General features: G+C 47.2%; 1 protein-coding gene across 1 annotated transcript; it reads right to left on the bottom strand.

Moving 5' to 3' along the window:
• Positions 1–35,558: 35,558 nt before the first annotated feature.
• Positions 35,559–60,098, bottom strand: DUSP10 (dual specificity phosphatase 10). Its single transcript, XM_040059652.2, has 4 exons — positions 60,028–60,098; positions 57,587–58,432; positions 39,858–40,235; positions 35,559–36,841 (listed from the first exon to the last, which is right to left on the bottom strand). Exons 2-4 carry the CDS (start codon positions 58,386–58,388, stop codon positions 36,576–36,578), a joined length of 1,446 nt encoding a protein of 481 aa, XP_039915586.1. The 5' UTR covers positions 58,389–58,432; positions 60,028–60,098; the 3' UTR covers positions 35,559–36,575.
• Between the last annotated feature and the right edge of the window lie 11,799 nt (positions 60,099–71,897).

The following is a 71,897-nucleotide window of genomic DNA, read 5'->3' as shown; positions in this document are numbered from 1 at the left end:
TGATCAAGTCTTTATAGAGCAGCCCAAAGGAGTGCCCAAAGTCTGTGGAAGAAGCAGGGCAGAGAGTCAGGAGCCCTCACCATGGCCTAGCTCAGCTTTTGTACTTCCCTATCCACATCCACAGCGAAAGCCCTGCCAGTGCTTCACTGAAGCTGCAGTGGGAAACAGTGAGGATGGAAACAGCAGGGAAGAAGGCAGAGCAGTGGTCACTCCAAAGCGACCCTGCAGCTGGGTTAGGAACAGGACAGGCACACGTGGCCAGTGGATGTTGGGCAGCCAGGATTTGAGAGTACTCCTACTCCAGTCAGTATAGGGGCAGTGCTGAAGGGAATATGTTCACATTTGAAGTGCAATGTCACTTTAAAACTCCTTCATAAGAAGGTCAAAATAAATTATAGCTGTGGGGAAAACCCTGTGTTTTAATTTACAAGGATGCCCAGAGGAATGGAAGAAAGAGAAACAGATAAATAGTAAAGCACTTATATCCAATTAAACACAATATTCTAACATTTCCTTTTTGTTTGTTTATAGTAAGGGCATGGTTTAGATAAAATCTATGGCTCTGAACAATGTTTTATCTCCTTTGCTTTGAGCAAAAAGACTGGAATCTTCCTACTGTAGGCTTTCTATTGCAGCATAGCCAAGAGTTTCCCCAGGATGGATCCAAAGCTGTACTGCTTTTCTTCCCAAGCCAAAGCTGTTGTTCATTCTTTCCCCATCATAAATCTTGCCACTTGTGCAAAATACTGCAGTAAAAAGTGGCTGCACTCTGCACACAAACTCCCTCAATTCCACGTATGTCTCTCTTAATCCCACATATGTGGGAGTATTGACTTGGTTGGAAAACAAAACAAAACAAAAAAACCAAAACTCCAAACTAACCCCTCTTCCGCCAAGAAAAATGGGAGAATTCAGGATGAAAGCCATTTGAATGTAAAGAATCACTGAGAAGGGGAGAGGAAAGCCAGTTCCCCAGACCAGGTCAGGCCAAGGACTGGCAGTCTAAAACTGCAGGGAAAGAGAAAAAGACCTCTAAGGCCAAGCCCAAATGCAGCATTACAAGGATGGCAGCAATTGGCTGCATCAGAATTCAAAAGCAGACAAGACAATTGTCTTTCAAAGATGGTCTTAAAAAGCCGGTTCCAGGTTGTGGCAGCATGCGACTTTTTGGAGTTCCTTCACCTCCTTTCTTACACTTTCTGTGACAGCTGCACTGAAATCAGTCACACAGGCAAGGATCAGGCCTGGAAAGCTAAAATAACATTGCCCTAACTTCTCTTGATACACTGTGTAAAACCTCAGCCTCAGGCCTCACTTCAGGCTTTGTTGTCCCTGTTACATGTTCTCCACCTCATGACAAAACCAAATTCTCACTCTAACCTGAGGGCAGGTCCCACTTCTCTTTTATGTAAGAAAGAGAACAAGCCAGCTGCACCAGTGAGCCAGCAAAACCCACTTAACACCTCCCATCATGATATCCACCTGCTAGCAGTTTCATGCCAGAACTGATAGCCTGCTACGACATTTTCCTAAACTGGAGTTTTCCCTCTGAAAAAATACTCCAGTGATGGCTCAGCATCCCTTCCCTGCAGATCAAAGTATCAGCTTCAGCACTACTACACCATCTGATATTTCAAAACCGTTTAAAGCAATCTCCTGAAAGCTGAGTACTAGAGAAATGTAGGTGTGATTGTTCCTCTAGACTGCAAAACCCTGCAGCAGAGGCACTCACAGGTGTGTTTGCAGTTTGGTCTCTCTCTCTAACACCAATGATGGACAAGTTTTTGACCTCCAAAAAGAGATGCAAATGTTGCAGCTCTCCAAGAGCCTGAAGGAGGATTATTCATCTCAACTTCCTCTCCCAGTCCTCCCTCCTCTATCCCCTTAACTTCAAATAGACAAAAAAAGAAAAGGCTGAAACGGGTCAGTGCTAAACTGTGCAGGGTTTTTGTTGTTCCTTCTCCTTCAAACTGAGAGATGATGGGCATTTATTGATGGCGAGCCGCAGGAGGACTCAGTCAATCTCCTGCTGTAGGAATCTGAGAGGTTCATGCTGCTGTTGCACGAGGAAGTACTTCCCCTTGCTTCACTACATCTGAATTCTGTAGAAAGGAAAGTTTCACTGTAGCTCTGCACCCACACAGAGCAGCCATGTGGCCCAGCGTTCCAACACCTGCTGCAGGGGAAACAAGAGGCCCTGGATTTGGCCAGTGTTATTCAAACTACAGGACGCTGCCCTTCCCTCCCGCGTGGCCCTCCTCTTCTGCCCCCCTTTCTCACGCTGGCCACTGAAGAGTCATGCAACAGACATCACCTCCTGTTTTGCTAGCTAAACACACAGCTGAGCAAGCTCAAGAAAACTCAGATTTCTTGGTTTTCGTCATTGTTGCAAAATCACCACCGAACGTTTAGTGCCTGGGACAAAGAATACTTTCTGCAGCCTTTCATACCTCTCCGGAAGTTCCAGTGTAGGGCAGCAGCACTGTGAAATGGGTTTGAACACCCACCTAGGGAAACGTTGTCCGTGCTTTGCATGAAAACCATCATTACCCATGGCTGAATCACTAAGCAACACCTGTTCATTGTTTCAAGACTTGCTACAGTAGTGGTTAAAGTGACTATGAATTAATTTGATGTCTCACAACTGCAAACAGAAAAGTCCTTCCACTAGCAGGATCTTCCCTAACAACACCATTCTAAACATGTTAGTGAAAAACATCACGAAGTTTCCTTCTCACTTCAGCTGTTACTTACACTTCCTTGTATTACTTTTTCCCAGTAACCCCAAGAGTGCATTGCTGCCAAGGCAGCCAAGTCACGCCCTGGAACATTATTTAAGCCTGCAGAGGACTGCAAAGGGTGTTGTAGAGTAGACAAGACCTGTTTTACAGCAGCTTGGCTGTTCTGTGGAGCAACATCAAAATACTCCCATTTTACATGAATAGTTTACACAGACAAGACAGACATCCCCACAAATACACTGAACACGGCTGTATTCTCTTGCCCACAGGAAGAACCTCAGAGCCAGGCAGGATTTATCATTTGAAAAATGAATACTCCCAAGCTCATCACCTCTGTAAGCACAAGCGCAGCGATTGCAGAGTCATTGAGCCTCTATAGAGGGACCCACACGCCCTGCCCTGACAGACAGAGATGTGGAGGACTGGGAGCAAACACCTGACAGGCTGTGATCTCCAGCCAGCACACAATCACCACGTGTCAGCCCAGAAATTCTTTGCTCCATTGCAATCATTCACTTCGAGCTAATGCGTGGCAGAAGGGTGCTGAAAGAGTCAATCGGAGTGCTGCTGTGCTCTAAATAAAGCAGCCCAATGTCTATTCTTACTCAGCCCTCGGTGACTGTAGGGCTGTTGATCACAGTGCTTTAAGACCTGGTGATTACAAAAAATACAACCTGTTTGTCTACTTGCCAAACAACACTATTTGATCTAGAAATTCCTAAAAGACCACAAAAGAAACCTCCATTCATGCTTTCTTTGAATACCACACCCATATTAGAAGAATGATCTTAGAGCACATTCAGGTCCAAAAAGGTAGCTTCTATTTTCTCCTTTTATGATTTTAAGAATGAAGGATTTCCTATTTTAATAAACATTTTAGGCCCTTCTTACTGAGAGAAGTGCTGCAGCTCTTGTTCAATTAAATAAGCAATGTGAGCAGGTAGAAAATGGTTTGCTTGGAGTTTCTCGGGTATTGAAGTTCTCACTGGAAGTGTGAGAGAGAATGGAAGAATCCTTACACTGCCTACAGACAATGTCCCAATACAGGTGCAAAGTAAAATAGACAATGAAAAAATGTGTAAAAATCTAATTTCTTATAGTTGAAATAACAGAGGACAGCACTGGAATACACTCACTTGCTCCAGAGGCAGGTCTGCGTGTTACACATCAATTCAGTAGGTACCACAGAGGAGTGCAAGGTACAGAACACGGTCAGGTCTATTTTTTAAGTATTCATTATGTAAAGATTACTGGAGAGCATGAAGGGGTTGTTGGGGTTCATTTTGAACGTTGAACTCCTACCTCTCCTATTTTCCACTGTAAGGTAAAATTACATACCAAATACTGTCAGGTTCTGTTCAGTTCTTAGTCTGCTTCAGCTTTTATTTTCACTCTGTGCAGCTTTTAACTGGGAGGTTTGGGCAAGCCCAGGTCCCTCAAACTCTCAGGCTGCTCCAGGCACACCCATCCAGTCTTTCTTGTGTGCGTTTGCCCTGTCAGGACCTCTGCAGTGAGCGCAGAGCTGGCACAGACGCAGCACTCCCTGACACAGGGTCTCATCACTTCTGCTCAGCCTGTACTCCGCCAGTCCTGCCACCAAAACCTACGGGATTGTCCTGGATGTAGCTGCAAAGAGCAGGATTTAGCTGCAAAGAGGAGGCATACACCGTCAAGACAAACAGCTTGTCACACTTTCCCCCAGAGTAATCACTGGGCAAACACATCTACAGCACTACCCAGAGCAGGAACACACCGCTGGCAAATGTCTCAAAAGGGAAGAGAGAAAAGAAAGTGGGAAATCTTGGGGGAACCCTTCCTCTTTTATACGGAATTATAGGGGAAAAAACATGACTCCTCTTCATTAAACGGACAACCGATGCACATTTCAGATGTAAACCCCGTTTGACTTTCCATCGCGTATCTTGTCTTTGCAGAAAGATCTATCACACACAGGTGCCACTTCAGCCCCAGCTGATCCCAAGTGTCCAGGTGCCCTGAAATGTTGGATTTGCACAATGAATGTTGCTGTTTTACTCTTTTGGCCATCTATGACCTATTTTTAAGCTTCTCCAATAGCCAGCACTTCCAGCACCTTCCCCATGTAGGCTATTTTTAGAAAGCACACTTCATACTTACATCTGTCATCAGGAGCTCTACGGACAACATCTTATTTATGTTACTGTACTTTCACACATTGTCAGACCTGCATTTCAGCTGAAGTTTGATGCTGTGTTGGAGGTCGTGTCTGTGGTAGCATTTGGGCAGGCAGCCTTCTAATGCAGGCTCTGAACAGCCAGCTCCAAGTGCACTGGCCAGGGAAGGAGTCACCGCTACTTTGCCACCCTCCCAGCACCAGGACAGGTGGAGGAAAAAACCAAGTGCTGTCTTTGAAACAGTGAAATGTGGTGGGAAGGGCTAGAGCAGGATGGTTAGGAGAACCAGAACTCACCTTGGATAGCCTTTGAACAGCTAATGAGGAATGATCAGACAAAGAGTTTTATTTGTAACTAAGGGCATATTTTTAAAAGCTCAGAGCACAAAGAGCAAGCCTCTTTGTTTAGAGGCTCCCAAGTAACCTATGGGAAGGTTACACAAAGTTTGTCAGTTTTAAGAACATTTTCCCTTTTACAGAAAGGGCAGTCTTTCACAAAAATCTCACAAGAGGCAGAGGGGGTCACTCATCACAGCTGAGAGACATAAATCTGACTTTCTTTCAGAAAAGGTTGCTGCGATGTGGCTATCCATTGTTATTTGTGTAATTTGGAGAGGAGCTGTACTACGCCCTCCTTTATCTTTTGCCTTGAGAATGGTCTGTAAGGCTAGAAATAGGCCAACAGGTCATACAGGAGAAGCAGCAGGTCCTGGACAAGCCTGGACCTGGGACAAGGAGAGCAGGCATGGGTTACCCAGCCCCAGAAGCCTCCTCCGACATGTGGGATGGCTCGAGCCATGTCCCCAGCTGCAGAGCAGACACAGCCATCATTCCCATTTCCCAAGGGAGGAGACAGAGGATGATAGCAAAAGCAACCATTCTGGGTCAGACCAAATACCTATCCAGTTTTCTTTGATACCCCTTACATTTCTCGTTTTGGAAATTATAGGGCAGCAATAAACCTATAGGACCTGTAACCATGCTGATAATTTCTATTTGAATTAGCAGGCTTAGGAATCAGTATGGGAAGGACACCAGCAACTGCCTGTGCAAGCCCAGTTTTGTTGCATTGCCCAGAATTTCAGAATCAGTTCCGTAAAAACATGCAGACTTAATGCCCATCATTTCATGCAGTTCTTTAATTTTCCTCTGTCCTGTGTATGGAAACAACCAGAGAGCATAACCCTAACCCACAGTACACCACTGCACCATGAGCCTGGTGCTGCTGCTGGCTGGTGAGCAGGGAATCTGGCTGGAGGAAGGCAGCAAGATCCCCCTCTAAGCCCTTAGCCCTGTTCCTGGTTACTTTTGTTGAATCCTTACCTCCCCTCTGGATGATGGGTTATGGAAATTATCACATGTAGGACCCTGTAGCCTGAGACTTAGTGCTGCTGTCCTGGTAGGGAATTTAACAGCTGCAGGATTATGCTACAATCTTCATGTAAATCATCCTGTGTAAAAATAAGGATGTTTCAGCCAGTTTTTGGAAACAATGCAGCCCGTTTCAGGCATTGTAATTGTTTGGATGGCTGGGAGGTTTCTTGTGCCAGGCTTGTGGGTGGAAGGGTGTGCAGAGGTGGGATTACAGGGCATTGTTTCCACTGTTCCTGCCTGGCACGTAACCTCACCATGGACATCCCCTCGTGTGTGAAAGCCTGGCTAAACAGCATCTCATGGGAATCTTGGTTCAATCTCCCTGTAGTGTTGATTAAATGCAGCAGACAACTTGTGCTGGATCTAATCACCTCTCCTCTGTTCCAGTCAGCCAGCTCTTCATCAAATTCCATTTCCCTGAAATTTACAGGCAAGACCCTGTACACAGCAATCCATGTCCTGCCTGCACACTCATTCCTTGGTGTTCAGCCCCAGGAACAGCTTTTGACCATTTTCTAAAGGACAAAACGTTTAGGCGCCAGCAGACCAGGAAAAACAATGAGAATGCCAGAGCTGAGCATAAGGACTGTGTTAAAGCTCATCAAAATTTTTACCTGTTCCCCCTCTTTCCGTAGCATCCAGGCATCCTGCAACATCACCCCCAGAAATATTTTGCAGGCAAGAGGAGTTCACATCATCGTAGCACCATGCAGAGCCCCATGATTTACTGCCCTTTTATGACATGTTATGACACAGTGTGAATGACATCACACCCCTGAGAAGCATTACATTCTCAGGGATTCCTTTGTCTAATTTGAAAGGCCAAACACTGCAAGAATGTTCACCTGGAAAAAACATCATGGTAGACAAAGGCAAAATCTGTCTGCCTTGAGTCTGCCTCAAAGCCTGGGTTTCCCTTTTTGAAATGGAATTACATCATGCTAGAAAATAATCACCAGGGGATTCAAAAGCCAAGACACAGTGTTACCCACTGGAGACACCTTTGTGAATCTCACGAACACTTTACAACATGGGAAAAAGTTTTTGTCCTCTCCTCTTGCATGGAATTCCATAGCTACATTACATCCCCAAATATCCACCAAAAGACATCGAGGCTGAAAAGTCAAGCACTCAAAATGCTGGTAGGAGGAAGAAATTAAGGTGATCTTGTCTCTTACAGGAATTCTTTAACTACATGATGCCATACTTCTTCATTCCCCCCAGTCCTCCACTCTATTCAATGAGAAGAGTTTTGAGGCAAACCTTCCTTTTCTCCCGCACTCTGGATGTCCCAGGTCCCAAGTGTTGTGACTCCCTATGGGGCCCTGAACCAGGTCCCTTCAGTGGGCTTTGGCAGGAGGGCAAAAAGGGACCCAAAAAGGAGATCTCTGCCCTTCAGCTGCAGAGGGGCTCAGTGGGCTGTCCTGTGCCATTCAGCAAGCAGAGGATGCTGAGGCCCAGGTCCTCACTCCAGGCTCTGCAGCTGCTTTCTGGCAGATGACAAAGGCTCAGCCCTATTTTAGGCCCTGCACAGGACATGCTTTTGTGCTCAGGTCCTTCTGCCCTGGTCTTTCCTAGACCCATCCTACAGCAGGTTTCTTTACTCTCTGTCCCTCGCTCCTGACCCTGCTCATGTAGGTTCTTTTTCCAGTCTCAGTTTTCCCCCAATGCACTTGGCTTCCTCTTAAGTTCCTCCATTAACTCTGAGTTCACCATTCCTGTGCCATTGTCCTCCTCCCCTCACAGCACCTCTGTCTCAGTGCTTTCCTCACCAGTTTCTTGTCCCAGACGACCTCAACTATTCTTCTTAGAGGAAGCCTTTGCCTTCTCTTGAATTGAAACTTATCCTGAAGTTGTGGTTTATGAAAAATAAACCAAGAAGTGCTGGTTTGGGGTGCTTTTTTTTAGAACCTTTTCTTAGGTAATGTAGCAGGCACAGGCAGCTGCAGCTGTCCCTCAGCCAGCACCGCACGAAATAGCTTTCCCTTTATCCTCAAAGGTTCACATGTGTGATAGCCTGGCTTCCCTTCAAGTCACTGCCAATAATAGGTGCAATGTATTCCCTTTCCCAGGGCTGTACCCACAACAGGAGAGGTGGATCTGAGTTCAGCTGTTGCCAGACCAGAGGGGCTCCCAGAGCACAACCACCATCACCCCGAGCAGAGCACGTGCTCTGCACCCCATACCCCAACCCACACAAGCAGTGTGCTGCTGGGCATCAGGGCAATCTCTCCCCACACACAAAACCTGAGTTTTCCCTAACCTGTTTGTATGGCATATCTCACCCAATAAACATATGAAATATTGCCTTTCCAATTAACCACTTTTAAGCATTTCTGGAGCCACAAAGCAGCTCTGAAGGCATCTGGCTGAACTAAGCAAGCCCATACATCAGGTGTTCAGCTTCAGATCCACAGACACGATATGAAAGAAGCAGTCGAGAAGTAGAAGGAGCATATTACTGCAGACAACTTCCCTTAAGTGGCCAGATCATATCCTTTCCTCTCTCCTTCCTCTTGGTTTCCCTGTGCAGGCAGAGATAAAAGACCTCAACTTCTCTAAGCTCCAGTCTCACCTGCTTCTGGATAAAAAACACAAGGCAAGAACATCCATAAACAAACAGTCCATCCATGTTTGTTTGCTTTTTCCCCAAGACTGACTTTATTTGGGATTTTAACTCCCAAAGCCCCTAGTCTACTCCCTGTCGACTAGAGTGTCTTGGGAAAAGCTTTTTTCCTTTTGAGGAGCTCCTATAAGCATTCACAAAGTGTCTCCACTGCAGTGCACCCTTGTCAACTCACCCACATTCAACCTGACGGCTTGGAGGTTGCTGGTTGCCCTACATCCTCTGTCTGTGGTGCTGACTGTCGTTTTGCCATTTCTTTGTGGTCTCCTGCCTATCTCGAGCCCTTTTGTTTCAGGCTGAGGAGTTTCTTGGAGCTGGGTGTTCATCCACACAGCACCCAGCACTGCCATGCCCTGGGTAGGAAGCAGACAGTGATATCGCACCTTTCCCCTGGGTTTTGCATGGAAAAGCTCTCAGGGAATATTGCAGCTGCCCACTGCTGCAAAAGCGATACCTCTCCATCAATATATTTCATCTTTTGTAGTCTGTTCCATCTGGGAGCTCCCTGACACACAGGAGCAGGAAACAAACCACTGTCTAGACATCAGAGGGTGCAGCAGAGACAGGAGAGAGCGTTCCACAGAGCAGCTCCCACCTTACCTGTGCTTTATTACCAGAGCAGTCTGCTGACACTGCACCTGCTGCTTCTAAAAAGTGGTAGAGGAAATCTTATAATATACCCAGCTATTACATTACCACCCACGTGGCACGGAGCAAAGAACCGCACAAAGCCCCAGAGACAGATTGCTAGGTTATAAATAGGTGCAGGACCTACATAGCTGGAGTGACTTGTAGCTGCAGAGCAGGACTCCAAATTAATGACATTTATGAAGTTTCTGGCTGCAGCTGGTTTGATGGCTGGAAATAACTGGCTCTGCAGAGCGGGCAGCAGCAGCAGCTTCCCTCCGAGCGCCGGCAGCGCAAGCGAGACAGCAACAGACACATCCAGTCAAGGAAGCTTGGTGGAACATGTGCAAGCCAAATCGAAGGCATGTGGAGGGAGGCAAGTTATTTCATGTAAAATGGTCCACTTTCAGAGAATGTTACAATCACAGCACACCTGTATGCAATCCCAAAGCGCGTGCTGTTCATCCACAGAAAGCCGAGCAGTGATATAGATTCTAGAGCAGCATGGACAGAAAATGAAGGAGTTTGGCCTATTTGCTCAATCCAATCCTCTTCTCCTCTGCCTGTCCAAATGATTCTGATGCCTCCTCACAAGTCATTTTAATTTTAAAATTGTGGAGGAAAAGCTATTTCCCCATAGTTTTAACCACATTTACACCACAAAAACCCCCGTCTCGTGCTCAGGATGCACGTTCCCTGAATCAGTGCTCTGAGCCACAGCCCAGTGCCTCACTTCACACGTTCCTGGGAGAAGCACATTTGTCACCCACTGTGCGATGGCTGGGCTGGGAGAGCAAACCCATCCTGTGTGCCTGGAGGGGTGTGTTGGACAGGAAGCCACCTACTCCCGTGCGCTGGTTTGTTTGCACATGAGGCGTCATTAGAGACTGGGCAACAACTGCATCCACTGGATTAGTTGGGGGGTTTCTTTGACAGAATAACAAGAATAGAAAGTGGTTTTAAATACTATTATTTTCACATTTCAGAGTTTATAATCTGCCAGAACAAAAGTTATTTTATGCCCGATGAGCTGCTCCCAGCAGCCTGTGAGCTCTAACACAGAGCAGTGTGTCACTCCAGCTTTCCTCAGGCCTGTGCTCACCTGAAACAGTACACGCTGACTGAGCTAGTTCAAAAACACCCAGCCACAACCCCAAACCCCACTAAACTAACTTAAACCAGCTTGTATTCACAGTGAGACAACAGCAAGCCAGCAGATGGCTATGACAGATTAGCCGAGGAGAGGCAATCTGGACTTTTCCAAACCTTATGTAATACGGCTTCACATTTTGGCTGAGGTTTAACACCTTCCTAGCTCCAAGAGTTTGCAGTAGCATTTTCCCTTCACGGGATACATCCCTTGAAGCCAGCTCTGACTGAGGGAAGCAGACATTTGTACTGACCTAGCGCTGGGAACTCTCAGATGGGATTCAGTCACATTGTGCTGTGGCCATATATATTTATCCTCCTGGCTCTGGTCCATATCTCTATACTCTTACCCTGAAATACTGGTTGTCTAAATAGCACAGCAAGTATACTCTGGTTTCTAAGAAAGTCTTCCTTAGGCATTTAAATTTTACATATTACGTAGGAACTATAGATAGCTGGGTTGCAGAGATTTCCCATAAGCCATGGATACCAGCATTGGAAATGGAGGATAAAGGTAGCTGAAAGCTTCTCTAAGATTATGGGCCTTACTGACTCACAAACAGCCCATTTCAGGACCTTCCTACTCCTTAAATATTTGTATTGCACTTTATGGAATCATGGGTCTTCTACCCTGCACGTGCAGCCTCATCCCTTTTCTTCATTACCCCAAAGCCTTGAGTGAAAATCCTTCCTTTAGCAGGAAGTGCCCTACAATGGACAGTATCTTAAAAAAAATAAAATTCTTGGTTTCACATAGTCAAATATTAAAGAGGTTAAGAAATAAATCAGTCTTGCATCCCTGGGCTAACAGAGACATTGTGCTTCTTTTTTAGCTCCTTCCCCAAACTCCAGTTTTTCTGGGGGTTTTTGGTTGGTTTGTTGGGTTTTTTGTTGGCCTGGGGTTTTTTTTGCCTTTTAACCTTATTTCAGGGTAAAATCCCTTCTTCTCTATAGCCCTCCTTGCCCACAGTTAATCCTTTTAACATTCTCTGGGTCCTCCCAGTGCTATCCTATCCTATTTATCTTTCTAATTCAAATTCAGGAGCAAACACACTATCCCCACTCTTTCTCTCTCTTTTCCTTCTCCCTCCTGGCAGTCCCTGGAATGTTATTCCTCTCAACGGACCTACTGCATTCAGCTTCCCAAAACCCCAGCCACACATGGAATCTAGAATCCCAAAGTGGTCTGGATTGAAAGGGATTGTAAAAATCATCCCGTTTCAACCCACTGCCATGGGAGGGACACCTTCCACCTGACCAGGCTGCTCAAAGCCCCATCTGACCTTGACCACTTCCAGGGTTGGGACATCCCCAGCTTCTCTGGGCAACCTTTGCCAGGGCCTCACCACCCTCACAGTTCAGAATGTCTCCCGAATATCCAATCCAAACCTACTCTCTCTTCCAGTGTAAACCCATTCCCCCACGTCCTATCAGTACTTTTCCGTGTAAAAGGCCCCTCTCCAGCTCTCTTGCAGACCCTTTGAGGTACTGGAAGGTTCTGTAAGCTCTCCCCAGAGCCTTCTCTTCTCCAGCCCACCTGCCCTTGCTGACTGAAGGCCATAACATTTTTATTGAGCGTTTTGAGCTGCCAGCCAACCTGGGCAGTGTCTAGCAGGCTGTGTTGGAGGAGGCGGAGCGCAGCTTGGCACGGGATGCAGCGAGGGTGCCCGAAGGAGCCGTGCAGGGGGAATGCTTGGCCGACCAGCCCGGGAGCTGGGCACACCAAGCCGAGTACATCGCTGGGCTTGTGGAGCCAACACACCTCTGGCTTCCAGAAAAGCTTAAATGCCTGCTGGAGAGCTGACAGGCTGGAGCTGGTAGTGCTAATGGCAGGCCTAAAAATACTTCCCCCTGGGAATCCAGGGAGCATGGCCTTATCATTAGGACTTCTCATTTCCAGTGGAGCCATAAGGTGTTTTATCTACAAAAAAACACCTGATCTCATGAAAGTTTTCAAAGAAAATTTCTGGCAGTACCAGCTGTTAACAAAGTGCTTCAGATTAGGTTGCATACAGTAGGTAAATGTAGAAATACACAGACAAGCCCCAGCCCTTCCCACGGAAATAGCACCTGCAGTGTCCTGTGATAAACGCTGCCCTTCAGCAGCCTGAGCTCCTCATTCCGTTCCTGTACATACAATACAGGCTGGGACTGGGGACTCCGGAAATATAACACAAAGAAAATTTTGCAAAGGTTAGGGTAGGGCAGGTAGAGTTTTGCGCCCTAGCTTTCCCCACAGTTGGTAATATTTTCTGGAAGCAGCCAAAAGATTTCCCATAGGACCTTTTCCTCCCTATAGCTCACTGGAGAGCATAATGAGGAGCTGAAGATACTGAAAACATTGGTCACATGCTAGGTTAAAAAATACCTTTTAGCCTGCTCAATCAAGCAGTATTTTAGACACTGGAATTTGAAAGCCTGGCCCTGTTTCCAGTCCTGCCACTCATCTGCTCTCTAAAGTTGTGACTTGCTTTCCCACTGGTGACATTTCTCTTCTCTTTGGAAAGCCGTCAAGTGCTGATAAGGGCATGCAATGAGAACAAGTGTGGTGCTAACTGGAACAAGTACCAGAAAAAGAGGAAAATATTCCTTTCATTACTATTTTGCCCTGTTGCTTTTAAGGCAACCTCACCTCACACATCCTGAAAAAGATGCAAAAAAGCTGAAGCAAATTTCTGCCTTAATCTGCAGCTAAAATATTTAGTGGGAAACCCCCCCCCAGCTGTTCCAGGAGTGATTGCTGCTAATGTCTCAGTGAAATCTAAAACAGTCCACCTCAAAAACACAAATTTATTATCATTTGGGCCTCAGGCAAAGCAGTCTAGAAAATTTGTAGCTGGAGCTGACAGAAAATGTCATGCTGCTCTGTGTAGGGAGAACAACTAAAAATAAAGTAATATCAAAGCTGAGACTACTGCGTCATGCTCTTTGGACATTTTTTTGATCGTTCAGTGCACCAAAAGTAAGGCTCATAAATTATAGATGCTATTGGGAGCAGCATGTAAATACCACAAGACAGAAACAGGCTATTAGAGAGAAAGTAAGGAATAAAGGAAGTTGGGAAAAAAATTTGAGACAGCAGGGGAAAAACAGTAAATTCTGTTCTTGGCTACAACTGCATATACAGAGAGGTTTTAATTGGAAGGAGTAGCTTTTTCTGTCAAATACAGTGCAGTGTTGTCATTGACATCCCACCAACAAATACAAATGCATGAGTCAATGCTCTGAAAAAAAGCAGGGCAGATTAATGTGTCATTATCTCCTACAGACCTCCAAAATCATGCAGGTGATTGGAGAAGATGAGATCTTGAAGCCTCCCTCTCTCGCACAGCTTTCTCCTTCAGCATCATGACCATCATTTCAGCACTAGGATCTTGTTTCAGAGGTGTCAAACTGCCACAACTAAAATATGCCCGTACTTTTTACATTACCAGCAACACTTTCCACCATTTTCTGACTCAAGGAGGCTGCATCTTGTCTCAATCTAGCAGATAGCAAGGAGAGAGAAAATCAAACCAGAAACCAAGCGCCAACACTTTGGTACATGCAAGTGCTTTGACTCTTCATTTTGAACACCACAAATGGACAGCCCAAACTGCTGATCTAAATCTACTTCCTGCCATTTCACACAGCTAGAAATATTTGACAGTGATACACAAAAAAAAGGCACACAAAATTATGAGTTATCATTATTTAATAGCATTATACTAAGCAACCTAGTAATGGAGAGTCCACATAAAAAACAAACAAACAAACAAAAACAACAACAAAAACCACTCTAAAAGCCCTTGGCTTCAAGAGAAGTGAGCAACTGTACACTTGAAACAACATCAAAACCCCAAGCCATAACACACCAAGTGCAGAAGTCACTAGCTAACAATACGAATTTATATCTGAAATAACAGACGATTGAAAAAATAAAAACTAAATTTAACACTAAATAAAGTGGGTTGGGTTTTTCTGAGGATGCTAAGAAAGGAAAACAATACAGAAAGAATGCAGCTGTCTGTAAAACTAAGAAAATACAGTAATAGTTGACAGATACTTCTCTGCTACAGAAATAGGTAAGAGAGCACTGGCTCCTATCATATGGTGATGAAATATGGTATCATATGGTGATGAAATACCCTGTGCTATAAAAATAGCGGGTGAAGGTTAATGAAAGCTAATGTGGATTCAAGTTTTAAAAATAGTTGTCCAAAGAGTTGTTTAGATGACTGAAGCTGAATCTTGAAACCCCTGAAGCTCCGGGAGAGGGCAAGAACAGGTATGTTGTACCAGAAAGGCACAGTTTTGACCAAGACAAGAGGATGGCTGTGTGGGACTGGAACAGAGGTCACAGCTCTTACCCTTCTGCAATGACTTCCCTCCTGGACCAAAGAATGACGACAGTACTGACCCATGTGGCACTCACCAAGTGGCTCTGAACCTGGGCAGACACCAGACCACCAGCAGGCAATAAAGGATCACTTTCCAAACACAGGTGGGTTCTTGTGGCACTCTGAACAAATGGTCCTCCCCCCAGTGTTATATATCACTTTTTGTCAGCTGCAGCACAAATGAAATCACTCTCGATCCAGGGTTGCAAATGACAGAGAGAGCTGAGGGTCAGGAAGGAAGGGGGACAGGCAGTGATGGCTGCTGCCCTGAATTGCTGCTGGGCCAAGAACAATCTCCTGCTCTGGGAGAGGTGACTGAGCGGCTCCGTACCCCTGAGGGAGGGACGCAGGCCACGGTCACAGGGAACCAGCCACTATTAAAAAAGGCTTATGTTGATGGCAGTTATCAATCCACTGTGACTTACTGTGATCAGCATAATCAAAGCATGCAAACAGGGGAATATCAAGAAGCCAAATAGCCTCTCATTTGGCTCTGTTGCAGCTACTGCTGCGCTGCATTCTGGTATCCACATGCCTCGAAAGCAGTCAGGAAACTGGCGGGTTCAGTGGATAATGAAAACAGTTAAAGATGGAGGGACACAACTCAGCCTGGAGTATTTATGGGAAAAAACATTACAAGAGTTTTCTTCACAGTTTAATCACCAGTTTCCACAACTACCATAACTAACGGCTCTTGCATTCAGCAAACAAAAATATAGTGGGAATCTACTGATGGAAGAAGAATCTAGGCCAATTCATCCTAGAAATAAAACACATAACAAAGGGTAGAATGACTGGCATTAGGATCGCATATCCCATACCTTGTGATGGATCTTCAGCCATGGGAAAAAAACCTCATCATCTGAAAGCTATGCTCTAGGCCAGTTCTGAAGTAGACTTCGTGTTATAGTTAAATCTGGGGAGTTTTTCCAACCTTTGCAACACCAGAGCTAATCACTTCTTATATCCCTACTTTTGTCCAAACAATTCTGCTTATAAACCTAAACTCTCAAAATGGAAATTGGTGTTGTTGTTCCAAATACATACTTTCCACTCATTTTAGGGCTTCTGTGTTATCTCATGACCTCACGGTAGCCCCACATGTATATATGATTGTGTATCTGTAATGCTGATTGCTGAAAGAGTATTTTCTTGGAAGTAAAAGATGTACACCTGAAAGCCCGGCTATATATTAACCTGTCTCTAACCTCTGATATTCCTCAGTGGGATGGTGAAAAGAGTTATTCGGTTTTAGAGCTTGAGGAAATGCTGCAGATGTTTATCAAACCTTATCCATAGTCACCACTGTCCGTAGGTGTGGTCATCCCGAGGATTGGGTGGATAAGCTACTGCTCAGGAGGAAAAGAGCTCACCACCGGCCTGCTGCAGGTGGACTGACTCTGAGAAAGGTAGAGAGAAATGAGGATCGTTTTGCAATTCCAGACAGGCAGAGCCCAGATTCAGGTTACATCAAGAACCGGAATACACACCAAAAGAAACCAAGTAGGTGGGCATCTATCTCCAAAACTGCCACAAGAGCGTTGACAAGTGTTGTTTCACAGTTATGGATTTGACCACGGCAAATTTGCCCATACCTCTGTCCATGGCAGACCAAGCCCCAGCCACAGTTTACCTAATTGTAACCAGTAAAAAGAATTAAAAAAAAACCACAAAAAAAAAAAAAAAAAAAAACAAAAAAAAAAAAAAAAAACAAAAAAAAAAACACAGGATTATTACCTGCTTCTAAAGGGATAATTAGAGATCTTAAAAATCAAGGCTTGGCTGGCAGGAGGAATAATCCAGAAAAGAAGACTGTAGCTGCTTTATTCCCATGTGTGGAAGGGAGAGCAGCGTCTTCAAAGGCTGCCAGTTTAACAGGGGTGTGTTCACTGGTACGTACAACCCACTGCTACCACAGGTCAGGTACGGGCAGCGTGAATGTCAGGGACAGAGATTTCAACGTGCACGCTCAGCCTGCTGCACGGAAGTCTCCTTGGACACTGCAAACAAAGGGGAAGGGACAGTGGATAAATAATCCCTGATCTCTTCTTGCGCTACTAATTCAAGAGCACACATTATGTTGGTTTTTCTTAATGAAGCGCCTCTATCTATTTTCTGTGCCCACATATGTTGTTTCTTCTTTTAGCAGGTTGAATGCCTGCCATTCAGTCACTGGGAGGGATTTGCCAGGATAGACCCAGCAGACATTTCTATAGTCTGGAGAGGGAGAAGATCAGGATTCCAATCCCCATTTTATAGTGGTGCTTCTGCTATTTTCAGAGACGAGAAAGAGCTATATGATTTTCTAAGATCACCACAAACAGAACTCTGCTCCAAATTTTTGTGGAGTTCTTATCCCTGTTCTGGCTGCAAAATATGCATTGTATATCCTCTGATAGTTCAAGCGAATTAAGTCTCACAAATGGAAAATACAGCAGTCAGCAAAAATGATGAAGCATGCATTTTTATATAAAGCTTCATTTAATGTCCTTTGAAACCAATGCAAAGCCCTGCATTGACGTCAGTGAGCTTTCAGTCAGACTCGTACCAATGTAAATGTAAATTCAAGCTTTCCAGTAGTAGAACTCATGTAATAAACCCCATTTTTGATGTACTGAACAGTGCAATCAGGCTCCCCTTTGATCATCCACAGCAATCTCCTTCTGTGGGTTTTAAAGCACGTTATGAAGGGAGGAAAGCATCATCAGCCTCAATTTACAAGTGAGAAAGAAGATGCAGGAGGAGACAGAACGATTAGCAAGGCTGGCTGCTACATCAGTACAGAAATGAGAATATAGCACACTTCCTGACACCAAACTGGGCTCTTATTAGATAAGCCACACTGATAAGAGGTTCTAATTTATTACTGATATATAAAACAATCCTTCCTCTTTATCTTCCTAGGCAGAGCTTTCTGCAGGAGCAAGCTCCAAAAGCTTCTGACAAAAGTTCCAATTGGTACAGAGGTTAAAAACCCCACAACCAAGAAAAATGAACCAGGAAAAAGGGACCCTCCCAAGTCATAACCAAAAATGAAATGGCGCACTGTCCTTGTAAAATAAAAATGAAAAAAATTGGTTTTGAAGTTGAAAATTTCCATATTGCTTTGGCCAGGTTTAACGATTTGTTCTGGCCTTACACAGTGCACAGGTGTAAAGAGGACTAAATTTTGATCCATTTGTGTTTGGTGAAGCAAACACATGTTTATCCAGTCCTCAAAAAAAATTAGATTCATTCAAATAAAACCCTTATCTAATATTTTATACATGATTTCCCCTGTCCAAAACCAACAGCAATTCGCAAGAAGTTTGCTTTCCCTAGGTTTCAATGGACAGCACGAAGAAAGCAGTGTCACATTGCTTGCCAGAGACCCTCATCATTTATGCAGAGAAAAGCCTGATTAATTAATCAGTCTTTATTTAAGCACAGAAGAGGGAAGGAAAGTGGAGATACACAGGCACTCCAAAAGAGACTCTGTAAGGACGTGTTATTTTTAATATAAAAGACTGGTTCACAGTGCAGTGTTTGAAGTCAGAAGGACTTAAAAAACACCTCCTATTTCTGCGAGCAGAGCAGCCACAGCCGGGAGAGCCGGAGCCCGCTGCTGCTGGCGCAGCTGCAGCAAGCCTGTTTACGTAAGCTGCCAAGCACTGGTGTACGCAAAATCACGGGGCACACAGTTTGTAAACAGGCAAGGCAAACGGGGAATGCTGTGGTGCCAGGGACACGCACGTGCACATCCACCAGCTCCTCTCCAGGACGAGTGGGAGACACCGCGCAGAACTACCTGAACCTGGCGCCCAGAGGCGCCTCCGCGAGTCGCACCCAAAGCTGCCAGATAAATGTTCCCTGGGATGTGTCCCTGCTCATCGGTGTGACATCCCCTGGCAGGCCCGGTTAGGCTCAAGTGCTGGGTATTACCTCTGTCCCTCCCCCTGCAGCAGCTCCTGTCCTTCCCCATCTCCCAGGCCTGGTTGGAGAGCGGCCGTCGCATCGCAGCGAGCTGCGCTCGAGGCCGGGGTGGCTGGGGGGGTTTTCAGGCCCTAAGGAAATCAACCTCCTGCGTTAACTAACACCTCTCTTTCCTCGACTGGCGGGCAGTTGTACCCCTTCTGCTCTCTCCCTTGCCGAGGGATGGAGGCAGCACCCCAAGCCCTCCCGCTATTTCCTCCTGCAGCTCCGCCAGGGGACACGGGGCACTGCCATGCAGACACCACGACAGCAGCGCATCTTTCCGTGTTACAGGACGCGTAGCACAGGGCCAAGCGACTGCTACAGTCCCACCATGTCTCCAGCAACCCGTTTGTCCCTAAAATCCAGTCCCTTTCCTTAGCCATTTCCTATTCCACAAGCAATAGCTTTCCTCTGCGTCAGAGGAAAACCTTCCTTTAGATTTTTTTGTGCCTTGCCCCAGAGGGTGTCTCAGTTGGCTCAGAGACCTGGCTGACAACTTCACTGGCACAAAACACATGAGGACCCTTTATGCAGATGGCATCTGAGGTAACACTGTCTGTCTGGACCTAAGGAGGTCAAAATCCTGAACTATTTTACAAGAGGCTGTTCAGATGCACCTCAGCTGGTGGACTAACAAAATCTGGGGAGCAGGCCTATGTCCCTTTCTTGCTGGATGGTGGTGACTCAGCCTGTTCACACCTCGCAGATGAACAGCTCTTACATTAAGACAAAAAATTTAAGGGGTATCTATTTATTTGCAGCAGCACTTTTGTAAGAACTGCCTAGAGCAGTTATATTAGGATTGTGTCTCCACAGAATTTACTGATGGTCCATAAAATACATACTTTTCTCCCCTAGGACTCATTTAGAGGGCTGGGGGTAGATGGGGCTGAGCCTGCCCTTCTTGGTGGCAGGTGGGAAAGGGAGCTTTTGCCTGCTGGAAAGGCTTGGAAATCACTGCCAGAGCAGGCTGTGATTTAATGCTAGGAAAAACTGTATCCCCTCAGTAAATGTACTTGGACTAGATTTTATGTAAGCAAACTCAGAAAAACCTTACTCATTCTTATGTCACTAATCCAGGCACCTCATAATTTGGAGAGGGTGAGGGGAGGAGAGGAAAATCGACACACTGCTGCTTGCCAGCCAAAACACAGCACTGATTTCCCACTGCTCTGATTTCATAAATTTTCTGTGAGACAACAGCAGGGTATTTACTAATACACAGGAAGCCACACAGATCCCCCTGCAGGCATTTATTGCCTTTGCTCATCAATAACTGCTGCGTCTGACTGGACGTCTGTGCACAGGCAGATGGAGAGGCACAGCTCTCTTGACATGCCACGTTTTAATGGTCATAATGAAATGAAAGCACGCCAGTGGCTGCTATTAGGGACATCATCCCTCTAATTTCTGCATTGTTGAAGCTCAAACATTTTACAGATCAGGATGTAGTGTCTTAATGTATCCTAGAGACAAGTCAATCTTCCTCTGCATCCTTGTGCCTTCCCTGCTCTTGCCAACAGAGCACAGTCATTATCTCCTCCGCTTTTCCATCCTTCCCTCTACCCACAAACACTTCAGAGGCATTGAGTAATTCAGTCACCGATTCTCAGAGCTGCCTCCTCACCCGCGGTGAGAGAGTCCTTCTGAAGAAGGGCAAGCAAGTGCAGAGTGTCTTTGAGGAAGTAACACAGCCCAAGTGCACGAAATGTAGGGTCTCCTGACCAGCAGGAACACACCTGGGCCGAGCCCCAACACACGTCAGACCAACAGAGTCCCGCTCACTCAGGGATTTGGTAAGGCTCAGCTTCGTGAAGCAATGGGTGTATTTTTATCAACCACTGGCAGGACCTAAAAACCATCTCTGCACAAGCAGAAAAGTAACCAGTTGCTAAAACCTTTCCCAGGAACCGCATTACCCTCAGACACAATGATCTCATCATGCTGCTTGCTGGCTTTGTGGTTCTCCTTAACAGCTCCCAGTTCTCTCACTCCTCTTTTCCTAGGAATGCTGCAGTTTTCACACAAAGGCACGTAACTGTCAAGGCCAATTGCTGACATCCACTCTGTCCAAAGTTATTGCCCCACAAGGACACCACCATGAAAAAGTCCCAGCACCCACAAATCTGTCTCGTTCCTCCTTAGTCAGCCCCTACAAGACTTTAGGGCCACAGACAGCAGGGAGGAACTGAACAAACACATCCACCAAGCAAGCTAAAACAGAAATAGTCACCAAAAAGTTTCTAAATGTCCTCACATTTGGAAACCTTGGTACCAAGCTGGATACTTTGCTACCAATTGTGGAAATTGAAAGGACATTTCCTGACCTTTCTGCCCCATCACTTGGTGTTTGGTCAGAGGGTCTCCCTGCCTTTTCAGCAGGGAGTAATCAGCACCCAAATTTGGCTTTAGAGACTTCCACACAGAGCTCCCTCCAACCAGCATCTGCCTCACCCATCCAGGGGTGGGAAATGCCTGTACCTTCAGCTCTGACTGGTCCTGTTCACAGCAGCACCCTCAGCTTTCCAACTGGAAACAGCAGAACTCCCCCCCTCCAAGGAAAGAGGAGGAGGAGGAAGGCGAAGACTCCCCAGCTCTCTGTTGTAACCCTCCAGGAAAACCCAGTATAAGCTCAGGGGAGCTTCACCCTCCATATTTACCTGTTTGGTCTCCACCAAGCAGTGGAAGATGTGGACTTGGGATCACAAGAACCTGAAGGATGATGACAAATGCTCCCCTCAGCTCTGCCTGGCCACAACCACAAAAAGAACAAGAGAAAAAGTCCATTTGGAGCTCTTCCCGAGGAAGCTAGCTCCTTGTTTTCTGGTGCATAATCAAAACCCCAAACCCAGCCCCATGTAAGTCACCCACCCCTCTCTGTCAGGAGTGCTTCACCACAGCTGCTGCTTTAGCCACTTCCAGCAATGAATGCATGAAAACTGACACCAAGTTTCATGAGCTTTAGAGGTGCTATGATTCACACTTTCCTGCAATTATTTAATGATATTGTTATACTTTGATCCTATTACATCTAATTAGATAAGACAAGGGCTTACGGTGAGACTGTACTTCACACGAGTCGATGACTATTTAGTTCTACATGACATCCAGCACTGTAAGCATTTTCATTCCCATTTAATTTCAGCTTTAGTCCAGGTTCATATCACATTTCTGATGAAAGTCTGGATTCCTGTCTGTCAGCCTGGGGAACACAGCCCCCCGAGCGCAGAGGCAGCACAGGAGCCACATCCCACCATTCCTTGTCACCAAGGTTCAAGTCAGGAGTGTCTGCAAACTTGGCAGGAGACAACAGGCTGAGGACACGGCGACACAGACTTCAGTAACTCAGTACTGGCGCTTCATGTGTGCGTAAAACAGAGTATCATCCTCACTCAACACTCCCCCTTTTCGAGGGAAAGCACTGGGAATGTCAGGATCTCCTGGGAAAACCCACCACTACGTTAAGATGAACTAGGACAATCATCACAGTATCAGGTGCAGCCATTTCCGGGCAAGGTACTGATGTCCCAGACCCAAGGCTGTTTCCAAGTCACCTTTTAAGCTCTGCATAACAATTCTATCAACCCATCATTTCCTCTGGTGGAAATTTTCATTCACAAAGTGGACAGTGTCCACTTCCACACTTTCCAATCAGTTAGAAAATGTTTTCTTGAGCAATCTCAGCCGTAACCTATGTCCTCGTAACCAAGTCCCCCCTTTGTTATCAACAAGGGACAGATGCGGAGAGAGGATCATGGTTCTGCTTATTATCCAGAAAGCTTCTTATTCTCCAAATGTCTTAAATTTGCTTCTTTTGAGGTATTTAATTCAACTTCTCGGCCCAAATTTTATGCTATAAAGAAACAGTATTCAGTCCTGCCTGGCAGCAATTACTATGGCCCCAGTTTGCTTCAGGATTTATGAAAAGGCTTCTATAGATTCTGGCAGCAGATTTGTTTGTTATTTTTATGGAATACTCATAGACTGCAAGTGATCACTGCAAGAGTGTTACTGCTAAAGAACTTCCTTCAGGCTGGCAGTAGCTCAGTTTCCCTGCCCATGCACACAGACCAAGAACAGCAATGCCTTTAAATTGAAACTGTGAAGACTGAGCTGCCAATCATTAAATGCCTTGCATGTTAAAAAAAAAAAAAAAAAAAAAAAAAAAAAAAAGGCACATTTGAATAGAGGACTGCAAGTTCCAGCCTCCAGCTGAGATTTCATTATACTGAAATCCATTCACTGCTGGCACATTTTTCATATGCCACAGGTATCTCTCAGCTTTTGGGAACGTACCTGGGTGGAGTGGGTATGAGAAGTGAACTGACAATAAGATGGACTTACCCCATCTCCCTTCTGCTGGGCCACAAGGCCAACAGGAGATCAGAGTTAACACTCAAACTCAGCACCAAATCAGTTTCTCAAGGAGAAATTTTAAGGCCATGCTGTCCACTAGGGAGGGAGGAGATCACAGGAATAAGGTGCTTCAGAAATTGAGTTTGTCAGGCATAAGGTTTACTTTTTTCTGATTAGAAGTTAATTTATGTTATTTATTGGAATTTCAAAGCCCAGCGTTGCCATCAGGACTGTAATGCAGTAAGTATATAAAAACCTCAACCTAATTAAGGTAACAAATGCTGTAAAGTATGCAAATAAAAGGATTACATTAAATAATTATCCCCTTATTCGTATTCAAAGAAATCCTTTAAAGACTTACTGAACAAAATTAAATATTAGAAATAAAATTAGTTGATCAACCTGTCTGTGATTAGGAGGACAGAAAACAGGCTGGCCAATTGTTTGTGGAGAATTATTTCTGTGGCATTCCACCTCAGGATCGGGTAATGAGAAGAGGATGAAGGAAGAAAGCTGAGCAAGTGCAAAATAAACAGGATGAACTTCCAGTTGTGGGAAAAGTACATTGTCATTGGATTGATGTGGGTCAAATTAAGAGCATGACTGATGCTCACCACCATCCATGGAGTCAGGGACTACAAGAAAGTGAAAAAAATGGTGCTAAACCCAGCAAGGCTTAAAATCTGTATTTATTAGTAGCCACTTTCAAATAGACACAGATTTTTGCTTGAACTGCCAGCATTAGTGAGTAATTTTGAAAGCATGGGTACAAAGAGGCAGATATATTTTGTAATAATCCCAACACTGTGATTTTGATAACTAAATTGGAATTTGAACTTTCACTGATTTATTTTCCGTGTTACAGTGGGGCTGATAAGGAGGAAAAAGGATCACCTTTTCTGAGAAATATTGCATCCTGCCTGGAACAGGATAATCAAGTGGTGAAAACATGATAAGGAGGGGAGGGGAAAGGGGAAAGATTCTTATCTTAGAATTTCCATTTATAGAACACAGAACCTGGGCAGAGGAGCAAGAGGAACCAGAATCAAAACTTCCAGGTCCTTGAGATCTTCAGCTTCAGGCAGCACTCACAGGGTTTTTGATATCAGATATTTGAGAGGGTTTCACTTTGCAGAAGCTTGGAAGCTTTGGGGGCTTCAGCACCAAGGCAGAAAAAAAAAAAAAAGAAAAAAAAAAAAGAAAGACATTTCAAAGTAGATTTATTCTTTAAAATCTACTCAAATCAAACTGCTAATTGCAAGGATGCTTTTGAGTAAAATGGGTTGCTTAAATGCTGTGATCACAGGTCTGTCAACATTTTGCTAGCAACTTTCAAAAAATACTACAAACCTCTACAAAATAATTCTGAGGAGCCAACCCTAGTATCATCCATGCAGAATTAAAACTGTGCATACAAGGCACAAAATTCTGAAATTCTCATTTTAATAAAGAAAAGTTGCTGAAAAGTTATTTAAAATAATGCCTTTCACCTCATCAGTGGAATTATCTGCATGAAATGTAACCAATGTCCTTAACAACTGTCCTGCAAAAGAGGTGCTGATGCTTTTATAAGAAATAAAAGGTAAGTTACCAACTAATATACATCTCTGAATTACCAAAATATTAAAATCCCTTTGAGGCAAAATTTGCTTGCTTCTAACTCGACCTAGGATGGCAGGTTCTCACAGGCAAATGGTCTTATCAAAATTATGAACCAGTTTGCTCTTTCCAGCACATTTTGGGCTGATTTTCTGTGTCTGGTCTTTCTACCAGCTTTTACTGCTTTATCACAGAGAAATGAAATTCTACATGTTGCTTTCTTCCCTTCTTGACTATGCTAAACATCGAGCTTCCTTCTATTCCAATCATCCCTGGTGAATACCTAACTACTTAATACTTTTCTGCATCTCTGAATGTTCCTGCTTTAAGAACAAGCATTCCCACCCTGATACCACATGCAGCACACCAAGTGTTTTCAGGGGAGATCCAGAGAGGTGCACCGAGGCAGGAGTGGAAATAGATGATATTTGACGTCCCTTCCAACCCAAGCCGTTCTGCGATTCCATGATTTTCTCCTTAGGACACAGCTTCTCTTGAAGGACTCCATCCTATCCTATTCTTCCATCCACATTTTCTGCAGGCAGAACTGAGCCCTGAGATATAATCCCTTCCCTCATTGTACAGGTGGAACGCTGAGAGTGAGAATTAAGACCACACTTGAGGAGATAAACGCCTGCCTGCCCAGAAAGAGGAGCAGAAACAAGAAAACCTCCCCTGACGTGGGTGCAAGGTGAGATTCCCAGGGCAGGGAGATCAGCCCCAGCTGTAAGCACTGCCCTGGCTGGTGGCCAGCCCTGGGTCAGGATGTGTTTCAGGACTCACATCCCTCAGAGCGTGGGCACAGCATTGCTACAGCCACAGCAGTGCCACTGGCTCCGTGGTTTACTCTTGATATTGGCTTGGAGTTGATAATTTCCAGGGCCTCCAGCTGGATATCCCCTGTAGGCTGGATCCTCACAGGGATATCCAACAGGGAATGTCCAGCTCAAACTCGCTCTCAGGTCAACAGCACATGAGCAGTTCACTTGTCAAGACTACAAATACAAACCTCCCCTAAGTCCTTCTCTTACGCCTTCAGGGTACCAAGTGAAGGATTTTCCCAGGAAACACAGCTGAGCGTTTCTAGTCTGAGTGCTCCCCCAGAGGGGATCAGACACACTTTAGGAAGGAAGAAAAGAAATACCTGCATAGAGTTTGTTGTTAGAAATTGTAATCTAGAAGAGAAGCTTCCCTTCCCTCAAAGTCTGGCAGCCTGAAGAGACTGAGGTTTTGTTTGGGAAAGCCTGAAACTCAGAGGAGCCTCTGTAAGTCAGTTTGGTTTTTTAAGATCTCTCATGAGCATGAGAATACACCATTATTTTCTATAAAGAGAATTTTGCCTTCACATTGAGACCCAGAGTTCAGAGATATGTGTCTATTTGTACCCCCCCTTTGCTGCCAGATCGTCTTGGCAGAACAAATACATTGCCGACATCCTCCAGGCAAAGCACAGCAAGTGCTGTCCACCACACTGACATTTTCCCATTTTCCTTTCCCACCACAGCCCCGTGAAATCTGGCTTAGCAGCAGCACAGCTGCAGAGCCCATGCTGTGGGATGAATGGCCTGAAGACAATATGAACCCACCACAGGAGCCCCTGCCTGTGTTTTCCCTCCCGCCATGGCCAGGCTGGACACTTCTATCTGGTTCCAGCCACAGGTGAAATCTTGTATTCCTCTGGAAGAGCAGCAGCCATGTGTCAGGGTGTCAGCACGCCGCTGACATCATTTACAGATCTGGGTCACACTCGTGACACGGGCAGCGGAGGCAGGGGCTGTGTCCCAGTGCTCCTGCTGGTGACCCACACCAGCCAGAGCCAGGCACCTCCACACCCTTAGAGGGCTTCAAAGGCTGTGAAACAACCAAGGCAGGCATACAAAGCTACCCTCTCTCGTACATTTACTGTTTGGGATTATTATCCACAGGGAAATATTAGCATTCCTTTTTGGAAGAAACACCGTGCTTTCAAAATCTACCTACCACCGAGCCATTTATGAAATGGCTCCTTCCCAGATCACCAAAAAGTTTTGAGGAAAGCCAAAGCACTTCTTTTGACCAACAACTTTATTTCATTTTAGTTGTGCATTCAGAAGATGAAGCCCTTTTAGGGGGTGAGCATCTGAACAGTTTCACCACAAAAAAGGTTAAAGTGTCACACTGACCTTATCAAAAGGTTTCTTTCCAATTATTTTCTAAACAAAACCCTTAGGAGAATTATGCATTCTATGCAATGTCTTGCTGTTAATGAAACTAATAATTTTCCTAATGAAATTTAAATTATTTTAATCTTCCTCATGAATAAAATCAAAACATTCCAAGCACTCTCATCAGTTCAAGTTAAAAGAGAATTGCCTAAGAATACAATGGAAATAGATTAAATCAGCTTCAGATAGTCATATAGGGGTGCTCAACCTTGGCACCTACCCAGCACGGAAAATTTTAGCCTCAAATAGCTCAGGTTCAGTCAAATTATGAGGAACAGAAACCTGAGCCTTCTCATGATAAGTGCAAGGAAGCCACAGTGAGAGAGCCAGCAGGTCGATGACAAAGCGCCAAACTCCCCTCCATGGGGACACAGAATTTAACCTTTATGGCAAAAGGAGTCAAGGGAAAAATGGCAAAAGGGAAGTCAAGGTGGACCTCAGGTGGGAAAGCTGCCAATGGCTGGGCATCCAGCCTTGTCTCCCAGCATTAGGATGGATGCCTGTTGGGCCCAACCAGCTTTCGGCCATCCTGGGGAGGTGGGATCCGCCAGGTTCTCAAACCCTTGGATAGGCACACAATTACTGCCCTGCCTTCTGCAGGTGTCTGACCTCAGCCCAGCTGCCCCCACAGCCCAGAGCAGGGACTAAGGCGGACTTTTGGCCACACAAATCTCCCTGCCTATCTGGTCATTTTTTCCATCTCTCTGAACCAGGCCAATATCACAAACAAATGAGAGACGCAAAAGTAGCGGGGTTTGCTCCAGCCCAGCTCCCAGGGCTCACTTCTATCCCTGGACAGCAGTTCACTTCAAGAGGTCCTGCTATCAACGGCCAGAGGTGGTGTTCCCAAATCCCCACCACTTGGGAGAGACCTGCCATTGTCCCTCAAATCCAGGTGAGGGGGGACTCTCACTTCTGTGCCCAGTTTTCCCTGTCCAAGCCATCCTTTTTTTCTTCACATCTCCCTTACTTTTCAGCAAGGTGGTTATGTCTTTTCCACCCTTCAATCACTAAAAGCCTGATTTTTTTCACCTTAAGAGTGAAAAAGGAAGCAAAGAGAAACACCATTTCCAGCTGAAACAGAAAGGAGAATTTCAGTAGGCAAACCATCATTGTTCTGTGGTGTGTACGCCACGTGCCTGGAATGTCCCTGGAGGCACCTGGCAGAGAGAAATGTAGAATAGGAGAGGCTGAAGAAGCAAAAGTACTATAGTAAACTTCCTTGGGATGTTAAGATGATGCAGAAATCCTTTTGCCCAGTTTCCCCATATGTGACCCTTGCTCTGACAGATTGCACCAAGCCACGGTTCCTCTGCTTCCTCGTGTACAATGTGCAGTCACCCCAGAGAAAGGGGGGCAAAGGTAGCAAGAGCTTATTTACTTAATTCCCAGTGGTTTATCCAGCCCAGCCACCTCAGGAATTCAGCTGGGAGGGCCATTGGATTGAGCATAGCCTGGACTGGTCAGCTTGCAAGACTCCCTTTGCGCAGTGGTGAGTGGAGAAGGGCTCAGCTCTGCAGGGGCCCACCTTGATCTAGGCTGGCACTGACCAAGTGGCCCCAGCCACATCCCCCCCTCAGCAGCGTGCCATAGGATGCTGCTAATTCTGCAGCCTTCAAAGCCAAGACAACATGCGCACCTGAAGCAAGGGAAAATGGTGAGGAAAAAGCTGTCTTTCAGCAGGCATTACTAGCCTGTCCCCAAAGCAAACCTCCTGCCTGCACAATATTTAGTGACCTGCACACCGCGCTCTCAGCCACCGGAGACACCGGCGCAACAGTTCATCCCTTGCCAGAGGCGTTTAATGGTCAGACTCAATCTCAGAGGACTTTTCCAACCTTAACAATTCCATGATTATCTGAGTGCCCGCACTGCAGCACCTGCCAAAGCTGCACTCTTGCTCTGCCCAAGGCCAGGGTTGCACAGACATGTGTGCACCCCGGCAGCCCCCGAAACACCGCAGAACCCCTCGCGCCCTGGGTCATCTCTGCCGTGGACCGTCAGCCCAGCCAAGAGGAAGTCCCTTCAGGGCTGTGCTGGAAGCTCGTCCTTTCCAAATACGTCGAAAACAGAAGGCCAGGGCTGGATGCAGGTTTGCTGAGATCAGGGCTATTCTGGTGCAGACAGGCTATGTGCTGCTGATAGGGAGGATTAATGAGCCAGGCTGCTCATCCCCTTGCAATTAGAAACAACACTACAACTATTTTGGTGCCATTTCTCTGCTGGGCACTCAAACAGCTTATCAGCCTCAGCCCCTTCTACATCTGCATGTAATCACGGCTTTGTTAAATATAGGAGGGTAACAGGCACGTGCTCACGCTGCTCTGCCCCTGGAGCTAAGGTGTGGAGGACCACTTGCTAATGCTCATACAGCATTAGAGAGAAAAGCGTTGGGTGAATGGCACTAACAAGCCTCCAGGGTCACTTTGTGGTGGCTAAAAGTCCTCTGGCATTTTCAGCGCTCCTAGGAGAGCTGACACAATGCGCACCTAATCTGCTCCAGCTGCAAGGAGAAGGCCCTCAGCATCTGAAGCTGTAGGTAATCACCACATGGATCAGCACAAGAAATGGTTTTGTGACATTAGTAAAGGAGGAGGAATTCTAGCTCCTGGGCTCTGTTCCTCACTCTGATCTACGACCAGGAAGATCCTTCTGATCCACTCCAGCTGCAAAATGGGAGAGACAACACCTGTCTAAAGGATGAGGTCGTGCCTCCTGCTTCCATGTTGTTATTCACAAGTGTGGGTGATACTTCTAGGCAGAGAGGACTTCCAAATAAACCAAACCCTTTATAATGTCCAACATACTATGTTTCATACATCTCCTTTGGAGCAATAAGCATTTTATCAGCCTCAATTCCCTGACAAAAGTTACATATTCATGACTGTGTATCAAATCCTTGATATGCTTCAAAATTCAGAGTAGGAACTGGACTCTTCAAACTTACTATTCACCCAGGGCACTGGAGTTTTCCTTCCAGTACTGTCACAGACCCCAGCCCAGAAGAGTTTCTCCAACAGGCTGCACTCCAGCAGGTCAAGAGCTGGACTCCACGCCATGTCCTGATGGTCACCACAGCGCTCACCACTCAAGGGGCACGGCTGAAAACTGAGGAGGGGAATAAACTATCAGTGTGCCCCTTGGCACCCGTTTGCCTCACACTGGAAACTAGTCCCTACAAGCTGCTATCAGGAGCTGCAAATGCTCGGTCCCAGGTGTTGAAGGGTTACAAGACAGAGCAAAGCATTGAGACACATGCACAACACCGCATCAAAGCTGGATGCCTTGAAAAGAGCTCCCAAACAGATGCTAGCAGTGCAAAGCTTGGTTCAGGACTGCCAGACCTCGTTCAGAAAATATGAACAGCTCCTTAGCCAACTGCTAGTTTTTCACACCAGCATCCTCTTCCTTTACCCTAATGGATTTTAACAACCAACACGCTCTCATTGAAACTGCTGCCAATGCCTCTGACTAGACATTTTGTACTTGCCCGTGTCCTAGACCAGAGGGAGATTCTACAACCCAGCAGCCCTCTATGCAAAGTCCCTGCATCACTGACAAACTTCTGCCCGTCTTTACAACAACTTACTATGCTGCTCTACAATGTGATCTTCTTTAAACGCTCCACTGGCACCTGTCAGAAGAGCAACTTGATATGAAACTCACAAGTGCCAGACAGCTCCTTCATCTCCCCATGACAAATAAATCTTCAGGATAAATCCATGCTCTCCAATGTCACTTCTTATATATAGACAATCAAAGAAACTAAGGTACAGAAGCGTGAAGATAAGGCATACATATTTTTAATTTTACTCTCTGGTTCACATAAAGGTTTTTTCAAGTGTTTCTGTACTGTGCTGAACTTTCCCCCTCCAAGATACAGCCATTCTTACACTCGAAAATAAACCTTTAGGTTATTTTTCCTTGCCACTGAAATGAACCCAGCCCTGAAGCAAGAGCTCCCAGGCTCTTGGCTCAGTCTGACCAACTCCCGTCACATCCTGGGAAGACGCTGAACAGATGGGCATCTCACAGGGCAGGATTTAAGCCAGACTGGATCCAGCCAAATTCAACAGGACCTCAGACATCTTCCAAGGCCAGGGACTGCATCTCTACATACTGCAGGATACAGGTTACTGCCTCCACAAAGATGCAGAGATAATGCAGCTCAGTCACTGTGTCAGCAGTGGGACTTCTGGCTGCACCTTGCGTAAGTTCTGCTGCTGTTCCTCACTTGGGCTCACAGCTCACCTGAGAGGCCTCTCCACCTGGGTAGCACCAACTAGAGATGCTCAGCAGGTGGCTGAGATATGCAATTTTGCCATCCCAACAGTGCTGGAATTGCTGCAGGATGTCTTGGGCTCCAGGCTCCCAAGAAGAGTTGCTGCCTGAAATAACCAAATCACACCAGAAGCCCACCAAGATCATTGCAAACATCTGTCCTGCTCCAATATGCCTTAAAAATTACTGACTTTAAGTTGCTTTCCTCCAGCCTGAGGAATGACAAGACTGGAAAAGATGCAGAAGACAGCTAAAGCAAGACAAGAAAGGAGCCTGCTCTTCCAGGTCATGCTCCTCTGGGACAAGGGCCCAACAGAAGGAATGGAGATAGCAGAGGCAAGAGACCCCTCAGCAAAAGGAGCAGTGGACTGAGCAGAGAGACTAAAACTGCACCCAGCAGCGGGAAGATGACAGGGGCTGGCAGCACCCAGGATCACTCCTGGGAACACAGCAGAACCTAGACTTTGTTTCCAGCAGCTGCACACTCACTGGGAAAACAAATGGCTCTGGTTATCGGCTACTGATCTCAGGCTGGCTCAAACCATTTGAAACCAGCTCATCAGTAACTCCTCTGCGGTACCTACAGGAACAGCAGACAAACAGGCTACAGGAAAGCAGATGCCTGCTAATGAGCCAGCCCTCAACTACTGATTATCTCTCTTTGATTCTCTTCTTAGCTCAGTCTAGTGATAGCAGGCTTTATTTTTGTCCTTCCTACTGAATCAGCATCTTCAATTCCCAGAGGGTTTTCTTGTTCTCCCTACTGAGTCAGCACCCTCAGTTCTCAGAGGCCTTCCTGCTGCTGGTAGAACAAATGGCAGGAGCCAGCTTCACCACGGCTAAGCAGGACTGGAGGCCAAAACACTCCATCTGCCTTTCCCCACACACCTTGTGGCTCCTCAGTCTCACAGCTCCTGCCCGTGCTTTTGAGCACACCTCCCTGCCAGGAGTCCTTGGCAGAGCCTGTGACTACAAGGCACCAACACGCTCCCTACATGACTCAAAACACTCTGAGTCCCTGTCTGTCAAGAGGGTAGGGACCTTTCACCTGTCTTTTTCCAAAGGATGCTGGCACATCTGTGAAAGGTAAAGCCATAGGAAGCCTCAGAAAATCATCTGCCAAGACAAGCAGGGGGAATCCAGTTATCCCCAGTGTGAACAAGAAGAATAAAGCATATGAGCTGCATAGCATGGGAAGTTAAGCAATCTCTTGGCTCTGGAACAACTCTGAAGTCAGGATAGCTTGCAAGATGGATGAATTGAACAGAATGAGCTTTAACAGAGCTTTACAGCTGGTCTCACATGCAGCTGGATCACCATTTGTAGAGAGAAAGTAAATTCCCAACCAGAAGCAGCACTTGCTCAGAACACCTTCCCTGCCTTGCTTTGCAGGGTGGATCCCAGGGAGCCACTCACAGGACCAGGGTGATATCCTCAGAAACAAGAACTCGGGGGAGAAATAGAAAATGAGTTATGAGGGAATCAATTTTCCAGGACCATGCCTATTTTAGCACAAGAGCACAATGCTATTGCCGAGCAGGGAAAAGCAGGTTTTGGTCTCACTGACACCCATGTGCGAATAAAAGGCTACTGAGTGATTTTCCTGGTTTTTTTTTAACCATGCCTCATCTTGGAGTGGCTGAGGTGGGTGTCACAGCCAGCAGTAAGAGCAGGGGATGGGTGATCAAACTTCAGTTCTGTCCTTAAAAGTCATAAATAACCTTTCTGGTGTTCCTTTGCCACAGCAATAACAATACCTGTTTAAACCCCGTCACAGTTCCAGCCCCCATCCCTTCAGCCTTGCTCCCTCCCAGAAATGAGGGCAGATATTTCACTTTTTTTTTTTTTTTCCTGGCTAGGAGTGTGTAGTGCTAAGGCAGGGGCTTTCTACTGACACACAGGCACACGTTTACACAGCATCATACTGGGTGGCAGAAAAGGGTGAGAAAGCTGCACACAGGCAGGACTCCTCAAAACCTCACCAAATTTCTCCTACCCTTAGCATAAAGATGCTAAGTGATCATTTACTAGCTTCAGTAAGTTTTGCCTTAAAAAATATCAGCGTTATACTCCAACCTGTTCCCTGGTGAAGCAATTCTCAGGCTGCCGTTTCCCAGCTTTGCCTTCAGGGGGACATAACCCTCCAGAGGTCCCCTCCAAGGAATGGTCCGCACAAGGGGAGGGTTTCATCAGCCCACCTCCACCATCAACAAACCCATAGCAAACTCCGCTCTCTCGTGGCCCTGCCCCATCGTTTCCAAGACCATCACACTGGAGAATATAATCAAGCTTTGCTCCTCACAGTGACAAGCACAGGCTGACAGGGCTCCTGCAGCAGAAACTCCAGCTCCACACCCCTGCACGGAGCAGCAGCAGCCAAACTGCTGAGCCTGACTGAGGCAAACACATCGAATCCTCTGCTGCCAGTAACTCACTCAAGGCTGCAAGAGCTACTCATTGGCCCAAGTAAGAATTAAACACCAGTACTTACATGGCTGCAAACTTCATCCTAACACACGCAGTGTGCAGTGGCCGAGGCTGAACCAGAGAGAGGACGTTGTGAGTCATGGCGGTGCAGCACAACCTTCTTCCCTCTCAAGGTGTTCAAACGAGAAAAGCAGCAACATGGAAGATCAACTTTGAATCAAGTCCTCTTTCCCTTCATGCTGGGTCCCAGGTACACAGCCTGCATGCTCCCTTTGGTGAATAGCCTGTTTCCCTGGCAGAGAACCAGCACTACTACACAGCATTCATGGCCACAAACATGCTTCCAGGACCAGCTTTCCAGCCAGCCCTCAGTCCTGCTGCTGTTGGCTCTCTGGTAAGGAAGGTTTTCTAACCTCCTCCCTCCTACCCAACAAGGGGCACCTGCAGTTCATCGAGAACAGCTGGAATAGGTTGGGCCCAAACAGGAGGGAAGGGGGCAGGGAGGGAAGCAGAGCAGCTTTGCTAAGGGATCTCCTTCCTTCCCAAAGCACAAAGGCTCCCAACCAGCAAAGCTCCAGGAGCAATCACAGTTCAAGAGGTTTTGCTGCCTGGGCAGCAATCACTGCCAAGAGTGTTTTCAATAAAAGGACCAATAATAATCATAGAAAAGGGAAAAAAAAAAAAAAAACTAAAAAAAAAAAAAAAAAAAAAAATCAACTTCAGTAGAAAAATAATTTAATAAAGGGATAAGTTTCAAGAAAATATCTGTATAGTAACAACATTTTAAGTAAAATGTCCACAAAAATATACATGTCTAATGTGATTATACATTAAGTTTTCCAACAGGTCCTGTTTTACACTTGGTTCAGTCCATGTAGATTTTCATCTAGGAAAAGCTTTCACTGCTATCAGCCTTCCTGGGACAGATCAGTTTCCACAACAGAATCATATGAGAAATGTTTTCTATCTCATTTTAGGCTCACACAAATGAACTTTAGAGGTGGTAACAGTCCAGAACAGATCAGGTTATACCATATCATTAAAGAAAAAAGTGAATACAAACAAGGAGAGTGAAAGGCAGGCGCCCAAGGGACACTGTCAAGCAGAAACATCAGCCCTACGATACACACCACACAACACTGACACAGCTGGAAAAGGAGGGGCAGGAAGGGAAGAAGGGCAAGAGCGAGGGGAAAATCCCAGGAGGATGATTGCCAGGAACTGTGGAACTGCTAAAAAAGGGGGCTATAGAGAGGCAGGGAAAAGCACAGGTGACCAACAAATGTCTAAAAACCGGACAATTTCGTAACATAGAAGATAAGTTAACTACAGGAATATGGAAAGGAATCAGTGGATGTTGTTTATTTCTTATTTTTCCAAATGGCTACTGAGCTGTGAAAATAACAGGTCTGTTCCAAAAAGCCCTCACCAGTAGTGCTAATTCAGTCGAACCGGAGAGAAAAATCTGGTTACAGAGAGATGCAAGAGTACAGCAGAAAGTAAAGAAAACATGTTCCACCAGCAGAGGACAGGAACGCAACACTGAAGGGGAGATGCCAAACAAGAGAGATCAATTTTGTCAATGGGAGAGGTACAACGCCACAAAAAACAAACCGAAGGGAACAAAACAGAAACCCCATCCCATAGAAAGAAAATGGAAAATGGCTAAAGAAATAAAAGGACACACACTTTCCAAAAGATTTTTTGTTTTATAATCAAAATTCTTTTACATAGACAACTGAAACACACCAATATTTTGTGCGAAAAATATTTTTAAATAAACTTTGCTTGTTCTAGATTTTTGTACATTCTGATATACATATGTAACAAGGTTTATGGCACTGTAACCAGGATCAAAACCATATAAAGGAACTAAATAATTGCTCTCATTTATCCTTTCTGAACCAAGCTGGCTGCTGTTGCACTATTAGACTTTAAAAATTATTATCTTATTATTAGTGGGCAGCCAACTCTTAGTTGGTTTGAACACTCAAAACAAACCCCAAATTATTATTGCACAAGAAGCCAGTGAAGGCATATGGCATAGAATGATCGAAGTTCCTTACTGTTAAAACCTTACACCCCAAAATAGAAAAATAGAACTGGAACATGAAACACACCAAATAAACTTTGTTTTCTTCTTTAGTTTGAGTCAGGAGTGTGAAAAGTGCCTCGCAGACTTTTGAGCTGCTCTGATTTCCTTTGCATCGGTGAGCCTTTTGCTAGGTTATCTTTAGCAAAGCCTTTGCAGAACCAAGGCCCTTCTGTTTCAGAGAGCATTTTTTCTGCTTTGTTTTGGCTATTTGTATTTCGTCTTCAACTGAGGTTTCTTCAGTCTATGAACCTGCACAGACTACTTAGCCATAAACTCTACAAGTAGCCAGAGAGGAGGGAAAAATAAAAATTAAAAGAAGTAAAGCCCAACATTTCTTCTTCCTCTTCTTCCTGTTTTTATTTTTAAAAGTACTCCTTTTGCTCTGAAGCCTCCCTGCTCTGCCGGTGTCTGAGAAGGAAATCATAACAGCATCCCAAACCCAGCAAAGTTCTTGGATCTTTTAAAAACCTTTCCTTACAAAAAAAGGTTTTTATTCACAAAAAGTTTGCCACAAAACTCCCCTTTGAAAGCTAAAAAGAAAACCCCATAACCCACCCATCGCTGCCCCAAATCAGGTGAAGAACAGCTTCCGCCCCCTCGCAGCTCGGCTGTCACACGACAGTCTCGACGCCGATCAGCTTTGGTGTGAGGATTCGAGGGGTGACTCCATTGTTCAGGTCTTCTTCAAACTCCAGTAACTGCCCCATAAAGTTAAGGTTGGGGGAAATGATTGGTCGTTTGCCTTTGACAAATTTATAGGCATCCGTCATGGTCATGCGTGTGTGCTTCATTAAGTAGGCGATAACGATGGTGGCAGATCGGGAGACACCGGCCTGGCAGTGGATGAGGAGACCTTTTCCACACTGATGAGCTTCCTCTGCAAACGAGACAGAAGAAAGAAAGATTTTTGCCAGTCTGTAAATTAGAACAAGCTCAGTGCAATTAAGAGTAACTTAATGTGAAAAGTCCCTTGATTTGATTACAAGCACAGCAGCGCCCCTTCCCCTTCCCCTCCAGCACATCTTCCCCCGAGGTTTCAGAGCTACTGAATGTGAAACTCCCAGTCCAGTCTGACACTGAAAATCCTCACATCCACTCTCTACTCTTCCTCAGTGGAACCATGCATTGAGAGACGCCGTCTCACTGCCAGGGAGCACTTTGTGAGGAGGGCAAGGCCCACGATGAGCAATCTTGGGCTCATTTCCACCTCATTTGCAATGCCACCGTGTTATGTCAGCATCCCAACCTCCCTGTTTTTCAAAGCAGGGAACCACTCTTCTAAAAAACAGGTATTTTCAGATTCAATTCCTAACAATACATCTGTTTGAAAGCCCTGTCCTCGGAAGCTTTACAAAGCTACTCCTGAACTGAGCTTCAGTGGGGCTCTCTGCTGCGCTGCCTCTGCAAAGGTAGGGGCTGGACACACACAAACCCGCTCCACCAGGATTCATCGCTTAGAGGGAAGCACCTGGGCAGCAACTAGGGGGCACAGAGTCCCCCTAACCCCATGCTAACAGGACATGAGAGAGGAGAGTCACTACCATACCATCCTCATCTGCCACAGCTTGCTTTTAAAACAGGAGGTGGAACTTTCAGGAAGTGACGCTTCAAACTACTTATTTTGTTTCATTCCGCAGGAGGAATGTGAATTTAGTTTGCAGGTTTTGGCACGAATCCAACCCCACCAAAAATACAGTTCAACCCACCCCACATGTTCAACCTGTACTGTGAAAGCATAAATGAAGTCAACTTCCCTCTAGACATTTTTGCCAGTTAGTATTTCAGGAAGCTGAAACTCCCTAACGCATTTTGACACACATTCCCAGAGAGTTTCTGATGATTTCACTTCCTATGGCTTTAGTCTTAGCTAAACCTGGGGTTGGTTGTGGTTTTTTGAAGACATATTTAAAGAAACATAGGCCCAACAATCTGCTGTTTAAACATTTCCAAATCCTCTCAAATGCAATTTAAAGTTTACCCTGAGGAAGGGAAAGCTTCGACCAGTTACTTCCCCAGCAGGGTAATTTGATACAGAAGAAAAACTCTCAATGGAGAAATATTTGTTTATTAAAAACAAAGACAGGCCCTCAAGCTGTAATTATTAAAAAGGAAAGTAAAATGGGTTTTGAAACGCCTTCTAAACCTTTCCAGAGCAAAGCTGCTTTCTCTTCTCTTGGTAAGGTCACAAGCCAAGCACTATCTTTTGGTGGTTTTGAGGACCCTAATCCTGCACTTCATGGGGATGAAGGGAGCAGAAATCTCTCCTACCTCAGAAGGACCTCAATGGAACTTCACAGTCTCTTTACCTAGGCTTAGCCTATTGCACCTCCCCATCTTGTTGAACTCAAAGTTTAAGGTTTTACTGGATTTCTTGACACAGCTGTTTTCCCAGAGGATCAAGGCAAGGTTCCCTTTTCCCTGCCCTTCACCCAAACAAGTGTTCACCTTCCCAGGCACACAGTAACCAGGGAATGCTGCAGCCTGGGGAGCTGACAGCACCAACGGTACCACTGGGGCTGGGTTAAGAACACTAGGGGAAATTTGAGTTAGAGATCCTTCGGTCCTTCACACTGCAGAAGACGAGCCCAAAGGCTCACAGTGGTAAAACTCACCTGAACTGCAGCATAAGCAGTGATTTCTCTATTCACTTCACTAAAGCCGTGTGGCTACAGAGCACAGGCATCAGCACACCACGAGCCCCTGCCGAGACACAGCCAGGCAAGGCTGAGGAGCCCTCTGCTTCCGAGCTGCCAGCCCTGCCCGGCACGCAGCAGGGGCAGATGGGCTCACAAGGACATGGTGAGCCTGGGCCTCCTGCCCTGGCACCCATTCCCACCCTTGCCGAGCCCGAGTGCACCTGAGTGCAGAGCCAGCTCAAAGGAGGGCAGGGAGGAACACGGCTCTGCACCCACTCCTGTACGGGGTCAGTCAAGGACCTACGCTGCGGTGCAGCACACAAGCACACTTCTTCCTTTGTCTAGTACTCCTCCATCAAGCCTGAAGTGTTGGTAAAGGAATTAGCTCAGCCTCAGCACAAAAAAATAGAATTTTGTATCGGCGGCACATTTCAGAAAACCCCTCAGGACACATACTTGTGCTAGGGTAGCACCTTTACTATGCCACAAAAGCAGTGTCCACAAAGACAGCTAGAGGGGCAAGGAAAGGTGCTCAAAAGCTTTCAGTAGCACATGCTGAGGTCATCTCTGACCAGCCCTGCTTGAAGTGGCCATCTGCCCTTAGCCTATCTGAGCACGGCCCTAAACTTGGCTGAGGGCTCTGCTGGTTGTAATGAGGTCCAGAACACTTCTGGGTCACTTCTTCAGCAACCTCCACAGCAAGCTGCATGTGTGTGGTGAACTCTCTCACACAGCCTACAGGGTTCAGAGGCTTATTAATGCAAGTTTTCATCACTATCCACTCAACCACACATACACTCTGAAGCTACAAATCTAATGGTGGAACAAGCCAAGTGTGAAAGTTTGTCAGTTTTCTCATTAAGTTAGCAAAGACTGAGACACCATTAAGAATTGTCACTATGAAAAGCTGGCTGGAAGCCACTGTGTGGAAACTAGGAATGCAAAGGAATCAAAAAGAGGGGATGACGAAAATCTCAATTTTGTGGGGTTTCCTGTATTTAGAAGCCTGGAGGCAGGCGTTACTATCACTGGATAAAAACTGTAACCTCGGGCTACTTAACCGGATGTGCCAGAGATGAGAAAGGACAGAAATATGAGGTGCTCAGCATTTCTGACAACCGAAACTAAAGGAAATATGGCCTTAACCAGCCTTCAGAGTTGTTGGCAAAGCATAAAGTTCGCTCTGAGTTGTTATAACGGGTAAAAGTAAGAACAACAAAAAAACAAACAGGAGAATTTCCAGGCAAGGGTAATTACCAATGAACTCAAAAGCCTCTTCAAAATACTGCCTGAGATTCTGCTTGTTGCTGTCAGTGGCCGGGAGCCGCTTGTAGTTGAACATGCCTTTCTCGTAATGGTACAGGGGCAGGTGGGTGGTCACGTTGATGACGTAGCCGATGTTCATCCTCTGCATTTTCTCCAAGTCCTGAGCATCGTGCTCGTTTCCGAGGAAGAGGAAGGGCAGGATGGGGGTCAGCTCAGCGTTCTCGATGTCTGGCGTGGTGGGGATGGACTGAGGTAGCACGGGGGGCACAGCGGAGGCGCCGCCCCCTCCTCCCCCCTCGGGGCACTCTTGCAGCTGGAGGGAGTTGTCGCAGAGGTTTTCGTGGTTCTGCCTGAAACCGCTGAGTCCACCTGGGAAGAGAGACCAAGCAAGCAGACACTTTGGTTAGACACCCCAGGATTTCTTCAGAGCACACAGTAGGGCCACGAGGGCTGGAGCTGGCTCTACTGTCCCCGCCACCACTGTAACAGTGTCACTGGGCTGTCAACAGCAAGGGTGGCGTGAATCAGCAGCAGGCATTGTCCTCCCTCTGCGCGGCGGATGGTGCCAAGGAACACAGACAAACACGCCTCTGTGCGACATCACCCGGCTGGGGCTGCCTCACCTACCGGCCTGGGCCACAAGGAAGGTGTTCTTCCAAGAAAGACAACATCACCAAAACTAGGCTATCAGCACACTGAAGCAGAGCAGCAAGCCAGCTGGGACAGTTTTAGCTTTACCTGCCCTTTAGCAGCTCTGCAGGGCATCCCCCCACCCAAGAGCTCCGAGGAGGACAGGAGCAGCTCACCCCAGCAGCGCTCCAGGGAACAGCATGTACCCGAACAAAAGAAAACCACTCCTTGTAACCTAACAGCGACTGAGGTGCTTGCTTAACATGCGGCAAACAGCTCTCCTTTTGCTGCCCCAGCCACCTGAAAATATCTAGCAAGAGTTATTTTTAGAACATTAAAATGGATTGGGAAATGGATCTGAGGGGGGAGGGAGAAGTCACTTTTTCGGTGAAGGAAGCTCGCGCCTTCCCTGCTCTATTGCTGGCTTTTTCAAGCCCCCTTTCCCTCCCCCTCCACTTTTTTATTTTTTTTTTTTTTTTTTTTTTTTTGAGGAGGGCAGCTTCACAGGCTGGAGCAAGCGAAGTGGACCTTCTTTCTACACCTCATTCTGCGCTGACATCAGCGGCAGGCTCCCCACCTGCCTGGTTTCCATGGCGATCCCACAAAGCACACAATGACATCAGCTGGCATGACATCAGCTCTTTGAGCGCAAACAATACAAGAACTACTACTTTGTGCGAGGCCTTTGGTAGGAGGCGGCGGCGTTCCTGGGAGCCGCTGATGTAATGCTAACAGGTGGCTCCTCCAAGAGAAAAAGGCGGAAAGCGGAGAAACGCAGGGATGCATCCCTCACCACCTCACACACGGTGCTGTTGTACCGGGATACTTGAAGTCATGCTCGGCATCGAGACCAGCCAAGTGCTCGGGCTCCAGTGCATTTTGTTAACTGTGAGCCAAAAAAAACCTAGGAGGTGGGAGGGCAACTCTGAAGTTACTAGAAAGAGCCACACTAGCCAAAGAAACAATGAGGAATGTCACCGTCCAAATAATGTTATTTAAAAATAAAAATTTAAAAAAAAAAAAAAAAAAAAGAAAAGAGAAAAGAGAGGCTTTTTGATTTTTCCATTCTCTTTCACAGTGATCCAGTGAAGGTTTAAAAGCGAAGCAAAACATGCTGCCGCTCGGGCTCTGGATGAGACCCAGCAAAGGGTTTCAATGCCTGCTGTTGAGTGCTGCAATTCAAATGTCCAACTGAAGTGTCCGCAACACGCCTGCCCATGGGGTGGGACCCACCCGGGTGGGACCCACCCAGGCCCACTTTGGTGCCCTGTGCTGTATTCCAAGGGCACCAGGCACCCAGACTAGGTTACAACCATCTGAGCCCCTCTAATGCAAGCACCCATTTTCACATCCAAACTCATGTCCTTCACACACTGCTAGTAATGTAATTTCCCAGAAAATCTTGAAATGCCTACAAAATACAGAATATCTACCCTGCCTCAAAAATGTGCTTGTCTTCAGCTGTTTCTGCTGTTTACAGGACACAAAGCGAACAGATCTGCCTTAAAGTTCTCTATTCTCAAAGTTGTTACAGCAGGGGATCAGGACAGAAAGAAGAGCAAGGACAAAAATCTGAGCTCAGCTGCACCACCTGGCCTCAACAGTGCCTGAAAAGTCTCAGAAACAAACAAGATGATGGTCCCCAAGCTGAAGATGTCTGAAGTCTCATCTAAACCAACAGCTGCAGCCTACAGTCTAGCCTAAAGGCTAAACCCACATTCCCATCTTTCTGAATGGGCAAGCAATCCATTCAGCTTGAATATTGCTGTTTGAACAACAGCCACAGCATGCTGGGGCCACAAAAAAAAATCCCTGAAAAAGTTGTTTTAGTGACTCTGGAGCCAATGCTCACTGTCCACCTCTTCTGCTGACTTCTGGGAAAAAGCAGCCCCAGGTGGAGGTAGGACCTCACAGATTCATCACTCAGGTGGGGACACACTGATGGCGTGGCAAACACACCAGCTGCCTTGTAAGACACAGCAGAGTATCAGGGCAAAGGATGGGAAGGGATCCCAAATACAACATGTGGAAGATGCCCAAACAAGTGGAGTAGCCAGACATATAATACCTTCATCCGCAATTTTTTTACAGGCATCTTCCAGTGTCACCATTCCTATTGTCAGTTCATGTCCCCCATTCTCCTCGTTCATTTTCTTATGTGAGAAGAGAGTTAAAAAGTCAGTTCAAGCAGTATTAAAAGCAACCCTCAGAGCAAATGTTCCTGAAAGAAGAATTACTGGGGAGAGGATCAGCAGCCTGAACTGGCTCAGACACGGCAGCAAGGGAGTACTGGACAAGAACACTGGTACCCAGAAAAGATGCAACAAGATGCAGTCACGGAGGGAAGCTGAACCCTATTCCAACAGCAAGAGCTTAGCTTGGATCTGTGCTGCCATGAGTCATGCAGGTCCCAAAACAGGACCCAGACAACTCCTGAGTGCTGTTATGTTCCCAACACACACGTTCTTGCACAAACTGATTTATGAGGCACGAGGGTAATTAAAGTGCAGCTCACGCATGCATAATGCTTGGGCTTTCCTTAAATTTGAGACTACCTCCCAAAACAGGTCCAAGCAAAGTTAATAATGATCAGTCAAAAGGAGAGGGATGGATTTTCCACATGAAGGTAAATACAACATACAAGGTATTCAAATGCATCTGCATTCCCTTGTCAAGCAGCTGGTATTTCAGCATTTAAAGTTTTCACGTAGGAATGGTAGAAGAGGTGGGAGAGAAGAGGCTGTACCCACAGCAGAGGCCAACACAAAGCTCTTGCAAGCCTGATGTAAGAGTTGATTTACTAAACTCAGTAAGGTGCAAGACAGCACTGCTACTGACCACAACTCCAGATCATAAGGAAGCTGGAGGCATGGATGCAGGGACTGCACTTGGGGTTGTAACAAAAGCTGTTTTGTGGTTGACCCTGCCCAAGCCTTCCCAAACCTGGGGAAAGAAGGAAGCATTACAGAGGGCAGTAACAGCACCTGTGGCCAAGAAGCACAACTTAGCAGAAGCACTAGCACAGAAGCTGTATTTTAAAAGCAGCTTTTTAGATGCTGTTTGCAATATGGGAAAAGCCTTCATCATACAGAGACAACCTAAGCAGAGAGGCAGTATAAAAATCCACCAAGAAAGCCCACGGGAACGCATGGCAGTGCTGCTGGAACCACAGCCATGGAGCCTGGACTCCAGAGCGTAGCCACCTTCAGCAACAAACCAAAATGCCAGCAGGCAGATGAGCCACCAATGTCCACTTCAACAGACTGTCCTGCCTGCAAGCCCATCTCTCCTGGCTTTAAACACTCCACAGGGCTTGTAATGACCACAGCACGGGGAATGACGCCCAGCCAGTGTGATGCAGCCTGAGCACGGGCACAGGGAACATCCCAAGTGCTTTTGCTCTGTTCCAGAACAGCTGCTGGGTGGGTGTTCAGAGGATTGAACCTACCCAAACCCAAACAGAGACGAACAAGGACGCTCAGCACTCTGGGGAACCCAAGGTATTTCTTCCATGAGGAAATCAATCAATGAGGCAGAACCCTTGCTGGCAGATGGCCTTGTGTGGCATCTAGCAGAGTACAACAGAACACCAAGGGCTCTTTGCTCACTGCTGATGCAAGACCCAGGTTGCAGAACCATTTTTGCAGTTGTAACTGCATGACATTTCCCAACATCCTGCCCTGCCAGAACAGTTAGTAAGTGACAACAGACTTTGGAGTTGTCTGAGACCTCAGAACTTTTGGGAAGTTTTAAGTCAGCACTGTACATGCTCCAGCTATTCCCACTCATTTGTTCAAGTTCATCTGCCCATAAACATCTCACTTAATGCTCCTCAAACTCCCCCACCAGGCAGCATCCGAGCAGCAGCTGCACACAGATTTTCCAGCTCCAAAGCCACCCAGGAGCCCGGGGCTTGCACTAGCCCTGCAAGACTGCAAGGTGAGCAGCTGGACAGCAGCCAAAGCAGCTCCAAACAAATTAAAAAAAAGACAAGCAGCATGGTGCTGGCATAAAAGTCATGCTTAACACAGTGTCTGTCATTTGCCATCAGAAGAGGGCAAATACAATGCAAAACAGGCACAAAAAGTACAGCAGGAACAAGGCAGACAGCTTTTTATGAGAGATTTATGGCCTTGCAACAGCATCATCTTCAAAGAAATCCAGAAAAACAAACCATACCTGCACAAATTTATAAAAGTGGATTGGCTGTTTGGGGATTTGTTCGTGTGTTTTGTTTGAGGGGATTTTTTTTGTTTGTTTGTATCATTGCAGCTTTTTAGTTTAGGGTTTTCGTTGTTCGTTGTTCAAGAATATTGAGAATTGAAGTACAAGGAGTACAGTAGCAGCTGCCCTCCTCCTCTGTGTCTCCTTCGGCATCTCCTTCAGCCACCACTGCTACTCTCTGGATGTGTGACTATATGCAAACTGGGATTTGGGTTTACAGTATGCTTTGGCACATTTGCAATATGTTTCCTATGTGGAAACAGGCTCTTACCCCCCCAGTTAAGAGAGTAAATTACCTTGTTCCCTCTCCAGTGGGAGGGAGAGGCAGCTACAGTGAAATACCCTCAGCACAAAGCAACACCTTTGCATTACCTCATCGGTGTGGATATACTTTGTTCAGAGCGTGGCAGGTACTGGGTGTTCCCGCTCCCACTGCAAACAGGAACATACTTTTATACATGACAGACTGCAGATGTGGGAGCCACATTTAGACTAAGCACGTGGTCTCGGGAGACAACCAGACCTTTTATACAGCTTTCAAAGCTGTCCAGGCGGATTTCTGGATCTGCTCATCCTCGATTACAATACCACAAAGCCATCTCAGGGGAAAAAAAAAAAAGAGGAAAAAAAAAAAAAAGAAAAGCAACGGACATACAAGCACAAGAATAACAGAAATCCCAGGACAGTGGGAAGCATCAGCAGAAGAGATGTTCGATCTGTAAATTCCCCTCCTCTTGAGGTGCGCAGAACCTGGTGATAACACAGTTCTGCTTTACTCGCTCAGGAATGAAGCCAAGCTTTAAAACACCCACTCCGCATGTGACCAGTCAGTACCACCACAGCAAACCCTGCGGCTGTGTTTGAGTGAGTTTAGGGCTGAAAAGTCACAGGGAGCATTTGGGGTGCAGGACAAAGACACTCAGACAATTGGGGCGTATCTGTTTAAGACGACGCTTTGAATTTGTGCAAGTACAGCCTGTTCCTTTAAACCTGTGACCTCATTTATTTACATTACTGCAGAAAAGCACTGCCAGAAGCAACAGCTGATGACAGTCTCATGTATTTTTCCACTAAGACAACAATTAAACTGCTCCTGTGTTATTAATGAACAGATGACTTTGTGTCAAGTTGATTCAAAGCACAGGATGCCTCAAGGTTAAGCAAACGTAACTCCAGCATATAAAAATAGAAGTTAGGTATGGTCCAGATGCTTCGCCCACCCAGTGCTCTCCCCCTTCCTCAGCCTCCTGGGCAGGAGGGCCCAGGTCTCACAGCCACCCCTCACCATGCAGCCACCAGTGTCTAGAGATCCTGCTGCAGGGTGGCACACCGGCGCTGAGCCACCTCCTCTGCAATGCCACCACATGTGCTGCTCCTGTACCACGGGCCCTCTACCAAGGAAGATGCCGCTGCACATCTTGGAGTGGAATTCTGCCATTATAGGCCAAATCCACTCCCAGGATATGGACAACCACCTAGACCATCTCTTCATACCACCAGCACAGCTACGGCTGCGGGTGTAGGTCTGCTGAGCGCCAAGGAGACTGTCAGGGAGGGCGTGGAGGCACTGGGCTTCCATCCATAGGGCACAGGAGCTAAGGCCGCCTTGCGGTAGAAGATGCAGCCATCACACTTGCTCACAGATGTTGCTGGAGTGACTTTAGCCACAACAGAGATGGTTCCTGGTGTGTCCTGGGGATTATGCTCCGCTCATCCTGAATGAAGGGATGCTCAGATCTCCTGAACAACACAAGACACGCAATCTCCTTACTCAAGCAGGGCTCTGCTTCCTGCACTACTTCTACAGCAATGGGGCCAGTCCCAGCAGATCAATGTAGGAGTGTTCCTACTCTCCAAGCAGACGTCCTTCTCCTCACCACAGCTACAGCTGAGCAGCGCTCAAGGCTTGCTGCAGGAACCTTGACATAGCTGTATTTGCCCACACCGCAGGAAGGGTGACTCCCCTCTATCCACAGGGGTGGGGATCTATTGGATCACACTCAGCCAGGTGACACTAGTGAACTCCTCACCTGTCTGCAGGATGTTCCCAGGAAACCCTGCCATGGGGCTTTCCCTGTCACCCACACAGCATTCACCACCAGCCGTGCTGCAAAAGATTAAGCTTTGAGCAAACATAAAAAAGTAAAAGTAAACAGCACACACAAAGAACAGCTTCCACCCCGATACACTCAATCTAATCTAGTCTCTCCCTCGAACTGAGCTGCCAACAGCACTTCAAAAAAAAGGCAAAACTTCACATTCCAAAGAACTTGCAAGGTCAGGTTTTTTCCATGTGGGAACTATCCCGAAAGGTCAATTTGTAGACAAATTCTGGCCTAGAGGAGTCACAAGCACATCCTTGACACAATGGCTTTGAGGTCCCCTTAGAAGTCAAGAGTGTGACGCTGGATGAAGAGGAAAGGTTTCCCCTCAGCATCGAGGGACGTGCGCACATGTTTGCATATTATTTCTAATTTTATCCCACTATAGTTCACACCCCTCACCACAGCACATCCTCTCCCACTGACTTTTGAGGTTCTTGGCCTCAGCTACTTTTATTTTTTTCCTCTGACACCAGGCACAGCAGAGCTGGCTCTCCCAGGGACGTATCCTAGGAGGGAGGAGAGAGGTCATCCAAAGCCCCTTCCCCTGCCAGGCTTTGCCAGAGTTGCTGGCTCTGCCCAGCTCCATTCTCAGCTCCTCCCATCCCACCACCACCCATTTTCAACCACACCATCATCCCCAGGAGCCTCCCACACCTCAACACATGACTTGCTTTTTTCCGCCATCAGCTTTCACCCCTTCACTTTTCCTCTTCTCATGACTACTAGATCATCTAAACTCATTCCAGTTAGAAAGAAGCGATCTTTCTTCCTTCACCTGTCACTAGAAAACCTTTCTTAGATTTCAGTTTAATACTTTATAAACCTTTATACTTCTTTGTCTTAAATTTAGGTTTTTTTTTTTCTCAGACCCTGGACACCCATGCAAACCCACACATCCCATCCATATCATCCCTTTTCCTGTCAGTTTTTTTTTTGTTTGTTTGTTTTTTGTTTTTTTGTTTTTTTGTTTTTTTTTAAATAGAGATGCTACTAACCCTTGGACTACTCACCAGCCTGCCAGAAGCCACCCTGAATACTTTGGGACCACCTCTCTGCATTCAAGACAGTGGTTCCAGCTTGTAACTGGAAATCTGCCCTATGCTATATGGGAGTGCTAAGTCTGCTTATTTCAAAATAAAAACTCAAGTATTCACGGGAAAGAAAGCCAGCATCCTTCAGAGCACTGTGTTATCCTTGGGGAGCGGTCAGGAAGGTGAGAGAGGAGAAGGTCTGCTCTGAATTTTGGTACAAGGACTAAACTATACAAGAATGTAAATAGGAATAAGGCAAAAAATCCCATATCCCAAACACATTATGGTGACGACTCTGCAGCCACCGAGGAGGACTGGACTTACCCTCCCCAGAGGGCAAGCGTTTATAGCAGAAACTCAAAATTAGTCCCATTACAACTTCTCATGGCAAAAGTATGTGTTCCCATGGGGATGCAGGCTAACATGAAGTCCAATTAAATAATCACTGGAAATGTCAGCGTAAACCCTGAAGGAATACATACTTCTACTGTGAAATGCTCCCACTCGAAATCATATTAACAAAAAGGTCATCAAGAAACGCTAAAGCTATGTACAAAGGAGGCAGGGGAAGTGAAGGGGGAGGGAACAGAAACTATTTTAATGCAATAAAATACCACAAATGGTTTTACATTGACAAAGAGCTATGGGTCTGTTTTCCCAGACAGAGGTAGAGCTGAGCAGATTTGGCCAGAACGCCAAGCTTCATTTGTTTTTCACTCTATTACCAGTTCCCTCCCTGGCCATCACCATGTGCAAGTGGCCTGGAAAGAGCCAGCACAGGAGCAGGATGCAGGTAGCTGTGGCTCAGCACGGCTGAGGAGGGAGAAGGGTCCCAGCACTGTGTCAGACATCCGTATTCCTGCACGCGTAGGAGTGGACCTCTCTGTTTAATCCGTGTGTTTTAGACAACACTGGCTTTTTCATGCTTCAGCCATCCATATATTCTCTTTCCCCTTTTAAGGGCAACCTCTCCAGGACAGCTTCTTTCTAAAGAGAGAGCAGGCTGCTTTGTTTCTCCTGAAGACAGCACAGGCTCTTTTTCAGTCCAAACCACTGCTCCTCTACATCAGAAACACCAGCAACATGCACATTAATATGAAAGAAAACAGGGTGCTGATAATACCACACCCCCATTTGGGAGTACCATCCATTCCTGATGAATTTAAACTCTTTTTAGACTAAAAAGTTTCTACCCTCTTATCTACAAATAACAATATCTGGCTCTGATTTGACATTTTTCAGCAAGGTATTCCAAAGCACATGAAGGAAAAACAGAGAAAGCAAAGGACGCTGTCTTGACATATCCCAGTGCCACACCGTCCAAAATAAAAGCAGAAGACTACTGGAACTAGCATGGTGCATGCCAGCCCACACTTTGACAAAAGCTTCAGGGCCAGCTCTGCTGGCACATTTATCCCTGTCTAAATGGTCAAGGAACCAAGGCTAGCCCCCAAAAACCTCACACGGAAAGAGGAAGTTGACCAGATTGCATCCATATTCTCCAGAGTCAAAGCAAGAAGGAAGCACGGAGAGAGGGAAGAGAAAAAGACGTATTTATAGAATCCAGAGCTAAAAGCAATAAAACAAAGAATATCACCAGCCAGATGAAAATCTACCCTTGTGTCCCAATAAAAGAAGTCCTTGTCTCCATGAGTGAGGTAACACTAGTATTTCCCAGGAAACAAGAATTGCGCTATCCCGCAACAGAGATGTTGCTCTGCCTTGCTGGACTAACACCTATGAATTTAAGATTAATTTCATTTTAAGCAATCAGAGTGGTTGTGTACCTAAAATATGCCAGCAAATTTTAAGCAGCAGCAAAAGTCTTATTCTTAGCTATCATCAACTGGATAGACAGATTCCCATTACCTTAAGAGGGAACAAGAAGAGTTAAGAGCCCAGCACCAACAGGTCAACTGCTCCAACAACAGCTTTTGCTTTAAAACATTAGTGTTCAACTGCTTACATAAGGCTTAATATCACACTTTGGCATAATGAACTGGAGGCAACCAATTTGACTGATATGACAGAAGCTTGCAAGTTAACTTCTATTTTCCAAGTCTCTTTATGCCGTCGTAAAAAATATAAAATAAAATATATGATAATTCTTGTGTGGACAAGGAGTAACATTTGTTCTTCTTTTTATTACCTTTAATTAGAAGCAGCTCTTCTCTGTTGCAGCGAATCAAGTGGGAATTTATCCAGGCATGCTGTAGACTTTTTAAAGCTAGGGCATAGTAAAAGAGTTGGAGCCAATGTGTTCACATTTCTATTACTCTCTTAATTTATTTTTTCCGACCTACTCCTTCGGAGCCCTGATCTTGGAAGCAGGGTGCTGCATGTACACAAAGCCGCACTTAACCCTGGCAGGAGCAGCGGCTCCCAAACCCTCCCACCCAGCAGGAGCATTCCCGTCCCTCCAGCAGCAGGGAATGACAGACTTACAGTTCCCTCCTGACCCCACCATCCCCAGACCCTCCAGTGGGGACAGCCCAGTGCAGACGCTCCCGCTGCAGGAGCTGTGGGTGTAGCTGAGCTAGACAAGGGTGGCACTGCCCCAGGCAGCAGCAATCAGAAGCTCATTCCTTCAAGTCAGAAGGAGGAGGTGGCACCTAGACCTACAAAGTCCCAGTTGCTCCCTGTAGGCTGGCCAGTTTGGGTCTCTCTGCACACACTCCCCTGGGGCAGGTTCACTGAAAGCAAGAGCAGGAGATCAGAAGCTTGTGCCCCTTCCGGATCTCGCTCTCTTTACTGGAGCAGAGCATTCCTTTGAAAAGGAAGCATCTCCCTCACCCAAGCCGAGAAACACATGAAGACGAGCATTGACTTTTTTAAAGCACAAAAAACACCTGGAGGCAAATCAGAGCTTAAAATTTAGCAAACATGTACTGTCAAGGGTGCTCCTAAATCCATCTCCCATTTCCTGTAGCAGGCAGCTGTATTGTCACCACTGTGACTGTGGATGGAGCCAGGGTCAAGCACACTTCACGCCAATGGCAGCAAGAGGGATAAGCTCAGTGTTATAAAGAATGCAAAGGACAGCAAAAGGAAAAAAAAAAAGAAAAAAAAAATTAGATGAGAATAACTTCTCTAACCTCACGGCAAGTCTGTCGTGTGGGCTTAGTCAGAGTTCCCCTGGCCATGAGATCACCCTGCCTCCTAGGCCCAGATTTATCCCTCTAGTCCAGTTACTCCCTTTTGGCACCACATGGAGGACTGACTTGCTTCTCCATCTCTCCTCGCCTCCTTCCAGCCCCAAAATGCTGCTCCAGAACTAGGTCAGAGACCACCTCCCAGTAGGACACAGGCATCTGGGGAATCAACATCTTTCTAAGCAGCAGAGGACACACCAAAAACGAACCTTCGGAGTGCTCCCGGATGTGAGGCTGCCTTCACCATAGATATTAATTGAAGCGAAGAGTTTCCTGCACTAAAAAGTCAAGGTGTTTAAACAAAATGAAACAACAAAACCCCCAAGCTTCACTACTGAACCACAGAGCATTCATCAGCACGCTGTGCAGAGACCACGAGCACCCCTGCACTCTCCAGCTGCAGAAACACGTCCCCTGAACCCCTCTGTGCCCCTTGCCCACAGCAGTCCCCATTCCGCCTCCTCACGGGGCGTCCAGACTGGCACAGCCAGGACCGGCGGCCAAACCCAAGGGCACTAGTGCACGTTTCAGCTTTCCCACAGCCCCCAGCACTCCGTGGATCAAGAGCAGGTGAAAGGCCTGCCAGAGGAAGCTGAAGCAAGCGCAATGTTCGAGATGGCACCTTGATGCAGCCTCCTCTCAATGGGACTCTGCAGCCTTTACTTCTAGGTAAGGCAGGGAAAGGTGACACCCATCATACAGACACTGCTCTTCTTTAAGCCCCACCTTACCAAACACTTCTGTGATAGCAACTAATTAACTTTTACAGTACAGAGGTGTTTAAAAAACTGCAAAAGACAGATTCAGGTGAGAACTTAGAATCAAAGCTTCAGAAAAACAACTGCTCACAGTAATTCAGGTCAGCCTTGTGATTTCTGGAGCCAGCACACTCCCAGGCCCACCAGGGACTTCCCAACAAGGCCAAAGCGCCACACATAATGTTATCTCACACACAGAGGGACAATGCATTAGGTTATCTTCCGATTACCATAATCTACTTCTTTAAACAGCATGACTTCTATGGCCCTGCGAGCTGACGTTGAATATTTGAGAGGTGTTTCCCTCCTGGCTGACTGGTGAGATTGCAAAACAGGAAAGCATTGAGATGCGTGCACGCTGCTCATATTTTTGACGTTTCTTCACTTTGGAGTTGCTTGCATAAGTAACAACCCCTAACTATAATGGGGCTTTTCACAGAGTAAAGAGTCATAGCCTAAAGACAAGGGTTGAGCCTCCACTTCAAATGCATCTTAAAGCCAAGCCAATCTCACCAAAACTTCTGTGTTCATAAGTGTAGTAAAAACTTTGGCCACTGCTTTGGAAGGGAACTACCCATGTATGGCTCTAAAAAATAATTTAAATAGTCCATCTGTATCAGTTAAGATGCAAACACCACTCAAGCCTCAAACACAGCTACCCTTCCGCCCCGAGCCTCTCCAAAAGATTGTGCTCACCTCAAGAATAAAGAGCCAGAAGACAGACAAGCACACTGTCCTAGAAAGATTTCAGTAGCAGGATTTCTCACCTCTGGCAGGGCATGGGTAAGGGCAGCACATGAGGCATTCAGCTAATTATAACCCAACATCTACCTACCAGGAACATCATAGGGAATGCTACCCCAGTTTACACAGAACTAGAACAAGAGTTTTCTTAACAGGTATCAGAGAGATTTGCCTAATCTAACAGTTTGCTTCTAAACTCTGAGTTCTTAATTCCAAGGGTATAAGAAACTGGGGAGCCAAAAAAGGTGGGAAAAAAAAAAAATCTCCTTTCCATTCCTCCCTTTCCAATGCAGTGTCATTTCTCTCTTCCCAAGGACAGTTAAAATGTGATAGGCATCATGCAAGCCAGCACAGCAAACTCTCAGATGCCATAATCTGGGAGAAAATGCCACATTTACCATTACTGTTGAACAGGCAAAGTTTAGAAGTACCTCTCATCTTCAGAAGTATGCCCTCAAAATATGTAAAGACCGTGGTCTCCAGCCACACTATTGTCCCAATTTATCTATATGGAAAAGGCCACAACACATACAACCAATTTTATAGTGTGATAGCCAAGATCATTTATTCCAGTAGAAAGATACTTAAAGCACCAGCAACCAGTCTGAACATGGAAGGTGAAATCTCAGCCCTGACAGAGCCAGCAGAAGCTCTTCACGCAAGGACTGATGGGGCCAGTTCTCCTCTGCAGCACAGAGGGAATGCACTTTATTTTCAAACGTTAAGTAACGCATGTGAAACATCCAGTGTTTCTAAAACGACACATTTCCCTATTACAACCATGACCTAATACTTATTCAGTGGAGATCTCTGGTGGAAATAAGTGCCAGGCACGTGTTTTGTTGGTCAGCTGGATTTGTTGACCATTACATCAAGTTTTACTTTCAAATACACTTGTACAGTGTAATCTAATTAGGGTTTAAAGCAACACTGACCCTGTTAAATTATATAATTAATGACAGTAATAATTAATGAATTTATACAGATTATGACCAGGTCAGGTATTTCAAAGGCAACTGATCACAGTATTTACACGAATATTGGAGAACATAAAGCAAGTAATTATTTATATTGTAAGCATCTCAATTCCCCTGTAGTTGTTTCAGCTTTGCTGATATGTGACTCTAGTATGGTAAGAGATCTGAAACTATTCTTAGGCCATGGCAGAAAGCATGAAGTGGTTTGCTGGCAGGTCTTACACTCACCACTATAACGAGAGCAAGTTTCTTCATCTATTTCCCCGTCAGATGGGCAGAGAGAAAACCGAAAGCCAGGGCATCAATAAGCTCCTTAGACTGAACAAGAACAGAGAAGGAACCAGAGAAGGGACCGGTTTTTGTGAAGGAACCAGCAGGTACCTCCCCATCTCCTTTGCAGAAGTCTAGCCATGAGCTTACAGCATATGGTAGGAATTAAAAAAAAAAAAAAAAAATCCAAATCATATTTTTCACCTCTGCTTTCGAATTCCATTGCTTCCTTGAAGTCAAACACAGAAGCCTTTACAAACTAAACACAAGACTTAAGCAGGTTCACAAGGTTCCCACTGCTGGGTCTTGAAGAAAGAGGAAGAACAGCAGGATGGAGACAATGCCACTATACCCTGATCAGGGAGACAAAGGCAACTCCTCTTGTGTTAAAAGCTGTCAAGATGTGCTAACACAGATGCTTCAATTTTTCATTTTTGTTTCCTTTGTAGATTTAATTCAACTTGTGGGGAAAAAAAAAAAAAAGAAAAAAAAAGAAAAAGCTGAACTTCAAGCCTAAATATCTCAGTCAGGGAAAAAGAATTCTTTTCATCTGAACGCAAATGAATTTCCCACTTTCCATTTTTTTAGGTCCCGGTAGCAAACTCAAGCACATATGCCCCCAGGACTCCAGGCCACTTTGCAATGAGTTAAGGCATTCAGGGAAGGCAGAGATCCCCCACTGTTGGGTCTGCAGGGGGGAAAGGGGCACAGCCCTACCAAGGAGGGCCAGGGCTGCTGCCCCAGCCCAGAGTCACAGCACCACGCTCTCTCCCCCTCCCCAAATTCAGCTTTGACACTGGCCTCAAGCAGAAGGGGCACTGGGCTTATACCCAGTTTTGCCTCCTCTCCCTTCCAGCGTTAAGGAAAAAAAAATATAAATTAAAAAAAGAAAAGCATCCATAAAAAGCGAGGCCTTTAGGTTTCAGCAAACACAGAATACCATGGTCTAGAGGTGTTGGGGGAAATATGACTTCTTATTTTGTTTATAAACAGACTGAGCAGCAGCTTCAGCCCTGACAGCTCAGGCTGCTACAGCCCGTGTAGCAGGACTGTGAAATACAGGACTCTTAAGGGTTTATTTTTTGTAAAAATAGAGGATTTATGCCTGTCTCAAGCGTTGCTGTGCCTTGTGGCAAAAGAAATAAGCAAACTTCCTTCTTAAGAGCTTAAATCAAAATTATGCATATGTTATGCTTATGACCAAAAAAAAAAAATAATAAACGTTAAAGGAAGCAGCAAGGAGACGCGTGGATAGAAAGGGAGGAACAGAGGTCTTTAAATCCTCCATGCCACAGCTCACACAAAACCCTCTCTCGTCACAGCGCTAGCTCACACTCTGCCCTGCTACATTAAAAATAAACCAGACCACCTCTTTTTAACTCGCGCCTAATAAGGTGCGCCATACATACATTTATCTATAGACCACGGTCCGGCCTTGGAAACCGGCGCAGGGTTTCCGCGCTACCTCCAAAGCCCGGGCAGCCCCAACCCGCACGCCCGCGGGGCCGGGCGCTGCCGGGCACAGCCGTAACCCAAGCCCGGCTTGGGCGGCGGGACCGAGCCCGCGCCGTGCCAGCGCGCCCCCGGAACGGCAGCGGGACGGCGGGCGGACAGGCAGCACCAAACATGGGCAAGGGGGCACCGCTCGGGGCGGCGGGAACTTGGACAGCCCGGCTAGCAACCAGTGTTTGCAAACACAGCACCGGTGATCAGATGGGCCGGCAGTAAATCAGGGCCGGGCAGCGGAGAGCGAGAGAAATCACCCCAAGTAACAAACCCAGGCAAAGAGGGCTCCCCGGCCACCCCCGCTGTCGTTTTAGCGCCTGAACCCAGGGACGGGGATGCGCCAGCTCCGGGGCTGCTGAAGCACCACGGACAAAACGCTGTCAAGCGAAACTAAATAACGAGTGCTTCCAGCGCCACTCCCCCAGCTCGGAAACTTAGCCACAGCCTTCCTAAATTCTGCTTTATCCCATGCTCAACTCCATCTGATCCCAGCTGGAGCCCCACTTCAAAGAACGGGAGGCGAGTTACGGCGAGGCGGGGAGCTCCCCGAGGTGAGGTCTGCTCCAGCCCAGCTCATCACTGTGTCCAAAAAGCAAAGGATTTGGGCTTTCTGTCTTCTGGTACACTTCCAGATCTGTTGACAGCCCAGTCTGGGGAGGGGATTTCTCCTAAGGTGGGGTTTGAGGTAACATTTCTTAGTGTCTGAAAACCAAATACGGCCCAAGGACTCCCACAAGCACCTGGTTAAAGCCAGAGCAGCACACAGAGCTGGAAGGTGGGAGAAGGGGCTGCCACAACCTGCCCACGGGGTCCCACAGCTCAGCACTGCTCGGAGACTACTGCTCTGCAGCTTCCTCCCAGCCACCTTCTTACTCCAGGTACTGAAAAAGTACCAGTGTGAGGTTCAGAGAAGCTATGGTGTTCTCAGAGGAACACAGAGAATGCCTTCAGCACACCGCTTTTCTAAGGATAGGAAAGCTTGCAGACTACAACCACATATCCAGTTGCAAAGGCTGTACAACAGAAAGATTACCACCAGAAAGGCAGGACTCCAGTGGCAGCCTTGCTCTGCCAAGTGCCTCATCTCCCTCTTCCACAGGTGAAGGGCATCATCATGACCCCAGAGACTCAAAAAAAGCATATTGGGATCCTGTAGCAAGAATCAAAACAAGCCCAGCATGACCACACTTTTGCCAGGAGCAAGGAGACAGTTCAGCAATTTTAAGCTTCCACAAGATACACACAGAGAGAAGTATCTTACAGTACCCTTAGGTCCTACAAAGCCATGAAACTCAGCTGAGGAAAAGGGATGAAGTACCAGCCCACTGCATTCTCCTACCACACCGTGCAGGATGGAAGTAGCAAACTGCACAGAAAAATTAAGAGAATTAAATACATACAGTATGAGCTAAGCAGCAAATCCTTCCATAGTTTCCCATTGCCACAGCCAGTCTCTGCCAACCATGCCTCCAAATGGCATAAACACCCAGGGGAAAGGAAATTTAATCTAGAGGGCAGAGTTGTTATAAATAGGATCTCGAGAATAAAGTGAAGAAAGGGAAGTATCCTTGGATGATGCCTTAATTGGTGGGGCTCATCTCCACCAAAGTATTAAGGGATAAACCCAATTCCATATTAAAATAGGAGCCTTTACAGGAAAGCCATATACACACATAATCACTCATACACAGAAACACAACACTTTCAGATCACTTTTTAAACAAATAATCTCCCTCTGTCCATTATTCTGACCACGTATCACCAAAACAAGGCTTGATTGCTCCTTAAGTTTTGCTGACTGGTCCATGACACAATGCCCCAGACCAAGTGGCCTCAGACCAAGTGACCTCCCACATCTTTCCTCCCCCCTCCTTCTACTCTCCCACTGTCCATCTCCAGCACCTACGAGTCCAGTTTTACACGGACTAAAATAAGGCTGCTAAGTAAAGGTCAGTCTGGCAAGCTAAAAGAGAAGTATCCCCTCCTGGACCTCTGCGCCTTGGGCTATAAATACTCAGAATAAGCACTGGGGGAAATTCTTTGTCTGCACACATAGACACCAGGAAGCACATTTCCTCCTCCTTCCACTTCCCACCCCTCCTGTTACTCAAGGACAACATCCAGAGGAAAGCAAACATCTCCCTGCTACCAGCTCCACGATTTGTCCATGGAAGGCGTTTGCTTTGCCACTCGTGACTCGAGGCACACAGGCCTTCCCAGAGATAAACAGATGCTTTCAAGTCCAACCATCAGCGAGGCTGACTGCAGAGAGCACACGCTGCAAGCCAACCAACACACCGTCTGGGCAACAAGGACGATTTACCTTTTAGGACTAGGGGCTCCTTGCCTTCTCGCTTGAGTGACTCCAGCACTATGTGGAGTGGCTGGGAAGGCATCACTCTGCTTGGCTCATTGGTATTCTCATCATAAACTACGATTTCTTTGGAAAAGATTCTCTTGAAGGAGTCCTTGCCTTCCCGGCAGGAGATCAAGTCCAAGACGGTGATCTTGCCCTGCTGGAGCCTTCTCCGGCTGATCTTGTCAGAGCAGTTAATGTGGACAGCCCCTTGAATGTGGCTCTTATTATACTCCATGAAGGGCCTGCAGTCAATGATGACGGGCCCTTGGTTCTGTTGGTGGCTCTTGCTGCATTTGGTCATCTTCTTGGCCAGATCATTGGGGTAGATGATTTTGATGCTGGTGAGTTGCTTGGCGCTCCCTGAGACGGGGCTCCCCACTCCGCCCAGCGGGCTCAGGCTGCCGGCGTTCTCATTGCTGTTGACCATTTGGTTGGCAGGGCAGGCGGGGGAGGCTCCGGCGTGGCTGCTGCTGGTGCTCGCTTGAGTTTGGGCCTGAGCGTCCTTGTCGTACGTTGCCACAGTGCAGCAACTGGCACTGCTGCATCCACAACTCAGGGAGCGTGCAGAGCCGTTGGATGAGGGCATATACGTGAGATTAGCAGTCTTTAGGGACACGACAGCTGCGCCAAGCAGACTGGAGTGGCTCTCACCAGCAGAAGAGGCAGATTCAAGGAAGCTAGAGTCTAAACACAGGTTGAGATCCTGAGGTCTCACTGGCCTCGAAAGTGCCACTACTACCCTGTCGTCTAAAGGAGATGGAGGCATGAGGAGGCTGAACACTAGCAAGTTAAGAAGAACTCAAGATCACCCTGAAAAAGAAAAAGCAGAAGAGAGAGAAGACAAAAGGTGATGAAAACAGATCATGAAATCACATAAACCTACAGATCCAACAACTTATTTTGCCAACACCCGTTATCCCTAACCTAAGAACCCCTTCTGACAGTTACCAGCTCACGGCAGTTGCTAAAAAGCCTTTTCAATGCTACAGAGAATACTTTAGCTATCTCCACGTGTGCCCATGGCACGCAGAACCCCCACGAGCAGCCTGGACTGTGCAGTGACACCCAAGAAGAGGCATTTTGCTATATGCAGATGGTGCTGAGCTATTCCAAAACCCTAGGCTGCAAGGCTGACCACTGATAATGACAGAGGCACGTTCCTTCATCCCGTTGCTCACTGAAAAGGAAGGAACTACTGGGCTGAGTCTGCTACAGGGAGGAACGCGTAAGAGCTGAATAGCTGAATGTGTCATGGGTGATATGCAACTTTTCCAGCGTGCTGGAATAAAATTAGCCTGTGAATAAATTTTCTGAGACAGTTACACACTTGAACACGTAAGGCTAAACAAAAAAAAAAAAAAAAATACCCAGAAGAAAACAGAAGAATTAACTTCTGGAGGTCCCTGTAAGCATGCACCTTGCATTTCCCTCCCCCCGACAGAGGTGAATCTGGTCCCAGTTAAGCCCCTAGCTCCAGGCTCGGGAAAGCAAGCTGCTGTTCTCCAGCAGTCCATGAGGCAAGTTCCCCGCTCCCCACCGCGTTTTACAGCTTCTATAAAGAGCGGTCCCCTCTGCCCAGCCAAGGTCACTGCCTCCCCAACCTTTGCCTTCCCATTCGCTGAGACGCAATACGCAGGATTTGAATCCCCCCGTTTCTACTCGGCAGACGAGGAAGACGACAAGAGCAAAACACTCAAAGCCAGCCCTGACAGCGCGTACCCTTCACCAGCAACTTTGCGAGCGGCCGCAGCTCTCTCTGAAAAACCCATCCCAGCACCAACTTCACCAACTCCACCAAGCCCCCGGAGCGATGCGAGCGCTCGCAGCTCTCGTCTGCCGCCCCAGCCGGCTCTGCACCGGGCCGGCTCGGAAGAGGCACGGAGACGTCCGACCCGCACAGGGGGTGGCCGGGGGGCACGGCCACCGCCAGCAGCCCCCGCTCTATGGAGCGAACCCTCGGGCATCCCCGGAGCGCGGAAAGGCGCCGCGACCCGCCCGGGGCACGGCGGAGCGGCCGCAGCCGGGCAGAGCGGGGCCAGCGGCGGCTCGCTCGGGACGCTTTCCCAGCCCGTTCTTTTCCCGACCCTCCCCTCGCCCTATTTTAGGATAAGAACTAGGATAAGGGCGCCCTGAGCGCCTTCGCCTGACGCAGTTACAATTTTTAAATAAAGGAGGGAGACAAGCCAGTCCCCCCAAGTGAGGGGAAACAACGAAAGAGCCCGCGAAAAGCGGGAAGCTGGAGTTTTGCCCCCGATCGCGGGGAGCCGGGGCCGCCGCCAACCGCGCGGCGGGCCGGGCAGGCGCTGCCCGCCGCGGCGGCCCCTGCGCGGGCTCCCGCAGCCGCGGGCCCCCGCTCCGCTCCGCGCCGCGCCCCGCGCGGCTCGGCTGCGCTGCCCCGCACTCACCGGCGCGTCGCGCTCCGGCCGGGTGCGCGGAGGTGGCGGCGGCCGCCGCGGGAGGTGCCGCTGCTGCCGGTGCGTGTCGCGCCCGCTGCCCCGCGCGCCGCCCGCCCCGCGCCCCGCGCGCCGCCCGCACCATCCTCGTTACTTTCTCTTTTGCTACCGCGTAAATGTACGGCCCGAAGGGGGCGGGGCCCGCGCCGACGGGCGGCCGAGACGGCCAATGGGAGCGCGGGGGCCGGCCCGGAGGCGGGGTGATGACGTCACCGGCAGCCAATGGGGAGGGCGCGGCGCCGGCCCCGCGCCCCGGGGCGGCCGCCGCTCCCCGCGGACGGGCGGGGGCGGCCCGCGCGCGCGGCCCCGCGGCAGCGCCCCCCGCAGGACGGGGAGCGCGCGGCGCGTCCCGGGAGCGTCCCGCGCCCGTCCCGCTCCCGGCCGTGTCCGCGGGAACGAACCGGGCACGGCACCAGTGCTGCCCGTCCGCTCCAGCCTCGCCGCGAGCGGCTCGGCAGCGAACGAGCGGCGCCAGGCCGGGAGGATGCCGTTCAGGTGCTTTTCCAAGCGGTCCTTCCCTGTCACAAACAAGCTCGCACGAGGTACTGGGGAGGAGGAAAATCCAGCAACCACATCTCCTTGGCGGCGTCGCTCTGCCAAGCGCCTCATCCCCCTCTTCCACAGATGGAGGGCATCATCATGACCCCGGAGACAGACCCTCATGGCTCAGTCCATCACGCATAAATCCACCGAGGCAGAGACAGGGAAAGTGGCATCTCCAGAAGGATGCATCCTACCAGTCCATCCGGGCCATGGGAGCCCTGGAGAGTTTCACCTACAGCCCAGCATGCAAACCCTTTGAGCTACAGGAGGAAGGGTGAAGTTGGAGCAGATAAGAACAAGCCCACACTAAATACTTGGGAGTATAAGAAAAGTGATTTCCTCACACAATAGCAGTAAATCACAGGGAGGGCAGGAGATGTGCCCCACACTGCCCAGAGACAGCCGGGCCTGGAGATCCCTGCCTGCCTGCCCCCCAGATAAAAGATGGATCCAGCCGCTCCATGTTATAGAAACTCGGATAGAACCCACCTTTGGCACATTGTCCAGAAAGGATCCTGAAGGTTCAGATTAGACTGGACTCTCCCAGGGTAAAAAGGAAAGCAACACAGGCCAGGGGACAAGATTTTAAGGATTCATTACATGGGTTAGCATGAATCCCTTTCATCCTTTCTATCAGAGGCTGACAAGGGCAAAATAATGAGCTCACACCCTTGCTACGTGAGCACTACAAGGTGAGAATTGATTTTCAGGCCACATGGATCAGCTCATCACACACTAGGAGGGTACCTGGCAGCAGCACGGGATTTCTGCACCCCTTTCCTTCCTCGCTGTGCAATCTATTTACACATTTCCTGGTTCAGCAACCACATCTCATCATGTACCAGTGCATCAATCCACCAAGTCAGAGACAGGGAAAGTGGCACCTCCACAGCAATGCATCCTCCCCTGTCCTTCCTAACCATGGGAGCGACAAAGTGTTTCACCTACAACTGGGAATGCCAACCCTTTAAGCTACGGGAGGAAAGATGAAGTTAGAGCTGGTAAGAAGTTGTCAGCATGATAATGCTGAATCTAAATTAACCCCCAAAGATTTTGGTTCTGGGATGTATGCAGATAATTAATTTTTCAACTGGGATTTTCAAGCTGTAACTAGCAAGCCAACTGGGTCTATTGAAAAAAAAAAAAAAAAAAGTATAAAATGCAAATGATAAAATATCATCATTCAGCAACTCTGGTAAAAAAAAAATGAAACAGCAAGATTTTAGAAGCACTGAATACTTGATTTTTTTTTTTAATTAATAGTTCTAAGATAAACAGAAGTCAAATCCTTTTCCTCACAGCCATTCTTTAAACAATCAGTTGCTTCTCCTAAATGTTCCTTGTAGGACAGCAACTCATCTAGCACAAACTCCAGCTTTTGTTTTCCAGTGTTGTGATACCACAGTAGGGCATGGGTTCCCCTCCACACCGGGAAGGAAGGGGAGCTGGGGGAAGCTCTCACTTGTAGCAGCTGCAATCTGCTCCCACTGAGAGAAAGTGTGGGGAAAGACTTCGAGCAATTAAGTCACAGAGTGACTTCACCCAGCAAAGACCACAGTCTGGAGGTATTACCTTCTGAAGGCTTATAAAAGTCCCCATGCTACCCAGCATAAATGCAAAGCAGGCTTTAACAGAGCTGTGCAATTGCTGCATGAACAGCTGCCCTCCCCAGCGAGGGAGCAAACGGCTCGATGGAGAAATGCACCAAGCACTGGTCAGTTCCCCAGAAGTGCCACTGTGAGACATCACTGGAGCATTCCCATGCTCTCCATTCCTCTTTGTCCTTGGCTTGCTAAGGTTGGCACTGGGCTCCCAGCAGAGGCGGGGTAGTAGCTCACGCTTCCCTCAAGACCTTCCTTTCAGGCCACGCTTGGGCTTGGGGAAGGAGCTCCCCATGGGCTTGTGTTCAATTCACCGCCTGGAATGATCCCTCCAACCAGGGCAGCTGGCAACCATGTTCCTGTTTGTGTATCTCCCAAAGCTAGACATCTCCTAAGGCAAACACTTGCTAGAAAACACTTGGAATCATTGATTTAGCAACCTTTTACTTTCTAACCAAACTCCTCAGTACAGTACTAACAATGTGCACCAAGAAAATGTTTTGTGACTTGCTTATGGAGGAGTTCTCCTCGCAGGAGAGCTGGGCAGAGGTTACTCACAGCAAGCAATGCTCCCTTCTGAAGGACAGTCAGCCTTTGCCAAGTTTTCTCACAATACAAAGAGAGGCCAAATGTTATTTTGTCTCATATTTTACTTAACTTTTTATTTTTCTAAGAACGTTGACTGTAAGCTGCTATTCCACCCCAGTTTCAGAGGATTTCCTACACAACTTTACTGACTTCATGCTTAATACATTTTATTAGCCTATGACATAAGATTGGCCTTTTTCCTGTTCTCAGAAACCACAGCCCACTGCGACTTTTTTTCTGAGCATATTCAATGAACAGCTTTCTGAATGCTTTTCCTCTCTGTAATAAAACACCCAAAACAGACAAGACTTATCTATTCCCTAAAAACTAAACTTCTATTTTCTGAAAAGCACACAAGAATTCTTGCTATGAAAGCTGGCACGTCTTAGTTAAATTCCCACTTCCAGCAGTAGCAGCACGTGGGATTTTGGCATTTATTTTCCCCAAACGCTTTTGCCGCCATGGTGCACTTGCTCAGATATTTGAAGAAAATCACAAGCAGACAAAGTGAAATCATCTCAGAATTGAAACAAATTCTCACAAACTCTCACAGTATACTAATTGCATAAAATCCAATCAAACCTGTTCAACCTCACAAAAAGGGTAAAGATTGCTAAAAGAACATGCTGAATATTTAACAGATATGAAAAATAAGTCATCAGAATTCTTGCCAACAACACAGACACCCCTTAAGTGCTCTCAAACTAAACAGTTCCTTTTTATTGAAAGATTTCTTCCACATCAACCATTCTTCCACTCTACAATCAGGGCTCTTTTATCATGTTTAGGATTAGAAAAAAGACCCAGAACATAATTGCCTTCATCAACACAGCCATGTACAGCACCTGCCCTGCACCTCAAGTGGAGAAGGAGGTGTGCTGTCCTGCCCCTTGAACATTCAAATCTCTGGAGTCGTGCATGAAGAAAGGATTTCACCTGTTGTATGTATGACTGCAGAATGGGGCACTCCAATGTTGGCTGCTCTCTGGGGTAGCATTATTCTGGTTTTCGAGGAACAGTAACAACCAAAGCCAGGAGTTCACAGTAACAAGCTGTGTGTAAAGACAACAAAGGACAGATGCCTGTCCCTCCTGAGGCTGTCATTTGAACAGAACAATGCAAGTTCCCAATTTTACTGGCAGAAATGGGAAGCAAGAGGCTGAGTGACTTCCCTAAAGTGACACAACAGCTTACACAGTGGAGCAGAAGATTGGGAAACTGGGGAAAACAAAGGTGCTAGCCAGCACAATATTTCAACTGCGAACCTGTAGCTCGCACTTCATCGGGTATCACATGAACTGGCTAAAAGAAAATGTCCTCAGGGGCTAGACTGAGCTTCTATGTGTTCACTACTATTTGTTTTTTGAGCACTCTTTGATTCTTGTTAGGTTTCAAAACACTGCATGGCACCTTTGTTTGTCCTTGTTAGAAATGTCGGCTCGCTACGCAGGCAAAGCTGAGAAACCACTGTTAGCCATTCTATTAGCCTTTTGCAAGAAAATGGTACCCCCCCTTTTTCCTTTCTTTTGGAAGCCTGTTTTAAAGGCACCTTAATAAAATACAAGCTTCCCTCTTAAGTGATTGTCTGGTATGAGAGGAAACAACCTGGTTTAGGCAAACCGTTCATCTTCTAAGCAAGGGGGTGGGATTGAAACTGTGCACAAATGAATTTATAAGGAAAACGAAAGCCAGTAGTAAACATAAAGATGCATCCTGCTACTCCTGCTTGCTTTTTATGGCTTATCCCCAGTGGGGAAGCTGCTATAAAATGACCTAAGTGAGAAACTGAAATGCAACAGCTCTGGCACTGTAGCTCCACGTGGATGCTCTTGCTGCAGAGTTATCAGCCTGTGTGGGTTTGGTAGGGCACAGGTGATGCCAGGTGTCCCTTCCCTGGGGCACACCACAGGACAGGGCAAGGAGGTCACGGTGGCGAGCAGCATCCTTTAAACAAAGCGACAACACAGGCAGGTGAAGTCAGCCCACATCTGACCATGCCTGCTGCAGTTCAGCTCCGGGTCAATGCCGTGGGACTGTGGTCCGATACTCACCCCACAGCCCTTGCAGACACCCCTGCCTTCCCTGTGCTGGGTGGCAGTTGACAGCTCAAGACCACCCTGCAAACACCTTGAGCTGCTGCAGAAGGGTGAGTTAGGTTGATGAATTAGGGAACAAGCCAACCTTGGGGGAGTTTGCCTCCAGCACCCCCATCAGCATCCCCCTGACCCTTCTGCCAGTGGAGTATGAGGATGGCTGCACATTGGGAGGAGCGGGAAGTGATTCAACACCTTTAAGATGCTGGAGTGAGACGATATGTGCCCACAGACTTGTTTATACAATTTCATTAAACAAATGCAGCTACAGATTGACATTTTAATTCTTCTATATGACATTTAACCAGGGCTTCAAAACAAACATATTTCCACTTACCTGGCTGTATATGCCACCTTTAAAGCAACAGAGGAATGATTAAATAGAATTTGCTTCAGTAAAGTCAGCTAGTTTTTCAAACCTGCCTGGGTCCAACCTGCTCATTTTTATTTAAGGTTCCCTAATCATCTCTGGATGCAGCCTGGCCAGGAACCTCAGCAGGACAGACAGAGATAATTATTTTCTTAGCAGTCCTTTTGTCATTATGATTTTCTCATTTAAACTGTGGCTGTTTGAGTGAACAGGCAGTTACTGGTCTCCCCAGGGCACTTGTACCTCAGAGAGCAGAAGAGACTCCGGTTACAAGGAGACGTCAGGTGTGTTCCTGTAGCCTTCACACCACCAGCATGAAGCAACACATCAGGAGCACACCAGGAGCACATCAGCGGGACACGTCAGGCACATCTATGCTGCCCAGGAAGGGACAAGGACTTGGGAGGAAAACAGTATGAAAAGAAAAAAGGAACTGCTTTCTGAAGGTCTTTATTTATAAATCACCTCCAGGCCAGACACAGTCTTACTACATTTTCTTAAAGCTTGGGTGAGATCCCTCACTCTGTCTCTCCTTAGGAGAGCCAAAGGGGAAGACACGGGTGATGAGGAGCAGAGCAAGAGGGCTGGAAAAAGTCCAGTTGGAGTCACTCCCATAACTCTGTTCAGCAGTTTGGGGTCATAAAGGCTAGGCCCTCCTGTCTTCAAAAAGAGATCAGGGAAGGTGAATTATTCAAATTGGCTCTGCTGGAAAATAAGTGCACAGACTGTCGCTGCCGCGTCGATCGCTGTGAGCCGAGAGCGCAGCGGAGCTAATGACGGCCGGCCGGGCCAAATTCCACCCTCCCCCGTCACACCCAACCCGCCCGATCGATGCCGTGAGAGCAAACAGCGCCTTCCGTGCACAAGGTCTCCTTCCCAGAGGCAAATATCCGATTGTCCTGGCCGGCAGCCTGGCGGACGTGCGCGGGGCACAGGAGGGCATGCTGCGGCTGGCACAGTGGGACAGGGCACTCCTGGGGCTCCTTTCAGCACCCCAGCTGAGACACGCTATGGGTGTCGTCCTGGGAAGACCTGAGCCTTCCTACCCCCTGCAAAGCCAGGTGGCAAAGCCTTTTGCTTCTCATGCCAGGGAGGATGGCTCCCTGCCTGCTAAAAGTGGCACCTCTTACTTTCGGTGTGCTCTTCCTCCCGTTCTTCCTTTCATGGATCAATGTGGCTCCTCTTTCCTAAGCCACAACAGTGAGAATACTCTGTCTTGCATATTTCTGCCTCCACCCCCAGAAACAAAAGGGAAGCAGGACAGGAATATGACCTTTATGACTTATCTGCCCTTGGAAGTGTACCAGAACAGATCATCAGAGATGCTGGTTTCAAGTGCCACTGTAGCTGCTTGAGCAGCAGCCCTATATGGCCCTAACTTGGGAAGGGCAGCTCCTGGCTCTCCATCCTCCAGAGCAAGCTTTCACATCAGACCTTTCACCTGGACCACAGTTTTGGTCCTGCTTTCCTGCAAACACTAGCTAGGCTCTGCAGGTCAGGGGTGTGGGAAAGTGCAATGCAAATGAAACCCTTCCAGACAGCAGATTTGTGTTGATAGGGGAGCTGAGCTCTCGCCAGCCTCACTCACTGACCTAAGTGACCAGGCTTTTGGGGGTCAAATAGCAGCCCAGATAACTGGCATTAGCTGCCCTGATTTACAGTCAACTCTTTAACCCAGCATTTTGTGCATCACCTCCAGCTGCCTGCCCTCCGCTGGCCCACTGAAACAGGAACCAGCAGGAGAGGCACAGATGCCCCTTCCTCTACCTGTCCTTGCACCAGGTCTGTTTTTGAATTTGCACCAGGCTTTGCCAAAATAGCAAAGGGGCACAGAGCAGAAGAGACCCACGGGCAAACACCAGCCATGCAGGGGAATCATCAGCTATGCTCCTTTGCTCAAGGACCACCTGAGCATCCACAGCCTCTCTCGGGGCAAGAATGGCACGGCTCACTCACCTGATTAACCAGGTGGATTGACACCGGGCTCCCAGCCCTCCCACCAGCCCACGGAGATGAGGGGGTGGAGGACCACACAAGCAGGCTTCAAGGAAAAGCACATCAGTCAGCTGTCAGCAGTGCTGCACTTTGGCGTTTGCAAGTGTTTCGGAGGAAATTAATTGAACTCTCATGAAACCACTCCAAACGTTTGTCCTAAGAGAACATCCTCGCTCATTTGTTTATGGCGGATGCTTTGTACTGTGAGTTGCTGCATTTAGATTAGCATTCAGTGCCACTTTCCACCCCACCCCATTTCTGTCCGTATTAGACAAAGCTGTCAGCATCTCACCTTCAGTGAAAAGAACATCAATATTTCCTGGCAGCAGGCAGGGGAGGTTCTATGCAAGGCCAGAGTTTTAACAGTTTAACAAATGTTCAGACTTGCAAACCTGGAAACTTGTTCTTGGCCAACTAGGCATCTGGCTTAGCCCAACCACCTCCCTCCTTCAGCGCAGCTGCTGCCAGAAGGGAAGGGGAACAGGTCCTCTTCTGACCAGCATGCCTTCTACATGGCTACACTGTTGTTGGGAACAACTCCTGACCCACACAGACCCCTCCCATGGGCTAGTGAAACCTTTCTTACAGTATATTTTCAAGTAACTCTTCTTCTCTAGACTGAGCCTCAAGCAACTTCCCCTCCATGGGATAAACAGCTTCTTCCTCAGCTTGATTACAGCAATCCTAAAATTGGAACTGAGGAGCTAACAGGAAGAAAGAGCTGGGATCTTATTGAGATCAACTCTATTTCTGTCATGTTGACTGAAATAGGCAGTTGACCTTGTTCTACTTAAGACTACCTCAGTGCAAGCCACAGCTTGTTTTATCGCCAGCATGGGGCAGCTCACCACCAGAGAGTTCTCGGCACCCTCTGCCTGTCTCACAAATCCCATTCCTCCCACTATGGTCAAGCAACCAGCAGCCACCCCTATGCAGCCAAAGCCAGGTAACAGGGAAAGTGGAGTTCATGTTAATGGGCTCCAGAATTTCAACTCATTGGTGAATGAGCAAAGTGCTCTGGGTCACAGGACGAGGTTTTCTCCCTCCTCCTCCATTTCCCTGAGGCAGTGAGCAATAATTACGTTCACCATTTTCCTCATGCTGATAGACAAACCAGTTTAACTGCAGAGGGTGCTTCCCTTGCCAGTCAGTTGTACCAAAGGCTAGTGAGGCCCACTGGAGTTTACACATCTCTCATTAAAGAAATTTTCCCTTTGAAAGGGATGAGATTTTAATCAAAACCATCTCCTGCCTCCAAAGAGCCTCCCTCCAACCAGAAAACCACTCCTCGCTTCCTTCTGCTCTTACAGCTGCCAGCTGAGTCCCACAACATGCCTGGGATCCCCCTTAATTTTGGCCCAACAGCTGTGATGCTGGGGGCTGCCAAAACTCGGCAGAGTGGGTACAGGAGGCCAAGCTCCTGCTAATCCCTGCAGCTGAGGTGATGCAATGCAGGATACCAGCTCACGTGTTGCTGCTGCAAAGTTCTTTCCTTGGTAGGTCACCACCACTTTTACCTTAGTGTGAGGCTCTGGCCTCGCTGAGCCTCCAGAAATGTTGTTGCTCCAAGGGGAGCAGCGTGTTCTCTCACCATGGTTTAGGTTTCCTCTCTTCCTTTGTGAGGTCAGTATGTACCAGAGCCACCAGGAGATGAGGGAAGGACACTGAGGGTTGAAGAGGTAAGAGAAGATTACAGATCAATTTGGCTCTTGCCAGATGAGCCTGTCTCTGTGATGCATACTTGCGACCAAACTTTAAGCAGGCAGAATACACTCCTGCCACATAAATTAGTGGAATTATAATCAATGGTTGCAATTGTTAAACGTTTTATGGCAAATCCTGCTTGGTTTACTCATGAGATTGAGGGACTTCCTAATGGACTTCTACCCCTCTGGATAGAAGGAAAATGACACAATGTAATCAAGGCAGAAGAAGAAGCTGGCTTCCTTGTGCCCCCTTCCGAGAGTACAGCAAGCAGCACTTGGCCATAAATACAGATCTTGTGCAAAATGCTTTTTCTCCCTTAGCAGGGAGATTACCCAGCTCAGGTTAGGCTGACTGTTCCTAATAGGAGATCGCAGTGCCCTTTTCTTACCTAGCGGGGTACTAAATATAAACCCAGGTTTCTTTAGGTTTAATGTTAATGTCCCAGGCATTTCTCATGACTTCTGTTTTCCCACGCAGACGATCCTGCAGCTGATGGATTGTGAAACCACGGTGCAGGGACTCACACAAGAGATGTCAGCAGTGGAGATTACACACGATGGGCTTGCTTCCCCAGCCCACTGAGGATTAGCACCACACCTACCATCTACTTAGATACCTCCTTGAGAGATTAATGCGTTGGTTGGACCAATATTCATTTTTCCCCCTGTTACTTGCTGAAAGAAATTTGGCATGCAGCCACCACCTGACCAGTCCTTTTTCTCAGTCCAGGCCAATTCTTGTAGTTCTCCTGACCTCTAATGAGCTCCTGCAGTGTTTGTAAGTATCCTGTTCTCACTAGGCAGCCATACGGCTGCTCCTGAGTTGGCTGTAAAATCCTTGCCAGCACCACTGGCCCTGGCTCCAGATCCCAGAAGAAGCATTTTGCCCTGCAGCAGGTGCAATGTATTGGAAAGACATCTCCTAGTGAGATGTTCACATCCCAGCTTTGGGTTACACAGCTCTGCTCTGCCCACGGGAATCTCTCAGTGAGCACTGCTGCAGCTGCACTTCAGTGGCTGCTGGTGGGGTTGGCCAGCTCAGCCCTTGTTTCTCTCTTCAGCAGCAATTTGCAGATGTCAGAAGCCGGATGGGCAAGCTTTAATCACAGCTCCTTCCCTGCCTCAAAGCAGCGCCTCAACCAATGCATGCCCTATTCAGGCAGCTGTAGGACAGGCTGTCGCTACCCTAAGCATCATCACCCTGCAATACCCTATTGCTCCATCACCTCACCACGGTGGCCTTTTGCAGGTGATCTCTAACTCATGGCTCATCCTTTGAGATCTGGCTGGAATGAGTCACTACCGATGAAAACAGCGATGGTGCCAGTCCTCCACGGCTGAGGCAGCCCTCACGATGACGGCCCCCAGGGTTGTCTCCTTCCTCATTGCTGGAAGGCAGCTTTGAGTGAGGTCACAGCAATGGACCTTGTCCATCCTGAGCGCGCTGACCAGTCCTCTGTGCTGCCTGCCTGAAACAAGGGAAAGAGGACCTGGCACTCCGCAATCCAGCCAAGTGCCATACTCCAGAAGCGGCCCTGCAGGCTCCAAAGTGACCGTCTGAAAGATAAGATCCTGTCCAAAGTGCAGGATCACTGGTAGCTCAGAGATCCCGGGTGACTTAAACCCAGACTGTTTAGGACATAAAAGGGTGAGAAGCAATCCTGGAAAGAAGAATCCAGGGCAGCCCCAAGACCAAACTGGGATACCCATCAGAATTTCAGTTCTATGGGAATCAACAGCAACACGCTAAGATGGGCTGATGGCATAAACAATGCCTGGTGGTTTTCACCCTTGTGTTCAAACTCTGCTCTTCCTCCTAAAACACTGATCAATTTTGCCTTTATAAACATGCTCAAAGAACACCGCTTCCCCTCCTTCTCCAAATTACAGACATTAATTACAGAGATATAATAATAAAGGAACAGAAAATTTGCAGGACTTTATATGTTATTTATGAGATAGTGACTCAGCTTTAAAATGCTGCAGAAGCCAGTGTAAGTAGCTGTAATCTAGCAGAAGAGAAAGGTTCTGATAGCAAAAGCAAGTAAAACAATCACCTGTACAGCAGGACAGAGCACTGTGCAAATATTTCTGGGCTATGCTAATCATTCATGCTGCATCAGCTAAATCAAGCAGATTTCCTAGAAAATAAAAAGGATTTTTCCTAGATGAGGGTGTACATTTAGTATTAGTCTGATAAAAGTAGTTTTCCTAATTTCCAGACTAATCCTATCTGGCCAGCAAGAAAGTAAAGAACAGATTTTTTTTCTTCCCCTGTCAGATGCAGTGATACCATGGTGAGCACTGTCATTCCAGATATCATATGGGTCTGCTCCAAATCCTGTCACAGGACTTTCATTCGGGATTTTGGTCCTCTTCCTTTCTAGGCAGCCATGCCATCCAGATGAGGCAGCCAAACTACCCAGATGAACTGTCCCTGCCTAAATTAGACACCACCCCCACATCACTTCAGTGCTCTGAGTCACCTCCCTGTCCACTGCTTATCCCTGGAGATCAAAGAGGAGATGCCAAAGTCAACAGTGCGTGTAATTACTCAATGTTTTAATCGAAGGAGTATAAAAATAAAAAGTGATGATATAATGAAATGAAAGATTCTTTCTTGATGAGTGTTAATTAAGTCATGGTCACACAGGCCCTGTGGGAGCTGGGACTAGATTATTGTCCTCAGGTGGGACAACAGACCCACCCTGGTCTGCTGAGCCTGTGGCCATTAAGAGATTAATGTTCCCTGATGGGCCGTTGCCACACCCACCCTCACAGAGGGGATTACACCCTTCATCTGGTGTAAGGTATCATAGCACGGCTTGGGTGGGAAGGGACATTACAGATCAAGTTCCAATACCTCTGCCACGGGCAGGCAGAGATCACCTCTTCCACTAGGCCAGGTTGCCCCGAGTCCCATCCA

Source organism: Hirundo rustica, chromosome 3, assembly GCF_015227805.2.
Source record: "Hirundo rustica isolate bHirRus1 chromosome 3, bHirRus1.pri.v3, whole genome shotgun sequence".
Taxonomy (NCBI): Eukaryota; Metazoa; Chordata; class Aves; order Passeriformes; family Hirundinidae; genus Hirundo; species Hirundo rustica.
This window is presented reverse-complemented; position numbering and strand designations above follow the sequence as displayed.

Coding starts and splice junctions, on each gene's coding strand:
- DUSP10 (XM_040059652.2), bottom strand. CDS start 58,388: ATGCCTCCATCTCCTTTAGACGACAGGGTAGTAGTGGCACTTTCGAGG. Junction 40,236..57,586: donor GGAGCCCCTAGTCCTAAAAG/GTAAATCGTCCT, acceptor CTCTCTTCCCAG/GTGGACTCAGCGGTTTCAGG. Junction 36,842..39,857: donor AGAGGCTTTTGAGTTCATTG/GTAATTACCCTT, acceptor TCTCGTTTGCAG/AGGAAGCTCATCAGTGTGGA.